Genomic DNA, 62,761 nt, shown 5'->3' with positions numbered 1-62,761 from the left:
TAAAGAGTGTAATTTCCCTTCTGGTTTCTTTCATGACCCCCCAAATTATACATACGAGTTTTTATTTGTAGTCTTAATCTCCGGGTAGAAAAATTTTTAAAGCTTAGCTCTTGTTTCTGTGAAGCTGCATTGTGTTCAACGAAGGGACCACAGGTCGTGTGTATCTGCGTTTCTCTGTCAGTGTGTCCATGCACACACACCGTGAACAGACGGTAGACATTTGCCTTTGCAGTTTCTTAACATTTTCCTTATGGTCAACAGATGGTCAGTTTTCATGGCTATTCCATGTATGCTAGAATATAAATCACGTATTTGAACAATCCAAAATCTCCAAAGTAAAGTCAAGCTTTTTTATGGTTTTATTTGTTCATTTTTGGCTTCTTGACCTGCTGCTTTAAATTAGAACAAAGAAGCTCTCTTTTCCAAAGACCCCTCAGGCGATGGCCTGGTGGCTGCAGAATGAATGAGCCAGAGGCCCCGCCTTGTCCCCCTGCTCCAAGCTACCCCAGAAGTGGCTCAAAGCCAGCACAGAGGACACTGGTGTCAGCTCACCGTCTCCTGCGGGGGCATTTCTCCCGGTGGTGGGCCTTCCCTGCGTAAGTTCTGCTGCCCAGGCCCATGAGCCTGTCCCCCTGCCCACCAAGTCCAGTTCCACGTTGCCTGGTACCAGTGGACAAGGGTTAGAACCACACACCCCATGACGCCTGGACACGGGTCCCAGGTGAAAACCATGACCTTCTCCCTGCCGCCTGCCTGCCCCCAGCTCCCAGAATAGCCTGTGGCCAGGACTGGCCTGTGGTCAACAGCCCCAGAAGCCTCCCTGCTGGGTCCTGGATGAGTAATCCTTAGGAAAACATCAAGGGACTGAGACATGTCGGTGCCAGGACCTTGTGGGTGGGTCCCTCTGGGCCTCCCTCCTGGGCCCTTCTGGAATGTTCTCCAGCCATTTGGGCAGGAAAACCAGTCATCCTCCGCTGCTGAGCCTGCAGCCTCCAGGACAGTCTTTCCCCAGCAGCTCTGCTTTGTCACCTGTTACACCAACCCCAAAGTGTCCTTGTGGTGGGGGTCCCACATCACAGATGACCACTGTTCTGGTTCCCCCGTCCCTCACTCCACAGCCAGCACTGTGTATCTCCTACACTGGCACTCTTCCCTGGCCTCACCTCTGCTCTCCTAAAGGGGCCCTGTATTCAGGGCATCTCCTCGGCCAGCCCAGCTGGGGGCTTCGCACACCCAGGGGAGGTTCAGGGTGGGAGGCTCGCCTCCTTTGTGCTTTAACCAAGACCAAGGAGTGACTGGCAGACTTCTGGGTTATCCTAAGCACTTTAGAGCAAGCGGCATCTCCCCGTGCTGCCTGTCTCCAGGGACCAGCCACAAAGAACCTGAAGGCCTTACATCTACATCCAGGCCCCAGGCTGCTTGCCCCCGCCCCTGGAAAACCCCTCCCTCCACAGTCCTCTGGGACACCATCCCCCTCCCTAGCAGATTGCCTCAGATGGCACCCTGGGGACCACACTCCCGCTGGGGCGTCATCAGAGAACCCAGGGGCCCTGAGCACCTGCTCTGCTCCAGGGCAGAGCTGTGAGCAAGGCATGTTGGGAGGCTCCTACATAGTGAGGCCCATGCATTTTAGGGGAGACCAGCCATAGACAAGAACAGATGTTACTTTCAGGTAGTGGTGGATGTTGCTAGGAAAACAGAGTAGTGGGTCATTGAAACCATCTGGTCAGCAAGACAATGCCTCTTCAAGGTGATAGTTAAGGTGAACCAAGAACTAGGCAAGGGAGCCATCCAGTGGTGAACAGAAGTCCAACTAACACCTCAGCTCTCTTAAGAATCCATGGGGGGGGTGGTTGGGCATGAGACCCCGGGAGGCCCCCTACATGCTGTCCATGATTCATGGGGTCAGGCCTCCCCACGGCCACCCTGAGGCCACGTCCAGGGGAGGGCTGAGGGGGCCAGAGGCTGCAGAACCCCAAGGCCAAGGACACACTGTGGGGCTCATGGCTCTGCTCTCCCAGTGTAAGGGGGAGGGGCTCTTTCACCAACCTCCGTCTCATCTTGGACATCACCTCCTTGGCCTGTCCAGGTAACCTTGCCCAAACTTACCTCTTCCGCACACAAATGGTGCAGTGTGGGAGGGAGGAGGAGCTCTTGCCAGGTCAGATCCGCCTTCCCTTCCGGCCCCCTCCCACCTCCAGCTCTACCTTCAGCTCCGGATGGGGCCCAGTGACCTTTCCACTTCATTCGAATGGCTTCAGAGATCTTCACTGCGCTGGCCAGCTGGGCTGGGACACCTCTCCATCACCAGCATCTGGTGGGTGCCTACTGCATGCAGGGTAGGGACGGGGCCAGACACGGAGGGTCCATGAGTCCCAGGGGAGAAGCACCCTGAATGCAGGTAAGAGGAAACTGGCGTCCAGAGAGGGCAGCACAGCAAGTGGACAGGAAAGAGGGGCTCACTCCCATGCTTCCCCCCGCAACTCAGTCCTGCCAGAGAGGCTGAACATTGGCCGGGCCTCCAGGGCATGGGGCAGACAGATAGCCTGTTTGCTGGGCCGTGGATCTGTTTGGACTGCCTTTGCTGGCCAGGGTCACCTACCCTCCTCACCAGAACTTTAGACTGACATTCACATTAATATTCTCTACTGGGGGCTGGGGGCCCAGAAGAGGCCACGTAGAAGTGCCACGCCCCTAGGCCTGGGTGGCTGATTTTGGCACCTAGCCAAGCAAATGAGACACACACACACACACACACACACACACACACAGAGGCCAGTGAGGTGCGGCCTCCGCAAACACCAGGTACCTCTCCGTGCCAAGCGAATCCTAGCGCGGGGGCGCCAGCGCCACCAGAGTCAAGGCGCAGGCGTGTCCCCTTGGTGGGGTGGGGCCCCAGCCTGGAGCAGGAGCCGATCGGCATCCCCTCCGGATTTGCTGTTTGGGCGAAATACCGAGTTCCTCTCGTCTCTCCGGCGGCGCTGTGGCGGCCGGTCGTCCCCTCCTCCCCTACGCCCGGTGCGGGGCGCGCAGGGGGCCTCCCGGGGTGGGGGGCACAAGGTCGCCTCCTGGCAGGGAGCTCATCCGGCAGCGCAGACGCTCAGCTGCTCCGGGGAGGGACTTGGCCTGGGCTCCGGCCCTCGGCTCATCTGGGGAGGAGCCCGGAGGCTGCAGCTGGCGGCGGCCGGCCCCAGGCGGGCGGAGGTCCCGCGCCCCGGGGCCTGGCCGGAGAGGCCCCCTCGACAGCGTCCGCGCGCGCTCCCCGTCCTGCGGGAGCCGGCTCGCCGCACCCGAGCCCTCCGGCCTTTGTCTCTTGGGTCTCTCCGTCTTCTCTCGGCCACCAAGGGAAGAAGGCGCCCTCTCTTTAGCCGGCCGGGAGCTGCAGAGGCAACGCGGGGCGCGGCCGAGGGGAGGAGAAAGGAGAGCGAGCAGAGTCGGCTCAGGCCTGGCGGTGACTCGCGGCGCTGCGTCTCCGCCAATCTGCGGGCGCTGACGCGGGGGGCGGCTCCGCGGCTCTCGGATATCTGCTGGCCGGGGCGCGGGGCGCCGAGAGGCTCGGCCGCGCGGGCACTGCGCTCCGGGGACGGCAGCTGCACCTGCCCGGGGACCTCCCCGGCCGTTCCGAGCGCCCCCCAGACCCGTGCCTACCACCTCCTTGTCCCCGCGGCTCTGCGCCCTGCTCCCCCTCCAGGTCCCAGCCTCCGGACCGCTGCGTGAGAGAAACGAGCCTTGCCCGAAGGAGCCGCCCCTTCTCCGCCTGGCCGGCCCGGCGCTTGGCGTGGCCCACGGAGCCGCGGAGGGGACTGCACCGCGCCATCTCCACCGCCACCCACAGGCCGCCGCGCCCTGGCCTAGATGGGCCGCCGCGTCAGGCCCCAGCGCGCCGGATGAGCGCAGAGACCCCAAGCCGGCCGCTGAGTGCGCGGTGCCTCACCCGGCTGCGCACCCAGCTCCGTGGACCAGGGCCTCTGGGCCCGGCCGCTGAGGGCGCGGCCACTCCGAAGAGACGAGAGGGTACGGCCAGAGATGGCCGGGCGAGCGGACTCTTTGGCGGTGGGCGCCCTACACGTGGTGTGGGCGGGGGGACAACCCTGGAGCTGGTAGCTGTCCGACGCCAGATGGACCTTGACCTGTGCCTCGGCACTGCGTTCGTGCCAAGCCGAGGCTAGCTGGGGCACCGGTGGAGCGCTCTCTGGGAGGGCGCCCGGAGTCCCAGGCCGCGCTCTCCGGCGCGGCCATGAAGATGATCCTGGTGCGCAGGTTCCGCGTGCTCATCCTGATGGTGTTCCTGGTGGCCTGCGCGCTGCACATCGTGCTGGACTTGCTGCCCAAACTGGAGCGGCGCGCCGTGCGGCCCTCGGGGGAGCCCGGCTGCTCGTGCGCGCAACCCGCGGTCGAGGCGGCGGCGCCTGCCTGGGCCAAGGCGCGGGGCCGCCCGGGGGAGCCCCCTGCCGCCTCCTCCGCAGCCGGCGACGCGGGCTGGCCCAACAAACACACGCTGCGGATCCTGCAGGACTTCAGCTCCGACCCTTCCTCCAATCTCACATCCCACTCGCTGGAGAAACTGCCCGCGGCAGCCGAACCCGCCGAAAGCGCCTTGCAGGGGCAGAATTCCGGCGGTCCCCGGCCCCGCGATCCCGCGCACCGGCCGCTGCTCCGAGACCCCGGACTCCGTCGGTCGGCGCCGCCCCCTGGCCCCAGCGGGGACAGCTCTCTCCTGGCCCGGCTGTTTGAACACCCACTCTACCAGGTGCCGGTTCCACCGCTAACGGAGGACGACGTCCTCTTCAATGTGAACAGCGACATCAGGTTCAACCCCAAGGCTGCCGGGGAGAATCCTGACTGGTGAGTGAGGCGGAGGGCAGCTCAGGGTGGGTGCTGGCAGGCCCCACACCGTCAAGGAGCTGTTAATCTGTGCTCGCCTTCCCAGGAAATGGCCTTGCACATCCCAGGCCTCGTTTAAAGAGGCCCAGGGGCTCGGGAACCGGCAGGAACCCCCCTGGCAGAGTGCTCAACCCCCACCCCAGCACCCCTCTCCAGCAAGGGAGGTTTGTGGAGCAGGAGAGCATGCTGCCTCTTGCTCAGGGCAGTGCCTTTGTCTCCAGAACGACTGCCTCCTTGAGAAGGGCTGCTGGGTGGTTTGGGAGCTGCTCCCTGTGGAGTCCAGGGAGGGTCGGTGCTGACTCTGCGGGAGGGCAGGGTGGCCTGCGGGGTCCCTGCGGGGTCCTGGCTCCCGAAACTAAGTCAGGCAGTGCATGCACAAGCTGGCAAGGGAGTGAATGGGAGGGCCTGTCCCTAACCTTACACTGGGGAGCTGCTGGCGCCAAGCTTTCAGATGCTCGGGGACATTACTCTGGTGGACACGTCAGGAGAGTCTGCAGAAGCCTAATGAGTCTTGTAAGCTGGTGGCTGAGAACAAAATTAGCAGAGGGGCGTGCTGGCCCCAGTGAGGCATAACAAAAGGGTTCTCCCAACCGGGGTGCCCAAAGCAGCTGCCCTTGGAACCCTGCCAGCTGTGTTGGGTGACATCTTCATAAAAGGGGAGAAGCATCCTCAGGAGCATCTCTTTAAACTGTCCTGGCTTAAACCCTTCCCCCTCGCCCTCCTCAGCCACACAGACCAGCATGAGCCCATGCTGCAGCCCGGAGTGAAATATTAACTAGCAGCAAGGCCAGAACAAATACCTGCTGCAGGTAGATATCACCCCTGCCATGCAGGGGGAAGGCCGTCGCATAAAAATCCTTTCTACCCTGAAATTTGACCAGGCCCAGGCTTTTCCATCTAAATACACCAAAGTGTTTGGTGGCCTCTGAGCTTTGTGTGCTGGCCAGGTTCAAGGAAATGCTCAGAAACTTGAGAATCAGAGCAGTGGCCCAGGCTCAGGGCTCCTCACAGGAGAGACAGAGCCCAGGACTGGGGGTCCAGGATGTGGCCCCTGTGGGAGAGGACTTGGGGCCAGAAGGATCTCGTCTGCAGGTGGGTTGGAGCTAAGACAAGTTCCACTTTCTGTTTGGCTCAGCAGCAAATAGGCTTTGTCTTCCCCCAGAGGGGCCCGTTGCCTCCAGAGATGTCAGGGCCATGTGGGCGGCAGGTCCTGACTTCGGGTCTCAGCTGGAGCGAGTGCCTACCTCTTTCCTCGCTCCCCACCCAAGACTGCTCTCGTTAAAATCAAATTTAGCTTCTTGCATCATTTCTCCCTTTGGTTGTTGGAAGCAAAACAGAGCGCCCGGGGAAGGTTTCTGACAGGCGGGGTGTGTCTCCGGCGTGCACACGGTTCGTGGTCAAAGATGGCTCGCTCATCTGTCCCCAGGAAGAGCTGACAGCCTCTCAGACCCCAAGCTGACATCACACTTGTTGGGCTGTTTCGTGACCCCAGGGCAGACGTGGTAGGGCCTGGCACGGACGCTCTGGGCTCGGTCTTGATTTTAGTTATAGCTGTCTGGACGTCTCCTGACGGTAAGTGAGAATTACAGTTTAGATATGTTATTAGTTAGTAGAACAACAGCTGCAGAAAAAGTAGGGACGTTCGCAAGGTCCTGTTTGGGCAGAGGCATCTGTGAACACATCAACGTTTGTCTGGATCCACAGTTAGAACCTTGGCTTTGGAACGACTCCATTCTTTCCCCGCTGATTCTGGGTCCTCTGCATGTCCTGTAGGCCACGTGAAGGCACTGAAAATGAAGACTTCTTGCCCACGGGGGAGGCGGCTGTGGACTCCTACCCCAACTGGCTCAAGTTCCACATCGGCATTAACCGGTATGAACTCTACTCCAGGCATAACCCAGCCATCGAAGCCCTCCTGCGCGACCTCGGTGCTCAGAAGATAACCAGTGTGGGTAGGTGCCCTCCCCGAGCTTCCCGAGGGCGTCAGGGTGCTGGGGGCTGGCTGTCCTTTGCAGGGCAGCTGGGGAGCCATTGCACCTTGATGGAACGTTATCTCTGGAGTGACCAAAACGGGCAGTCTTCTAGAGGGACACGCCTGCAGGGCCTCGAAGGGAGGGGAGGGACACCCTCGATGCTGTCCGTGTGGTCCAGGGGCTACCGCTGCCCTCGCTAGGCCAGTGAGGGAGGGACAGATGCCGCACAGCCCTTCCTGCTACGTTCTGCTTATCCACCCGAGGAGAGGCACTTTCCGGAGGACAGGTCTCCCTGCTCCAGGGGTGAAAAGGGGGCTTGTGTCCCTGGAGGCCGGGGCCACTCCCTCAGCACAGCAGGGAGACAGGGCAGAGCTCCACCAGCCGCTCCTTCAACTTCCTGAGCACTGGCAGGGATCAGGGCTCAGCTCTGTCTCAGGCAGAGGCCTGTTCGCTTAGTAATTCAGAGGCCACATTGCTGAGCACTTTGAGATCTGCTGAACTGGACAGAAAAAAGGCATCCAATTACTGATTTCAGGGAAATGTGTCCCCAGTGGTTTCAGAGCGTGGAGGTTCGGTGCCATTGTTCCTGGGCCTGTAGGCGATTGCCTGTGAAGGTCCGCATTAGTCACCGGTGGCTTGAGGAGGCAGTGAGGGACGGGCTGTGGAAAGAACAGTCCTGGGGGCTTTGCAGGGAGCTGGCCTAGGGACACACAGCCAGGAGTGGGGTGGACGGAGGCCAGCCGGGGTAACGTGAGGGTAGATCCTGTCCCCTCCCAATGTGTAGAGCGGGCAGTCAGACTCCATCTCCTTGGTATTCCTCTAAACAACACTGATGCCGCACGGGTCCCCGTGTCCTGGGGCTTCATCCACTCGCTGAGACAGGGGAGTGCAGCTGGCAAGTGGGTTTTCCAGACGTCTCTCAGCACTATTTTTGGCTATTTCTGCCCAGTACTGAGCTGTCTCTGGGGCACCTGCCTGGCTATGTGGCTTCTGTCTAGCGCGTGATCGCCCCCCTTCGTGAAGGGGAGTGCGCAGGAATAAGCCGGGGTATCCTTTCTTAGCTGATGCACAGGAGGGGTCTGAGCATCTCCCCAGAGCCCAGGCATCTCCGGCCCTCCCCGTGTGAAGACCAGACTCCCTCCGGCCCTCCCCGCAGACGCCACAGCCTTCTGGGGGTGCTGGGAAGCAGTCTGTGTGCACGACAGAGATTGTCCCATGGACAGGCACAGCCGGGGTGCCCCCCTTCACTCCTGAGAGTAGACAGGGCCATTAGAGAAGTATCCAGGGACTTGACCGACTCGTTCACCCGTTCAGCAGCTTTCCTCGGACACCCCTGGCCTTGGAGACCCCTTTCTGGGTGGTGGGTACGAGCATGAATGAGCCTCAGTAAGACGTCTCTTCTGACCTGAGAGGCCCGGGCAGGGGGACAGGAAACAGAGACGCGGTAAGGAAGACTAAATGCCTTGAACACGATTCACATGGCTCTGGGAGAGGTATGGAGCCCCTTGTCTAAGAAAAGACGTCTGACCGGGGCTTAAACAAAGTGTAGGCGTTAGTCATGCAAGGCAGCAGGGCGGGGCTGGGCTTTCTGGGAAAACAAGAGCAATGTTTGAAACTTTAGAAATGGTTTTCAGGGAAGTACAATGTTACAAGATCCCGCTCCACAGCTGTCCATGGCTCCCCTCTCTGCCTCGGTTTCCCTATCTGTCAAGTGGGCTTGTGGCTGCTCGGGTACCTTGCATTTGTTCTGATAAGACGGTGCCCGTGACCAAGCTTATAAGTAGTAACTAGATCTTTGCACCCTGTGCATGCCGGGTCCCCACTCAAGGGCAGGGTCTGGGGTGGACATGGGGCTGCGGGGATTCCCAAACGTGGCCAAGTTCACCGTAGCGCTCAGGGAACAAACAACCTGCAGCTGTTTGGAAGGTGAAAACAGAGCCCAAAGAGCATCCCTGCCAGTAGGTGTCGGTGTGCGGGGAGGGTGGAGGGTTTCGGGGGCAGGCCAGGGCCTCCTTGACCGCAGCAGCCTGTGCGGACGAGCCTGTGGAGGCCTTTACCCCGCTCTCCCTGCTGTTTTGGTGAGCTCCCCAATGAGTTTGCGCTTGTGAAAAGGCCTGGTCCACAGGGAGCAGCAGGGGAGGGGCCAGCCCTGGGCTGGGCTGCGGGCATCTCTTCGCGATGCACGCTTTCCAGGCTGTGTCTGCCTCCGCGTCCAGTCGGATGTTTGACCCAAGCCCCTGCTGGAGACAGCAGCCCCTAGTGGGCCCTTGGCTTAGCAGAGCTGGCCGGGCCAGTTTGGAAAGGGAGGCCCTGCTCCCAGCTCAGGTCTCTGTCCCCTTACCGTCTACCTTCAGTGGTCCCTAGGAGGGGCGAGCCCAGAAACACCGTTGGGACCAGGAACGGCGCCTGCAAGTTTTCCAGAGCTTCCTGCTGGAAGAGTCCCGCTCACTCTCCCCATTCAGAGCCACTGGATCCGCGTGGCGAAGCCCGTGTGGCCTCCGGTACAGCAGCCGCTGCGGGCAGGTTTATTTATAGCCGGGCTCCTGGCTGCTCTGTAATGGCCGTTCACTGCCTTTAAACAGGCTCGGGACGTTATCTACCTCTGTTCAGCCTGAGATCAGGCACGCGGCGCCTTCGGCTCCGGCCGGGCATCATTAAGTAGCTCTCGTGCACAATTACGGGTGCAAAGGATAAATGACACAATTAACTGCTTTGTAGCAGGGATTGCTGGAAAGGGAAAAGAAGTCACACCGACTCGGAGAGGACTCAGACGGCCTCTGGCTGAGAGATGCCACCGCTGTTCCCCCCGGGTTGGGACACAGCTGTGGCAGGGCCTGAACAAAGGAGCTGTGGTCCCCAGGACCCGAGTCCTGGGCGCTCACCCATCTAGCTAGCGTCCAGGACTGACGGTCACGAGCTCCTGGGGACAGCGACTGCGGCTGGGGCAGCCCAGGGCGGGCAGCTGCCTGAGGGCCTGGGTGCTGCCCTAACTGGTTAGAGGCCGGCTCCTCAGGAGGGCAGTTCCAGCCCCAGAGAGCTCACAGTCCCCCTCCCACCCTGGGTGGTGGCAGTGGGTCCCAGTCTCCAGGTCCTGGCTCTCCCGCATGGAGGGGCGGGGGCGACAACTGAAAATGCTCAGTTTGCCGGAGGCACTAGGTCCTCTGGGAGGAAGGACACAGACCACCCCAGACCAACGGGAGGGAAGACTGCAGGCAAGGCAGGCGGAAGGTGACAAATAGCTGGGCGCCTCCTCAGTTTTCCCTGCAACCGTCTAGTCCAAGATCAAGAACAAAAGCCCAGTCAAGGGCCCTGGGCACCTGCTTTCTCCATCTCCAGCAGACAACAGCTGGGCTCTGCTGGGTGTGTTCCCATGGTGTTCCTTCTAGCTCCAGGGAGGGTGCCGGATGCCTGCTGGGGCAGTGCCCTCTTTCCTCCCTTAAGTCAGTTTAATTATCATGATAAAAGTGAGCGGCCACACAGCAGTCTTGAGAGGGGCGGGAGGGGGGGCAGTGCAGTTACTGCTCCAGCATCCTGGGCGTGCATGCGAGGGACTGACGTCTGGTGGAGGCCTGACAAGGTCTCACAGCAGGCCGAGCAGGAGGACCCCAGCCCTCAGAGTCTCCTCCAGTCCCTGGCTCGTAGCAACCCCCTCAAGGCCAGCCCCGGGGTGTCTCCCAATGATGGACAGATAGACACACACTGTGCTGCTCTCTGAGGGCCCATGTCTCTCAAGGCCCAGGGGCAGGAGAAGGGGCTCTGCATGGTACCCAGGGCTCTAGAACACTGTGATCGGGGGGAGGCGTCTGGGGTGGGCAAGGAAGACCACGGCTGACCTAAGGGCTCCTGGCATCACATCCCCCAGATCTGAGCCATCCTGGGCCTTGAGACAAGGCAGGGCTGGGAAAAAATTCAGACCACTTGCCTGGCCATGATCCCTGAGGACAGGCATGGCTCACACTTCTCAGAGGAGGTGACAGAAGCCCCCACGGGTGGCCTGGCAGTGCCTTACACGTGGGCGTGTTTGCGTGGGCCACCAGTCTCTTAAGCAGATTTCTTTCCTTTAAAAGAGGTGGCTCACCAAAACATGGGTTGGGGGTTCCTGTTAGAAATGGGGAGCCTGGCGATGCTGATCCTGGCTTCCACGGGAAACCAGTTGCTGAGTGATTCAAGTGACTTGTCCCTTCCAGCACCGAGGTGTGCAACGCGGGATGAACTAAGGACAGAGCCCAGCGTCCCGTGTCTCCCAGCGCTCACGCCTCCTTGGTGTGGTGCCATCAAGTTCCCCAGCTGGGATGGCACCCCTTTTCCTTTTGGGTCTGTCTCTCTTCTCCTGGGGCTGCTCTTGGTGCTTGGTTTACACGACCCTTCCTAGGAGGACCCTAAGAAATGCAGTTCCCATTCTGGGTCTTCTGAGGGGAGCTGTGTTCTGGGGAAAGACAGCAAACTCTCCGGTGTCCAGATGTCTTAGTGCTCATGGCATACAAATATGCAAACATTAGCATATTAGTTCTGTTAGTATGTGTGAGCGTGTATAACTACTGGTGCATGTCATTAATGATCGGTAGTCCGTGCTAATTGATACCATATATGAACGCGTAGCTGGCAGATATGGCTCTGGAGGGACAGCAGGAAAGACAGAGCCGACATCCGTGGTCTGGATGGTGGGATGTGCCTGCAGGAGGCAAGCAGGGGAGGGGAGAGCATATATGACAGGTGCCCTCCATGGGGCTTGAGGGAACCAGACCCCCAGTTAGGTGCCCCTCGTGGGTGCTGGTGATTTGAGGACAGTGAGGCCCAGATTTGGGTGGGGCCGTGGAGATGGAGAAAAGTTGGCTGATGGGGCTTGTTTGGGGTGAGTGTCTTCTGGGGACGTGGCCACTGGAGGCCTTAGCGCGTCCACGAGCCCACAGTGGGCTCACTGCTCAGTCAGGTGCCCCCCAGGGCAGAGGTTAGCCATGTTTCAACAGGCCTCTGTCCCCTGAGAAACATGGAGACCCAACCAGGTTAGGGAACATCCACCAGCTCTCACACGGGACCCCTGCTGCACACCTGGCTTCTCCCAGAAGTTGGCCTCCGCTTCCACGGCCTCTCTCCGACACGGGTGCAGGCCAGATTTCTCAAGTCTGACTTCAGGAAGAAACCCCAAACTCACACCCTCCTTCTCAAGGGCTGGTTAGGGTCCAGGCTCTGCCACCGGGGCCCTTGGCCCTGACCCTCTCCCCAGGCCCATTGGTGACAGCAGAGCCAGGACATTCACCCCAAGCACAGACCTGTGGGGGCATCTGCCTCCAACCCATCCCAGAGGAACACTTGGCCTTTGCCATGACTGCTGGCCATTTGCATGTGGGCTTTGCCCGTACCTGATTTCCAGATGTCTCCAAGTTGTCAACCCCAGCGTAGCAGAGTGAATAGTGGCCCCGAGTGGGAAGGCACATGTCCCCAGGCAAGAGAAAGGTGGTGTCCAGGGCCACTAGCAAAAGCCTGGCCTTTGCAGATGCTAAGGCCCATTAATTTCTAGTTACTTGCTTGGTCTGTGGAGAGGAACTGGTAATGCAGCAGAAAACACAGGTCAGCAGGGCACTCAGATCTGCTTCCAGAACAAGAATGACTCAACCGACCAGATTTGCATAATAATTTATTATTCAAGAAAACCAGGATTGCAGGCCCTGGAGAGAGCTGATGTGCTGTCCCCGACAGCACATGTGTGACCCCAGTTATTACATGGAAATGGGGACATCGAATGGGGCTTAATCAGGCCACTAATTTTCTTAATGATCACTTCTGTTTTCATCTTATTAAAAAACGTAATAAATGTTCATTGTTGAAATTTAGAAAGCACAGATAAGGGAAAAAAGGAAATTAGAACCCTCTGTGGTTCTGCCCGTGGGGGGTGAGCACTGGGCTGGGGCTGGGGCTTCTTAATTGGGCATCCAGATTTTCTCACGTGCTTGCATACACACCTTCCAGAAAAGGCAGCTCACACAGCACACACGCTTCCTAAGCTGCTCTGCTTAATGATAAGATAAGGAGCAGTTTGCCACATCGTTCGAGAGTCTCTGGTACCGTTATGAGGACTACGTAGCATTCCCTCCATGGGATTCCCCGTGCATTGTACTTCTCCGTGGGATCCCCCCCTCCCAAGGGCTGCGCCTTTTTACCTTATTTCCAGTGTTCTGGAACAAAGTGGAATTTTTCAGGGGTTGGGGGTTGTTTTCTGAGGCTGCAAGAGCCTCCCACAGACCCAAGTCACATACTGGTCTAGGGCACCGGTGCCCTCAGCTCCACCTGCTGGACCCCGAGACCAGGGCGCGTCCAAGGCAGCCAGGCTCTCCCGGCCACAGACGTTGCAGAGGAAGGAATGAGCAAGTGGCTGGGTTGGGAGCCCAGGAGTGGGGCTGGGCCTTGGCCCTCCCAGAGGCCACGAGAGCCACCCAAGATGCTCAGGGAGCTCAGGACGCCTGGTCCTCCTTTGCAGTCCCGTGACAGTCTTGAACAGGCCATGGGCCCCGCCCCATGCCCCATTCTAGATGCTTCACGAGCATTACCCGCTTGCTGGTGGTAGCAGTCCGCTCGAGGCAAATGTGATGGTCCCCCTACCCCAACTCCGCTTGGTCTAGCTGCGTATGGTCGACCTGTAGAACTGACAGATTAAGTCATGCATTATCCTTACGTGTCTTGACATTCACCACGGCGCCATGAAGGGGGCCAAGCAGGCACCGAGCAGGCACCCACCCCCATGTGGCTCCCGCAGCATGGCGCCCCTCATTCATCGCTACTCACCTGGCCTCAATCTTCACTTCCATGCACGTTCCTCCCCATCCGTCACTGCTCTGGCTGGAGTCCACCTAGGTTCCTCTCTTCCCTCCACACCCCACACCTACCCCCACATGGTTCCTTGGACCCCCTGGTATTTCTTTAGTTTTTCCATTTCCCCCATCTCTGCCATCCAAGCCACCGGTGTCCACTCTGGCTGCCTTAGCCTCCTTCCCCCGGCTTCCACCTTCCATCCTCGCAGCCAGCCCCCTCTGTGGTGGGGGACGGCATGGGCCTGGTTCCTGGCCGTTCTGCTGCCCAGCGCCGACCACTCCCTCCCTGTGGAAAGGACCCACTTCCTTCCTACCCACTGGGCTGGGTGGACCTCAGGACCTTCCTTCAGGCTGTGAATGTGCCTGGCTCCCTCCTTCTTCAAATCCTGTGTGTTCGGGCCAGTCTCTGTCCTCGCTGAGAGCGGCGTAAGTGTCACCTCCCCAGAGAGGCCTTTCCGAGGGCCCCTCAAGCCTGCTGCCCTCTTGCACAGAAGCCTGAGGTCATCTCCATGTTTACACTTTACAGTCTGTCCTGCCACACGGGCGCAGACTCTGGTGGGGATACCTTGCCTGTCCCTTGTTCCTCTGGCAACAGTGGCACAGCTGGTGCCTGGCATGGAGGCAACAGGCCGTGTGGCCCATTTCCCATGGTCTGGAGCCCTCACCATGTGGAGGTGCGGCAGGCGAGCCAGCTCGGCTCCTGAGGGGGCCACAGTCCAGGCCCAACCTCTCACCCCACGGTTCATGGAAACCCTTGAGTGTGCTCCTTCCTTCAGCTCCATCAGCATAAAGGAGAGCCACATTCTGGGGGGAAGAGCAGACATTTTCAGGAATTCTTTAGCCTCTGAGCTGGCGTGGCAGGTGAGAAGCCACCATGATGCTTTTGGAGTCCTCCATCCCCCATAGCATCCATGTGGAGCCCCCTGTGATGAGTGGGGCCTTCGGTCTCCTCAGACTAACCCCACTCAGGCTTCCTGTAGAACCCCAGAAACTCAGACTGGGCAAGCAGTGGTGTGGGGTGGGGCAGGTGGGTGAGTAGGTCATGCAGGTGTCTGGGCAGGGGAGGTGTTGCCGGTGGGTGCATGTACGTGGCCAGCCTTCCCAGAAGCTGCCCTCTGGCCGTGGCTCAGACCATCTGAGAGATTCTGCCCCAGCATCTGATGTCAGGTGGGAGTGTGTATCCGCATTATTGCAGGAAACCCCAAACTTTCCAGGCAGTATGGGGGCCCTCAGCCACACCCAGAGGTCCAGGTGGGGCTGTGGGACCAGGGTGGGAGCTGGTCTCACTTGCCCACAGAGGGGGGAGTCTGCACGCAGCAAGTGACCCCGTGTCTCTTTCCCTCTCCCTTGTAGCCATGAAGTCGGGGGGCATGCAGCTCAAACTCATCATGACATTCCAGAATTATGGGCAGGCGCTGTTCAAACCCATGAAGTAAGTGCTGGGGACCAGTTGGGACGGGGGTGCCTGGTGCCGAGACGGGTCTGTGCTGGAGGGAGCAGCACCAGGTTTCTGGCGGAAAATGCAGCGTTTCCTCCCAGAGGTGTTGTGGGCTGAACTGTGGGGGACTGCTCTGGGCTTTCTCCCCATCGAGGCAAGTGAGCAACCTAGGGGTCTGGCCCCCCAGCCCCTCCTCTCCCTGGTGTCCCCAGTCCTCCCTCTCCCAGCCCTCATCAGATCATTCCTACCCCGGTGAGCTTTAGTGTTGTAAACAAGGAACCGAAATACAGACACCAAAGAATGCTCCTAAAGAAGGTGACTTTGGCCTCTCCTGCATGGCTCAGGGATCAGGCGACTTTTTCTATAAAAGGCCCGCCAATAGGTATTTTAAGTCTTGTAGGCCATATGGTCTGTGTCTCAGCTCCTTGGGTCTGCTCTCCGAGCCCAGAAGCAGCCAAACAATGGCTGTCAGTAAAGCTTTATTTATAAAACTCGCAGGAGCTGGATTGACCACCACCCCCCCACCGACTGTAGTTTCCTGTTGCATAAAGTAGAGACCATGCTACCAAAATAATTAAGGCCTTCAGTGGCACATGAAAATCTGTTCCTGGTGGAGGAGTATTTGAAAGCCAGGCTACCTCAAGAAAATTCACGAGGAACATCCATGTTCTTCTTCTTCCTTTTTTTTTTTTTTTAAAGATTTTATTTATTTATTTGACAGAGAGGTTACAAGTAGAGAGAGAGAGAGAGAGAGAAACAGGCTCCCTACTGAGCAGAGAGCTTGATGTGGGGCTCGATCCCAGGACCCTGAGATGATGACCTGAGCCGAAGGCAGAGGCTTAACCCACTGAGCCACCCAGGCACCCAGCATCCACGTTCTTGATGACCATCCTGATGATGCCAGGGCTCGGGTATCCCATTGGGGCCCAGGTTGCTCCACCATCTCCTGGGAGGGCCAACAAAGCCATTTGTGTGCTGGCTAGAGGGAGTTCATTGCATTTAAAGTGTGGGTTGCACCCTCAAGTGCCCACAAGGACCATGCAAGTTGTGTGAGCCTGCTGGCAGGGGGGAGGGGGCCGGCAATCTGCCAGGCACGGACTCCACCGGAAGGGGCAGCTGCCTGTGTTCACCAGATCTTGACCATCTGTCCTAATATGCAATTTTCAGGATAAGCTCTCTTTTCATAATAATGGCTCTCTTTTTCTGCTTAACTTTCAAATTTCAAAAATGGTGGTAACTAATTGAGAAGCATCCCAAATGCCTTGGAGGCCACACAGAATACAACTGCTAGTTGGTAACTTGTGACCGAAGGTATGATCTTGGGTCCAGGGTGTTTCTGGGACTCTTGCTCCCTTTCCTTGGGACCGACGTCCTGTCAGGGTCTTCCCTGAGGGTCCTGTCTGGGATTGGGGCTGCCTGGAGTCTGGAGCAGGTGGGGTGAGAACATCATTCACACAGGCGAAAGGAAGGACAGCAGGACAGGTTGGAAGCCCAGGACTGTGGGAATCTGAGGCAGATGCTCGACGCCAGGATGTGGTGAAGCCATCCCTGCTACTATCAGGGGTCCATGAGCACAGGCACCTCCTTCCCCTTGTCCATGCAGAAAGGGAGGTTCCCATCTCCTCCAGGAGAATTAGTAGAGATAAAGGAGCTGCGATGGGCTTGGCGGTCGCAGGAAGACGGCTGGATGCAGGAGTGTGGTCAACCAGCTCTCCTCAGGAGAGATGATTGGGGCGGGTCCACACAACTGGAGGGTATGCAACCTAGGGCTGGGTGTGGGTTCCTCGTGGAATATTCTGGAAGGAAACAAGGCCTGGGACGGGCATGGGCTCTTCGTAGAACTTTCCAGCTGCCTTGGGCTTCTTCGTGGTTTTGGCTCCACTGTTGAGGGGAGACCGTTGGGAGGCTGCAGCCTCTCACAGGGAGGCTGAGGCAGGAGGGCTGCTTCCGGGTTGCTCGATGCTCACATCCCCCCCGTGGGATGACCTGTGTGGGCTACCATTACCAGCAGTACTGGTAATGCTGCCAAGAGAGCAGCAGGGGCAGTGTTCACGGGCCGCGGCAGCAGTTTCCAACAGGCCCCGCAGAGGCCGGTGCACCCCGTGTCTTCATGACTGGCCTTGGTTCTTGTTGTAAGCGTCACAACCTCCAGATTCTTGTGGAACAGGTGTGCTTTCCAGGGCTGAGGGCATGTGAGTGTGTTACACAGCGTCTCCCAGCCCCATGACGACTCTACCAGGGCCTCCCCACTCTTCTAGGCCTTTCTGTGGCCCTCACTCTCAAAGTTTCTCTGGTGTGCATATGCCACGGGTGTGGTGAGCACTGATGGGGGGAGTGGCCATGCCCCCTTTGCTGCCACAGAGCCCCACAGAGGCTGCTGCAGCTCCAGCAACATGGGTCAGATCCAGAGAGTCTGGGTGGATGAACGTATGCCAGAGGATCTGAATACGATGAGCGTGTTTTACTAAAGAGACAGACCCCCCCACACCCACACGGGGCCAGAATTAGCAGGAAATACTCAGTGGGCCTCATGGCTGAAAGGTCATGCTAAAGTAGCTGCCAGGGACAGGCCTCTCTCTCTCCCCTTCTAGAACATCTGCCAGCCGAAAACCTGATATTAAACAGCTTAATATATCTCCTTGATGGCAAGGTGGTTGTTTTCTGCTATGTGAGTGATGGGAAAATTACCCAGGATGGAAAGGCTAATTTTTGCTTCTGTGCCTTCATTTGGTGAGTCAGGGATCTGCTGTGTTCAGGAGGAAAAGGGAAAGCGTTCACCTTGTCTGGTGCTTTGCCTCCCCGAGGTTATCCCTGGAAATGGGAACCGGGGCCCCTAGGATATCGGACCCTGGTCCCAGGAACCTGGGTTAGCCTGAATGTAGCCTTGTGTGTCCTTGTAAGAGGGGAGCAGGGATTTGTCCCAACACCCGCAGCTGGCCAGCTCCTGCCTCAGCCTGTGAGTGGGGCCAAGTCTGTCCTTTAGAGTAGATAGTCAATGGTCAGAGCATTCCAGGGATAACAGTTACATGCAAAGGGCCTGGGGCACCAAAACAGGCTCCCTCAAGTTCTGCCGACTCTCATCACAATGGACAGATGGTAGAAGTGGGACTTGGGTGGCAGCAGGTTAGGGGGGAAATCGTGATCCTAGGTGCGTTGGGGCGCCGTGGGGTGCCCTCAGGGCGAGCAGGAGTGACGTGAACCACGTTGTTCCTGGTGATCAGGGAGGAGACACTGGTGGGTTGTGCTTGTGGACATGCCCTGGATGGGATCCCCTTAGGCAGGAGGTCCAGGGGGTTGGGGATCACCCAAGCAGCCACACTAGGTCCTCATCTGGGGAGGGTGTTGGTGGGGAGCCCTGGTGAGCAGGGGGCCCGGCACAAGGGAGCCGTGGCTGCCTGCTGTGTGTGCCAGCATGGACACACGTGTTGCCCGCTGAGGGTGCTTGCCCGGACACCTGCAGATGGGCTTCCTGGGAGCTCCTTCCGGGCGTTCCCTTCTCTCTGCTTCTGTCCTGCAGGGTTTGACGGGCAGTGCTGTTCCCTGATACACACAAAGTTTAGGTGTGGCCCTCCTCTGTCTGGGCCTCAGTTTCCCATCTGCAGGGAACTCAGGGGGCCCCTAGCTCTGCCTAAGATGCCCGAAACAGCTGTGTGACAGCTGTCTGTGCCCCGAGCAGTCCCCCAGGGGCCCCTTCCCCAGAGTCCGACCTGGCAGTTGGCTGTCGCTTCTGTTCTGGCTCTGGTTTGCCTGGTCTCAGTCCCCGTGCTTGCCGTGTGGCACCCACTGACTGGGCCAGCGTTCAGCACCCTCCCACCCCTCCCAGGACTGCACGCCTCCTTCCCTCTCCGTCAGCCCAGAGGTGTGGTAGTGGCAGCGGCAGCAGCAAGGGGGAAGGACCATGGGTCCTTGCTGCTCCCCGAGGAATCTCCCCTGAGCCGCCTCCCCTGCCACGCTGCTCCAAGGGGGCTGGGGGCGCACCTGCTTCCGGCCAGCCTGGAGAGGGCATGCAGGGCTTGCCGACCCCTCTCCACCAGCTGTTCTCAGGCATCAGTGGAGAGAATGGGGCCCAGCCCACACTCCACGCAGCCTCCCACATCAGAGCCTTTCTGGGGCGCCATGGGGCTGATTCAGGCCCGTGGACCCGAGTGCACAGCCTGAACCAGGCCTCCCGCTTGCAGGCTGAGACCTCTCTGACTGACTGCGATCTGGGGGGGGGGGACGGGGACACTTCGCAGGCTGTCATGAAGGTGGAGGGAGTGACTCCGCACACACAGCTTAGATCATAGTAGGAGCTGGATACGGTTGGCTTTGCCTCCCCCGCAGGCTTCGGTAAAAAGCTGCCAATTTCCTCTATTTTTAACCAAGCCCAAGCTTTCTGTTTTCCCACAACTTAAAGAACACTGAGATGTTAATAGTGACGGGGGAACTGGGCGGGGGTGGGGAGCCTGCTTGTAAAGGAGGAAGGGAGGGGTTCTGCTGTGTTGAGGACGAACTTGAGCGTGGAAGTCACAGCTGTTGGGAGCCAGGACCTTTCTGGGGCCCGGGGGACTGTTCCTGCAGCCAGACCTCCAAGCCTGCACACAGCCTCCCCAAGTCCCCAAGAAGCTGGGCACCTGACTGGCTCCGAGTCCCTGGGCCCGTCCCAGTACCCAGAGCTGGAGCCGTGTCTGACCTTGGGAGGGGGAATCCCTTAAGAAAGAACCCAGCACTGGCCATTTCTACCTGTGTGATTCTGCACCTGCCTTTTCCCCTTGGCTGACCTCAGACTTCCTTGTCATTAAAATGGGGACAGGGATGGGAGCCTGGGGTGGGGGTGCTACTTACTAGATTCCACCTCTCTTTGGCTTCTGGGAAAAGAGAGGCACCTTCTCCCCAAATGTTCTGCGTCAGTTCCTCAAAGTCTCAGAAATATCGCGGGGATGGCATGACCAAATCTGAGGAAACGGACCGGATTTCATAACTGTTCCAAGATTGCTAAATCCCATGTCCTTCCTGCTGCTTCAGGGCTGCCAGCGGCTCCGTATCAGTTCCCTGTGCTTCTGTGGCAGGTTACTGCAAATGCAGGGGTGTGAAGCCACCTGAACCGTCCTCCCGCAGGCTCGGAGGTCAGAAATCTCAACGGGATCTGCCAGCTGTGTTCCTTCTGGAGGCTCCGGGAGATCATGTGTTTCATTGCAAAGGAAGGCCTTAGGCAGCCTCTTGAAGCTGGAGGAGGGGAGGAAACAGCGTGTCTCCCAGAGCCTCTCTTCGAAGCCACCGCTGTGGCCTCTTCAGCCATGAGACCTCCCTCTGCTTCCTTCTTATAAGAACCCTCCAGATGACATTACCCACCCTCCACCCCAGACAGTACAGGATCGTCTCCCCATCTCTAGATCCCAGACATAATTCCATCTGCAAAATTCCTTCTGCCCTTTAAGGAAATTCAGACCAGAGATTTCCTGGGAGAGTCCAACATAGCAGTCATTCTCACTTAAGTATAAAAATGCATGATCAGCTTTATGGTGCTTCCTTTCCAGCAAAGGGACGGAGTTTGGGTGTGGTCAGCTCTGGAGACGGGAAGAGAAGGAATGTGGAAGTCTGGGAGGCCCCCAAAACTGGCCCTGAGCAGCTCCTTGACAGGTTTAGCAGGCCTGGAATAGGATGCTCTGAGTACCCCTGGGGGCTGCCTCCACTGCCTGCTTTCTCGTGGCCTGTGCGACCCAGTACGCTTGTCTGCCTGGGTGGAGGTGTGAGGTTTTAGGAACTTCCTAGAGAGCAGGACTGAGACCTTCCCGGGATCCAGGCCTCCGGAATTCACCAGGCTCTGCCCGTCTTTCCACCCTGACCCTCCATCACTGCTGCCAAGGCTTTTCCCTGAAACCGTGCGCTTGGCTGTGGTTTGTGCCTGATTCCTTAGCCGCTGTTTTCCGAAGAAAGTGAGTGTACACTTTTCCATTTCCCCGCTGTTTAGGCCTGCCCAGGGCTGGGGCGGTGCGGGGGTGGGGGGCTCACTCTGACCTCAGCAGCTGTCGGGGTGGTGGGTGGCTCCCAGGTTCTGACTGCTCCGTGTATGGGGGCAGTGACCCCCAGGAGGGTGACCACACGGGGAGGCTTCTCCTGCCCCTGGGCCCGTTGGAGAGGCCGCCGCCCGCCCCCCAGCCCTCTCAGTCCGCAGGAAAGGACGGCAACTTGCTGGCTCTGTGCTCCCAGGTACCCAGTGTTCTAGGAAACGCTCGTCCTCAGCCCGGTCTCCCCACCCCTCGCCAGGGCAGGCACATGCTCTGGGTGCCTAGCCAACCCCGGGGTGTCTGATAGCATCTTCTTTCCACATTTCCATGCCCCACACTCCAGGAAGAAGCCCGGTGCCCCAGGCAGGCCACGCCCTTCATCTGCCCTGCACCGAGTCTGGCTTCCTCCATGACACCTGGAGGAAGGAGAGGCTGCCCGGTAACTGGGTTCAGCTGAGTGCAGTCTCCCGCCCGTGCAGCGTGCTCAGTACTTTTCCAAAGGGTTTTCCCTAAAAGGCCAGTCGGCCGCAGCCCCTTCAGCTCTCCAGCACCGCCCGGGATGTGGCAGGAAGCGGGCGGACCTCGCCACCGAGGGCACCATGTCCCATCTCCTCCTGGTCCCCACTCCACACAGATGCCCCCATGCTGTCCCCTGCTCCGTGGCCCGGGCCAGAGAAGAGTCCCCGTGCCCCCTGCCCCATGCCCCCAGCTCTCAGATCCCCCAAGTTCTCCTCTCTGGCTGGTCGGGGCTCCCTGCAGGAGTCCTGCTGATGGCCCATGTCTCGGCACCCGAACATGCAGGTGGCAACCAGCTGGGTGGATCCTGTGCGCCTCCTTCTGTCGCCGGGGGTGCAGAGCTGGCAGATTTCCACTCCCCTTGTTGATCTGGGCATGGACACTCAGCAGGAAGACCAGCAGGGAGCCAGCCTCGTCCTCCCTGAGCACCCCACCTGCCCGTCCTGGGCCTCTTCTGGCCATTGTTCCTACTTCAAGCTCCCCCGTGTGTGGGAGTCCTGACCACTCTGAGGACAGGAGCGGGGTCCGCTGGCCACGCCCAGAGCACAGAACCCCCTCCCAGGCTGGGGAAGCTGAGGGTGGGGGCTGAGCACAGTCCCTCAGCACCCCCGGTGGCCTTGGGGAGCCGGGTCTGCATGGGGCTGACCTAGCCCTTTGCTCCGGCCCACAGGCACCGTGTTTGCAACAAGCAAGCGGGAGGCCCACACTGGAGCCCACCCTCCCCTTCAGGTGTCTCCTGAGTTCCCTGCTCCATCCTTACCAGCACTGATTAAGCGGGGCCCCTGCCCAAGTTGCTCACAGCCTGAAGGAGCCTTAAAGCCACTCACAGGCGTGTCACACATCTGGAGACGCGCCCAAAGAACACAGAGGCCCCGGGAGCACCTCGGAGCCTCTAGGAGGGGAGATGAGCCCTGAGCGCACAGACAAAGAGCACTTCATCTCCACTTCTCCACCCTTCCGGGTCGTTCTGGGGAGGGGCATTGGGAAGCTAAGACGGCCAAGCCGAGGCCTGTGTGGCCTCGGGGCAGAAGACAGAGCTGCTCCTGGTGTGAACAGCTGGAACGCAGAGGTCGAGGTCGCTGGAAAGCCCTGAGGTGGGAGATGTGAGGACACCAGAAACTGTTCTGGAACCTGGTCACAGAGCCTCTGGGCTTGGCTCTTCCCGGAGTGGCAGGGCCCAGAGCCACCTGCTTTCCAGGTGTGTGACCTGATCGGAGTGGGGGGCTGGCGTGAGGGAAAAGGAAGCAAAAGCCAGAGTTGGCAAATAGAAGTGCTTCCTCTTTAGCCTCACAGCTAACGCCACTGCACGTGGTGCTGGTGGTGGTGATGAAGGTAGAAACTGAAGACGTGCGGGTGGGAGAGCTCGGGGCCGCAGACCGATTTGTGTCCATTCCCTGTTCTTCCTCTACCTGTTCCTTTGTTTATCGTCCGCCTGTTCTGAAGCAGGCACGCGGCTCAGCCCTCCTGCCCCAGGCCCTGCAGACCGTAATCTAAGGTAGCAGTGCCCTGTTCTTCCGCAGAAGGCCCCAGCCGGGGAAGCCTTGCCGGGCTGCCCGGGAAAGCCCGTGGGGCTGAGGCCGATCTTGGGGAGCATGGGGGAAGCAAGCCCAGGCGCAGAGCCCCGCACAGGCAAAGGTGCAGAGATGGAGAAGTCCTGAGTGCTGGGTCTGGGAGAGGTTTGTTGATGCTGGAGGCGGCAGGGGTGAGGAGAGAGGAGGGCAGAGCCGAGGAGGGGGCCAGGAGGTGTCTGGTGGCAATAGTCGGCGTAGGGAGTAGGCACCAAGGAGATGGGGAGATGAGACGTGTGTTGGGGTGAGCCTGGCCAGCACCCTGGGGCTGCCTGCTTCCCCCACCCCCGCCCCCTTGGGGCTGCTTCCTCTGCTTCCCTCCTGCACGGGCCCTTGGCAGGCTGATCTGGCTAGGAGGCCGTGGGACTGAGCATTCAGGAGCCGAGGTCCGGCCACGGAGTGTGCAGTGGGGCTGCCCCCAAAGGCCTGCCTGCCTCTAGGCCAGGAGAGGGGCAGGGGGCGGGGGGATGGACCAGTCCCGTTCCTCCAGCTTGAGCCTGGAGTCTCTTCCCCCACAAGGAAATGAAAAGATTGCTTCCCGCCCCCAGAGGCTTCTTCATGGGAGGCTGGCTGTGCCAGAGAAAAGGCAGTGGACAGGGTCCTAGTTCTCTCTGAGACCCTTCTGACAGCCTGCGCCGGTGAGGGGGCCCACACGTGTGTGTGCACGTGTGTGCACATGTGCACATTGGTCTGCAGCAGGCCCCACCCACAGTGACCCTCAGCGTCATCACTAAGCCCGCTGCTCCCTGGGTCTCAGTGGCCCACATACGAGGACAAGGCTTTGGGGCCCCTACCGGTGTGTGCCCGACTGGGCCTGAGGACCCTAGTTACTAGTGTGTGTGTCCCCACGCTGACGGCTGGCAGTGGACCTCTGCCTACAGAGCCCCAAGAAGCAGCTGTTCCCACTCCCCCATTCGGGTATTGAGCTGGGCCTGGGGACACGCCTCTTCTGTGGGGCAGCTGGGGGAGAGGGGATGTGGATGCGCGGTGCCCTGTGGGGCCACACAGGCACAGGTAGGGAGAGGCCTCTGAAAGGACAGAACTATTCCAGAGGGCCTTCCTGGAGGCGGTGGCCACAGGTGGCCTTCTGACTGAGAAGGTGGAGGGAGGGATGTCCAACCTGCAGAGCAGGCAGAGCCACATCAGGCCAGGGACCCCCGGGGTCAAGTGCATGCGCATGGCCCTGGAGAGGTGAAGCAGAGAGACAGGCCAGCAGAGAAGGATCTGGGCCCAGTGTCCTACTCAGGTGATGACAGACACACACAGAGGGACAGAGGCACTAGAGAGGCCTCATCCACTCGAGCTGCCTGCCCGGGACAGCAGCCAGAGCCAGGCTGGCCTCTTTGTGTTCAGTCAGAACGGAGCACACACTCGGGCACCTTTCGAGTCCCTTGTGGCCACATGTGGACTGGTGAGATGGAGAACATGCCCATCCCCACGGAACGTGCTTGGACAGTGCTGGGCAGGGGCCAGGGACAGAGGCCGCATCAAGAAGCAGGCTCAGCCCCGCAGGACAGTACCCGCAAGGTGGGGAGGTCCACGAGGATCGCTGAGCCCACAAGGTGGGGAGGTCTGTGCTGCCCAGCAAGGCCAGCCGCAGGGCCTGAGTGGGCATCATTCAAGTCCCCATCTTGCGGGCTGCATCCCATGTGAGGCCCTTGGCCCTTGGTTGTCCCCATCCTGTGTTTGCAGAGCAGGGAGGATCCCTGGCATTTGGTAAATCCTTACCAGCTCGAGGCTGAGCTGTATCCATGGCCCAGCCTAGAAAGTGCCTCCTGTGGACACTGCCCCCACAAGTGCAGGCGGGGGCACAGAACACACCTGGATTTTGTGCCAGGAGCGTGTTTGCCCTGACACGATTTTGCACATCCCCGGATTGCTGAGGTCCAGCACTTGTTGTCATCATGGGTCCTTGCTGCTCGGGTGTCTGCTAAGTACCTGTGTTTACAGAATGATAGTCCCCCTTCCAGAGAGCCCTGTCCGGTGGCCAGGGCAGAGGGCTATGTGTTAATCCTGGGGGAGGGGCTGTCTGCAGCTCACTGTGGGGCACAGATGTCAGACTCAAGGGGGTCCTAGAGTTCATTTGTCTCCTGAGGGGGAGACCTGGAGGCAGGGAGGTCGTGGGTCGTGCCAGGGCTGCACACAGAGCCAGCCTGAGGAGACTCGGCTGTGCTCACCGCCCCCCACCCGCAACGTGCTACAGAGTCGTGGGGCAGCGGCTGGGACCAGGCTCTGGGTTTGTGGTGGGCCATCGCGGACTGGAGCACAGCGTTGCTCTAGACAGAGCCTTCCTGTCTGCTTGCCAGTCCAGGAGGGTCCAGGATGAGCCTGGACATCTTTGCTGTGGCATCAGGAAAAGTAGTATGAAAGCGATTGCCTTTGAGCAGGAGCCGGAAATGGGGCCAACCAGCAGTTCTCGAAAGTTCAGTGTGATAATGTGGTTCGAAGAAAATGGGTTACTGTAGTCAGTATATAGCTGCAGGCCTTGTCAAGGTCTTTACAGTGCTACTGGGCACTGTTGAGGCCCCAGAAGGTGCTCCAGTATGCATGTTACCCAAACTCCAACCTCTCTGAGGACTCCTTTTGTGCTACAAGTCCCTGGGCAGGTGAGACACACAGTTGGGAATGCTGACTTATCCACTGGGAGACACGAGGGAAAGATGGTTCCAGGAAGGTAGAACAGTCGAGCAAAGGCAGTGGGTGTGGGAGAGCAGGAGACAGCAGGTGGTGCTCCCTCAAGCTCAGGGAAAGGGGAAGGGGCAGGGGCAGAGGGAGCTGACTGCAGTCCTAACCAGCCAGGGCCCTGATGGAACTTTGGAAAATGGATCACCTCCTGTAGGGCTCAGAAGTGGCCCCAAGAGAGCCTCCCTCGCACCCTCGCAGGGGGGGCTGTCTGGGCAGGTGGACTGCTGGATGGCTGAGAGTGGGCTGAGGGAGCCTCTGTGCAGCCTGAACCTGGCCCCCAGCTCACGCCCCAGGAAAGTCCCCTCATTCTGTGTGAGGTGGTTCCTGGCTGCCCCAGCTCCCTGGGTTCGGGAGCCAGGGGCTGCCTTCAGCCTCTGCCTTCCTGGAGAGCCTGCATCTGGCTGGCGGTGGAGACCTGGTGGGTGGGGGGCTGCACAGTGTTCAGTAGCCTGCTCCTTCCTAAGGGAAAGCCTGGCCGGAAGAGTTGGCCCATCCCCATCCCGGGGTCCAGATACTTCCTCGCTGGCTGATTTCAAGCTGGTGTGGGGGACACGCATCCCCTCCCTCTATGCTGTTGGCACCTGCAGAGGCGACAGGTGTCAGCGGCCCCAAGAGCACTCAGTAGGGTGTCGTAAACACAATCTGTGTGTTTATACAGATTGGTCTTCAAGGATGACTTGGATAGCGGGCTCACAGCACTCTTGGAAGCATGACAGCCTGTTTTCGCTGGCGGCACAAGCCACCAGAACCTGCCTGCTGGAGGGTTTTGACAGTGATCAACCTTTTGTTTCGTCCGGTTTTCTCTAGGCAAACGAGGGAGCAGGAGACGCCCCCTGACTTCTTTTATTTCTCGGACTATGAGAGGCACAACGCGGAGATCGCTGCCTTCCACCTGGACAGGTGAGTCCTCCCGCCTGCGTCCTGGGTCTGAGCACCGTACGTGGGGGGGGGGGTCCCCCCAACACCCGGCCGGGAGGGTCCTGTCATTACCCCGTTGTGCAGAGTAGAAACTGAGGCAGGCCGTGCTGGTAACCATTGCCCTGTAGCGCAGAGGCGGGTCTGTCCTGTGATGGCCTAACCCAGAGAGTCATGCTTGTACCCCACACCAGGGACAGTGCCAGGCGGGAGAGGACCCAGAGCAGCCAGTGACCTGGGCGGGCATGGCCCACCAGGGAGGGGGGGAGGAGTACGAGTGCTGGGTGTTTTAAGGCAGGGTGTTTCAGGATGTCAGCCCTGGGGCCATGTGAGACCGAGGGACACGAGTCTAGCACCCGCATCCCCCACCCCCCATCACCCGTCTCCTAGAATAGCCCTACCAAGCCACATGTGAATGCCCTTTCGGGGTCCACACCGCCTCTCACTGCTGGGGAGCTGGGCAGGGGGTGGTGGTTGGCCGTGTCGTGAGCCTCTCAGCAGCCCCCCTGCCTGCCCAGAGCTGTGCACCCTCCAGGGGCAGTCATGGGCCTGGCTCCAGGGTCAGTTCCTGGAGTCCAGGGGATGAGGGACCCCACCTTGGAACGCAGAGAAAGGGGTTTTCATTCCTCACCAGCCCAGAGCTGGCCGGGGCATGGAGGTGAGACCCTCTCCCCGTCCCTTTCCTGCCAGGATCCTGGACTTCCGCCGGGTCCCGCCCGTGGCCGGCAGGATGGTCAACATGACGAAGGAGATCCGGGATGTGACGAGGGACAAGAAGCTGTGGAGGACCTTCTTCATCTCCCCAGGTAAGCTGCCCCTCGCCAGGCTTCCCACACACGTCACCACGAGCCTGCTTCCCTTTCCAAGATGGAGGAGAGAAACTGGGAAGAACTCTTGTGTGACCAAGCCCTCATCCTGACCCTGAGCGTGGTGCATCCCCTGGGGGCTGGGCCACGCCACAGGACCCCAGGCTGCGTCGCCACTCCATGTCAGCCATTTCTGCAGGTTCTAGTGCACGCTTTCTGGGGATGTTGCTCAGTGTTCAGAAGTTAAGATAAAACATGACCATGTCCCCACACTCACCCCCGGGTTACCTGTCACCAGCGTCCTTCCACATGAGACGGCTGCTCTCCAGCTCTGTCTTGGACTAGTTCAGAGGCTTACTGAGGGACTGGTGTAGGGCCGGCAGAAAGGGCCAGCCTGTAGCTGCCAAGAGCACGTCGTGCCTGTGGCCACTCGGGCTGGAGAGCATCCCTGTAGCCAGAAACGAGCCCATTCCGTGTGGGTCGCCCCCATACCCCGCGGATGGGGCCTGCCCGGAGGTCCCACACACAGGGCGCCCTGGGCACTGTGTCATCCCATGGCGGGCAGGCTCTGGGCCGTGCTACCACAGCAAAGGGACATACGCATTAGTGAGCGCCAGCTGCATACCAGGCTCTACCACGTACCTGCTAGAGGGTTCCCCATTCGATTCCTAGGCAGGAGTGCGGGGGCACACTGTCTCCTCATCCCCCCTTGTGCGTGATTCTGTGGAGGCATGGCTGACACGCCGTCACTAGTAGCCAAGGGCAGAGTTCTGTGAATTTCCATGAGCAGAGAAGCCCCGGTCCCGTCCTGCCCCATCTCTCCAACGATGCGGTCTGTTTCCGGTTTCTGAGAGCTACTGAGCCTTTCCTACCATTGTGCACAAGTGGGGGTGGCACACGGGTGTAACTTTGTCTCCCGGTGCTCAACGGCACCATGTCAAGAGTCCCCCGGGTCGTTGCTTGGTGTCCCGCGTGCTCGTCGGAGCCCTGTTGTTGTGTATGGACGCACCGCGATGGCTTATCCCGTCGTCTGCTGATGGGCCCTGGATACACGGGACTCAGTGACTTGCCCAAATGAAGGGGAGGAGCTGGAGTCTGAGTATCAAGCAAGACAGACAAACCAAGAAACTTCTCTATCTTGCTTTCTTGGTGCAGAGGGAGCTCCCTTCGGGCACCTGCCTCTGGGTCCAGAGGTGCTCGCCCGGGCGCGTGGCCGCCTCGCTGGGGGCTCGCAGGGAAGGGGCTGTGCACCTGGCAGCGTCCAGAACCCCACGACTGATGTCCCACAGGGGTGGCTGAAGGCTCGTGGATTCCTTCTTAGACACAAACCACGGAGCTGGTTCTCAGTCTGAGCGGGTGACGGCACGGGCCTGTCCCACTCCGGCGGTGTGCCGTTCCGTGTGCTGCAGCTGTCATGTTCCAGGTGCCACATGACTATCGCAGGGATGTGTGGTTTTCTTTAAAGCAGCAGAGTGGCAGGAGCGAGCTTTGACCTCGTTCTAGAAAACAAAGTCTGTTCAGACTCACTGGTAGCCTTGGTGCTTTGCCTGCCCTTCTAGAACCCTCCATTGCCACACTGCTCACAGAGCTTTGCTCGAGAACCAGGTGCATGTTGGAGACATTAATCGGCGGCAGACATCCCCTCCACCTCCAGGGGCCTGAGTGGTTCTGTCTGGGGTCAGTCAGGAAAGGGAAACGTGCCAGCAGCTGACAGGGGAGCTTGGCGCTGACTGGGAGCTAGATGGGCGCGTGCGAGGTAGAGATGGCTTGACCCTCAGGCCTCACGGGTGGAGGGTTCTGGTGCAGAGTCACCTGATTGCTGGGTCCTTGGCCCGTCTTCCCCTGAGGTCTCAGGTGTTGGAGGAGCTGGCCTTGGGGTGTGGGGAAGGCAGATTTTCCCAGCCAACCACCTCGATTATCGTCACTGAGATGAAAAAGGGCTCACATTCCTTCCTCCTGCTCGCCCGCTTCTGCCCAAGTGCAGGGCTGAGCCAATGACCGCCCCCCTGCACCAGCCTCTGACTCGCTTGCTAGACTGGTGTCGACCCAGTCACCATATTCAGCATTCAACCCACGAGCATGTGCTGCTGGGGCCCTCGGTCAGGTGGGGACACTGAGGCACGAGGAGGGGAAGTCCCATACCAAGGTCATACCCCTGGGAAGCTCTTGGGGCCCTGCCCTGGCCGTTCCTTTAAAATCTTTTTTTTGTTTGTTTTTAAGATTTTCTTTATTTGACAGACAGAGATCACAAGTAGGCAGAGAGACAGGCAGAGAGGGAGAGGGAAGCAGGCTCCCCGCCGAGCAGAGAGCCTGACGCGGGGCTCCATTCCAGGACCCTGGGATCATGACCTGAGCCAAAGGCAGAGGCTTTAACCCACTGAGCCACCCAGGTGCCCCCTGGCCATTCCTTTAGAACAAGGCTTGGCTCTCTGGTGAGGACGCTATGCCCTCACAAAGCGCCTTTCTGTCCGAGCATTAACCTGTCTCACAGCAGCTTCTGCCCTTAGATGGCAGAGCCCAGGGCTCCAGCCCAGGGGATCAGATAAAGGTTACCCTCCTGAACAAGGAGCCGCCGCCTGGCCTGAGGCATATGGTGCATCAGTGGGACGTGGACGAACGTGTTGACACAGGCGAGCTCATAGACGGGTCCGTCCCACATTGTCCTGCTGCACTGGTTCTGGGATCACGAGGTCCCAGGGAGGCAGAGAGGCCGTTGATGCAGGCAGGGGCTCACTGTGCGCAGGCAGCACCGTGGGAGCCCCTGAGCTGCCTTCCCGTGTCCCCCAGTTGGCTGCTCACCAGCCACAGAGACCCTGCGTGGTCCAGAAAGGAGACCCCTTGTCTGGGAAGCTGGCCGTTTGCACCGCTGGGAAGGGGCCTGAGCGTGGTGGCCGCCATTCTGACCACCGTGTCCCTACACACTTCAGGCTCTTGAGAGCTCCCCCACCCACTGCAATCACAGAGTCACTGACCATGAGGACGTGAACCTCACCACTGTGTGCACACAAGTGCCATAGCGTCCTGGACCAGTACGGGACACCTGGCCAGGCGTCTGGCAACAAATCAGCAAACTAGGCAGCGGGAGATGCACGCTAACCCTAAATGACCCATGTTCCCTGTGATCTGAGTCCCGTACCGTAATGTTCACCCTCTTTTTGCGGCAACTAAACGACCAAGGCATTTTATTCTTGATTTTTAAGTAACGTGTCCATACCGCGTGGTTAAATGGAGTAACATTTGTTCTGCTTTATTTATTTTTTTAGAAGATTTTTATTTATTTATTTTACAGGCAGAGATTACAAGTAGGCAGAGAGGCAGGCGGAAAGAGAGGGAGGAGGCAGGCTCCCCGCTGAGCAGAGGGCCCGATGCGGGGCTCCATCCCAGGACCCTGAAATCATGACCTGAGCCAAAGGCAGAGGCTTTAACCCACTGAGCCACCCAGGCGCCCCTCTGCTTTATTTTTTTTTATGAAGTTCATCATTTTGGAGGGTGCAGTTCTGCAGCTTCTAGTGCATTCGCGACGTGCCACGTCAGCACCTGTTCCAGAACGTTCTGTTCACCCCTGTTTGCCATCACCCCCCTGGGCCCCCCACCCCTGAACCCCCAGGGTTTCTGTGTGCCGTTGCCTATCTGGACGTTTCACACACACAATGCGACAGTGTGTGGCGTCTGTCACCGAGTGTCACATTCACATGGATTGTCCCCGGTGGAGGCTTCCTCCTGGGTAAACAGTGTACCCTGTTCTATGGAGGGACAGCCCCGGGGGGACAGCGGGGGGCCCCGCAGCTCTGTTCCCACGGGCCCTTGGTGCCGGGTGCTGCATGCACGCATGCTCGCTTCCCTCGAGGGTAGCATTGCTCTGTCATGGGTCCTTCCACACTAGCTTTCAGACAGGCCACCAGCCTGGCTTCCACAGCAGCCACACCGTGTCCAGCCCAGTGGTACTGAAGCAGCTCCCGTGTCCCCATGCCCTCAGCAATACCCTTTAGTGTCTGTTCTCCCGACTGAAACTGGCTGGGGGTGTAGGAAATGGGGTCTCACCGTGGTCCCCGCGGCACTCCCCTAATGACCAAGGTGGGGTCATGTCCGTGTTGGCTGTTTCTGTAGTTTCTTTAGGGGAAAATCTGCAGAACTCCTTGGCCCATTTACGAGTGGGTCTATTTATCTTAGTGGGTCGTAGGAGTTCTTCATGTGGGCTGCGTGCTAGACCCTTGTCAGAGCTGAGACTGGCAAGCGTTCTCTCCCGCCAAGAGCGTTATACTTTTTTCATGGGGAGAATGCCTCTTTTAAGCCACTGAGCATGGACTCTAGAATTTCGGTAGGTGTCAGTCTGAGATCCTAGTGCCAGCTCCCCCAGTTGTGTGGCCTTGGGCAGGTCAGCGCCCCTCTGTGGGCCTTAGCGTTCGTACCACAGGCAGCACTGATTTGTGAGATCCAGTGGGAGAAAGTCAGGGAGCCTGGCTGGTCAGGTGGACAGTGTGGACTGGGCCTGGCCCATTGGGTGGATGGTGTGGACAGGGGCTTATCGGACAGACAGTGCAGACAGGGGCCCAGCCCATTGGGTGGACAGTGTGGACAGGGGCCCGTCAGACAGATGACGTGGTCGGGGCCTGGCCTATCAGATGGATGGTGTGGACAAGGGCCCATCAGGTAGATCGTGTGAATGGAGGCCCAGCCCTTTGGATGGATGGTGTAGACAGGAGCTCACCCCATTAGGCAGATGGTGTGGATGGGGGCCCAGGCCATTGGGCAGACGGTGTGGATGAGGGTCCAACTCAGCGTGGATGGTGTGGATAGAGGCCCGTGGACAGACAGTGTAGACCGGGAACCATCAGATGGACGGTGTGGATGGGGGCCCATTGCACAGATGGTGTGAATGGGGGCCTGTGGGGCAAACGCTGTGGATGGGGGCCCAGCCTGTCCAGGCAGACAGTGGACAGGCCCAGTCTGTCAGGCAGACAGTGTGGACGGGGGCCCGTGGGACCGATGGTGTTGAGGGGGGTCTAGCCCGGATGGGTGGTGTGGAGGGAGGCCTGTGGGGCAGATGGTTGAATGTGGCCCATGGGACAGACGGTGTGGACTGTGGGACAGACGGTATGGAGGGAGGAGGTCTAGCCTAGGATGGATAGTATGGATGGGATGGGAGTTCGGCCCCGAATGGACTGTGTAGACAGGGGCCTGTGGACAAATGGTATGGAGGGGGACCATGGGACGGACAGTGTGGACAGGTGTATGGCCCAGGATGGATGGTGCGGACGGGGACCTATAGGACCAACGGTGTGGACAGGGGCCCAGCCCAGGATGGATGGGGGGGCCCGTGGGACGGATGGTGTGGACATGGCCCGTAGGATGGACAGTGTGGACGGGGGCCTGTGGGACCGATGCCTGTGGGACAGATGGTGTGGACGGGGGCCCATGGGACAGATGGCATGAATGTGGCCAGTGGGGCAAACAGGGGCCTATGGGACAGATGGTGTGGATGGCGGTCTAGCCCAGGATGGACGGTGTAGATGGGGACCTCTGGGACAGACAGCGTGGACTGGGGCCCAGCCTGTCAGATGGATGGTGTGGATGGGGACCCATTGGGCAGACGGTGTAGACAGGGGCCTGGCCTGTTGGACGGATACTGTGGATGGGGGCCCGTGGGGCAGATGATGTAGACAGGGGGTTGTAGGACAGACAGCGTAGACGTGCCTCATGGGACAGACTGTAGACAGGGCTGGCAATAGGGCATTGCCCCCCTCACCTGTGTGCCTGTGTGTCCCCAGCCAACAACATCTGCTTCTACGGGGAGTGCTCCTACTACTGCTCCACAGAACACGCCCTGTGCGGGAAGCCGGACCAGATTGAGGGCTCACTGGCGGCCTTCCTGCCTGACCTGTCCCTGGCCAAGAGGAAGATGTGGCGGAACCCCTGGAGGCAATCGTACCACAAGCGGAAGAAAGCAGAGTGAGTGTCAGGCAGGCCCTGCCATGCGGGGCCGCATCCTTCTGCTGGCATCGCGGGGGTCTCAGAGGCTTCTGCCCACTGTGCTCAGACGGGCCTCGGGCCTGCTACCAGCCTCGGGCTGGAGGGAGTATCAGGAAAGGGGGGCACACGCAACTCTGCCTGCCCCCAGTGGGCAACACCGCCCCTCATGCATAGAAGGCAGGAAGGGCGGCCTCATTCTGGGAACCAGACGCATCCCCCACGTGGTGCCGCCGGCCCAGTGCAGGCTGGAAACACAGCCTCTCAGGACTGGAACTCTGCATTCGCTCCGTGCCTTTCTTGTCCCTGAAGACATGGCTGTGAAGGGGTCTCTGGGGTGCGGTGTCCAGGTCCTAACCCTCCAGAACCCTGGCATCTGGAGCGAACAGCAGCCTCCAGACATGGCTTGATCACCTCCCAACCCCCTGCTCCTGTTAATGCAGCCTCAGCTGGCAGCTCTGCTCTGTGGTGATCTTAATGCAGCCTCAGCTGGCAGCTCTGCTCATGTTAATGCAGCCTCTGATGGCAGCTCTGCAGAGCTGCCAGCAGAGGCTGCATTAACAGGAGCAGGGGGTTGGGAGGTGATCACCTCTCTCCACCCCAAGTCCTCACTGCAATAATCCCGCTGTGCTGAGCTGGTCTGGGCCTCCCTCTCCACCCAGAGGAGGAAACTGACCTTCTCACATGGGCTCCCCCACAGGTGGGAAGTGGACCCCGACTACTGTGAGGAGGTGAAGCAGACGCCCCTCTATGACAGCAGCCACCGTGTTCTGGACATCATGGACATGACCATTTTTGACTTCCTCATGGGTAAGTCAGCAGCCCGGGCTTCCACCAGGAGCGCCCACCCTGTGTGTGACCCAGCAGGGGTCAAGCTCCTGCTTTGCTCTGTCCCTTGGGCTCTAGGCTCAGAGGTAGAGAGTCGGCTCCTGAGTTTTCAGCTTGCTTCTCTCCACAGGAAACATGGACCGCCATCACTATGAGACTTTTGAGAAGTTTGGGAACGAGACGTTTATTATCCATTTGGACAATGAAGAGGGTGAGCCGCGTTCTTACTCCTCCAGACCCAGGAGGACCAGGCTCTGAGTGGGGGATGGTGGCCGTCCCCCACAGATGCTGTGTGTGTGATGCAGGGTGCTGGCCCTGGGTCTCCAGCTCCTGACGGCAGGAAGCATTGGTAGTGTTACTCCTCCTGGTCCTCAGGGTCACCCCTGTGTGCTGAGTCCTGCGATGTTCTCATGTTGCCCAGGAGAAACTGAGGCCCAGAGAGGCTGCTTGCCCAGAAAGGCCGTGAGGAGCACTTTGCCCATCACATAGTCACATGGGATTGGCTAACTGGGACATGTGGCCCTCCCTACCCCACAAAGAGGGCCTGTGGCCACTGCATGCTGGGCCCTGGGCTGTCCTGGGCCACCGAGGAGAGCCGTCTGCTGGGTGGATGTGGGTACAGGGACCTGCCTTTCCCAAATGATTACTAGTGCTGGTGCTAGGACAAGTTGGCACCTGGCACCTGGAGTTGGGTGTGGGGGCTGCGGACACCCAACTGCCAAGGACAGTACCATGGCCAGACTCTGGGGGCACCTTCTCTGCTTAGCCTGTCTCAGACCCCAGTACAGCAGCCAGAACACTAGGGTACTTTCAGGGACATGCCTCATCCCAGGGCCTGTGTCTGGTGCTGGGCACAGCAAAGACAAGACCACAGAGCCCAGGTGCTAGGGACACAGTGCCGGAGTGCTGGTGACAGCCGGGGGTGCTGGGGATCTAGTGTTGGTGTGCTAGGGAGAGCCAGCCGGAGTGCTGGAGACACTCAGCCGGGGATGCTGGGGCACAGTGCCGGGGTGATGGGGATAGTCAGCCAGGGGTACTGGGAACTCAGTGCTGGGATGCTGGGGACATTCAGCCAGGGGTACTGGGGCACAGTTCTGGGGTGCTGGGGACACTCAGCTGGGGATGCTGGAACACAGTGCTGGGGTGATGAGGAGAGTCAGCCAGGGGCACTGTGGACATGGTGCTGGGATGTTGGGGACACTAAGCCAGAGGTTCTTGGGACAATCAGCCAGAGGTGTTGGGGATACAGTGCTGGGGTGCTAGGGACACTCAGCCAGGGATCCTGGGGCACAGTGCCGGGGTGATGGGCACAGTCAACCAGGGGTACTGGGGACACAGTGCTAGGGACAGTCAGTTGTGGGAGCTGGGAACACATTGCTGGTGATAGCTGGAGGTGCTGGGGACAGTCAGCAGGGGGCACTAGGGATATAGTTCTTGGGTACTAGGGACACTCAGTAGGGGTGCTAGGGGCAGTCATCCAGGGGTGCTGGGGCCACTCAGCCAGGGGTCTGGGGACAGTCAATCCAAAGTGCTGGGGCACAGTGCCAGGGGCACTGGGGACACAGTGCTGGGGACACTCCACTGGGCATACTGGGGGCACTCACCCAGGGGTGCTGGGGACAGTCAGCTATGGGAGCTGGGAACACCGTACTGGTGCCAGTCAGCCAGGGGCTGCTGGGGCACAGTGCCAGGTGGACACTCAGCCGGTGGTGCTGGGGACAGTGTTGGGTTGTTGGGGACACTCAGCCAGGTGTGCTAGGGAGAATCAGTTGGGGGTGCTAGGGACACAGTGCCAGGATGCTGGGGCAAGTGCCAGAAGTACTGGGGATAGTCAGCCGGGGACCCTAGGACACAGTGCTGGGTGCTGAGGTCAGCCAGTGGCACTGGGGACACAGTGCTGGGATTCTGGGGACTCAGCTGGGGTGCTAGAGACACAGGGCTGGGTGCTGGGGACAGACAGCCAGGGGCACTGAGGACATATTGCTAGGGTGCTGGGGACACTCAGCCAGGGGTGCTGGAGAGACTGTGTCAGGGTGATGGGGACAGTCATCTGTGGGATCTGGGAACACAGTGCTGGGGACACTCAGCCAGACGTGCTGGGTTACAGTGCCAGGGTGCTGGGGCACAGTGCCGGTTGTACTGGGGATACTCAGCTGGGGGTGCTGGGCATAGTATTGGGGGTGTTGGGACACTTAGCCACAGTGCTGGCTAAGTTCCTGCGAGGAGCACTCAGCCAGGTGCTAGGTTATAGTGCCAGGTTATAGTTGGGGTCACTCAGCTGGGGGCACTAGGGACACAGTGCTGGGTGTGTTGGGACCCTAACCCAGGGGTGCTCGGCACAGTCAGGTGTCCTAGGGACACCCATCTGGGGTGCTGGGGTCATAGTGCTAGGGACACTCCACTGGGGGGTGTGGGGACACTCAGCTGGGGTGCTAGGTTACAGTGCCGGGGGTGCTGGGACACTTAGTCCCACACCGGGGACACAATGCTGTGATGTTGGGGACACTCAGCCGGGGGTGTTGGTGACAGCTGGCTGTGCTGGGGACACAGTGCTGGGGTGCTAGGGACAGTGAGCTGAGGGTGATGGGCACAAGGCTGGGTGCTGGGGACACTCAGCCAGGGGATATGGGGCACAATGCCAGGATGGTGGGGGAAAAGTGCCAGCATGCTGGGGACACTCAGGAATGCTGGGGCACAGTGCTGAGGTGCTGGAGTCAGCCAGGGGTGCTGGGGACACAGTGCTAGGGACACTCCACAAGGGAGCGCGTGGGACAATCAGCCATGGGCATTGGGGACGCAACGCCAGGGTGCTGGGGAGTCAGCTGGGGGTGTGGGGGACACTCAGCCGGGAAAGCTGGGGCACGGTGCCAGGGCTGCTGGGGAGAGTCAGCTGTGGGCGCTGGGAACACAGTGCTGGTGACGGTCAGCTGAGGGCACTGGGGACCTAGTACTTGGTACTGGGGACAGTCAGCTGGAGGCACTGGCGTCAAAGTGCTGGTGGGCTGGGAACAGTCAGCCCAGGATGCTGGGCATATAGTTCTGGGGTACTGGGGACACTCAGCCAGGGGTGCTAGGAACAGTCAGTTGTGGGTACTGGGGCCATCAGCCAGGGGCACTGAGGACACGGTGCTGGGGTGATACAGGCAGTCAGCCAGGGGTGCAGGGGACACAGGACACAGTGCTAGGGTGGTGGAGATAGCCGGGGCGCTGGGGATACAGTGCTGGGATCCTGGGAATACTCAGCTGGGGGCGCTGGGGAGTCAGCCAGGGGTGCTGGGGATCTAGTGCTGGGTTCTGGGGACAGTCAGCTGGGGACACTGGGGTCAAAGTGCTGGGGACAGTCAGCCAAGGGTGCTGGGCATATAGTTCTGGGGTACTGGGGACACTTAGCCGGGGTGCTAGAGACAGTCAGCTGGGGGTGCTGGGGCCACTCAGCCTGGGGCACTGGGGACAGTCGGGCAGGGGCACTGAGGACACGTGCTGGGGTGATGCAGTCAGTTGTGGGTGAGGACACTCAGCTGTGGGTGCTGGGGTCATGGGCGGGGTGGTAGAGACAGCTGGGGGTGCTGGGGATGCAGTGCTGGGATCCTGGGGACACTCAGCCAGGGTCACTGGGGAAAGTCAGCCAGGGAAGCTGGGGATACTCAGCCAGGGATAGTAGGGACAGTCAGCCAGGGGTGCGGGACACAGTGCCGGAGTGGTGGAGACAGTCGGGGGCACTGGGGAGAGTCAGCCAGAGGTGCTGGGGTCGGCCAGCTGGGGGCGCTGGGGACACAGTGCTGGGATGTTGGGGGCACTAGGCCGGGGGTGCTGGGGACACTCAGCCGGGGGTGCTAGGGACACAGTGCTGGGGATACTCCGCCGGATGGTGATGGGGCACTCAGCCAGGAGTGCTGGGGCACAGTGTCGGGAGTGCTGGGGCACAGTGTCGGGGGTGCTGGGGCACAGTGCCAGGGGTACTGGGACACTAAGTTGGGGTGCTGGGGTATACAGTGCAGGGGGTGTTTGAGACAGCTGTGGGAGCTGGGAACACAGTGCTGGTGACAGCCAACGGGTGCTGGGGACACTCAGCCAGGGGTGCTAGTTACAGTGCCGGGGTGGGGGACAGGCAACCGAGGGTGCTGGGACACTCAGCCAGGGTGATGGGGAAAGTCAGCTGGGGGTGCTAGGGACACAGTGCTGGGGTGCTGGTGATAGGCAAGGGTGTTGGGGACACTCAGCAGGGATGCTAGGGATAGTCAGCAGGGGGTGCTGGTGATAGGCAACTGTGATGGGGACACTCAGCCGATGTTGCTGGGGACACAGTGCTGGGGTGGTGCAGACAGCCAGAGGCGCTGGGGACACAGTGCTGGGTACACTCAACTGAGAGCACTGGGGACACTCACCCAGTGTGCTGGGACACTCACCTGGGGGTGCTAGGGACACAGTGCTGAGGACAGTCCACTGGGGGTGCTGGGGACACTCAGCCAGTGGGCTGGGGCACAGTCCTGGGTAATGGGGACAGTTAGCTGGGGCGTTGTGGACACAAAGCCAGGACTTGGGGGACAGCAGTGTCTTGGGGACACACTGCCCCATCTCCATGGCTGTGGCTCTCCAGTAGGGCACACAGGGCGCTGCCCACTGCAGGGCTGGGGTCCCCCATGGAGTGCCCTGTTGCAGGCTCTGTACACAGGTGTCCTGTGTGTCGTGTCCCCAACAATTCTGTGCTTCCTCGGCAGGTTTGGGAAGTATTCCCATGATGAGCTGTCCATTCTGGTGCCTTTACAGCAGTGCTGCAGGTATGGCGCCCCACTCTGCGTCCCCCCGCCCCCTGGGGAGCCCTCAGTCCAGCCACAGATTGGGCAGAGGCCCCCAGCCTCACTCCCACAGCCTGGCAGCATGCAGCCCAGCACCCGGAGCCCGAGTTGTGGCATCCCCAGCCCCTCCCGGCGCATGTCTCAGGCCAGCCGTGATGGCCCCCATCACAGATGAAGACACTAGGGCTCAGACTGGCGTCCTGCCCCCCCAGCACTCTGTGCCCCTCGCTGCCACCCTCTTTGGGGCTCCCCCCTCATACCTCTTCCTTTACGGGTGGGGAACCAAGCCATGGGGCAGAACCAGGAGCTCCCTGCCCGGGGAAGGTGTGTGGGGCTGAGCTGGGCTCAGTCTCCTGGATGCATGGGCCATCCTCCCCGCCCTGCGTCTGCCTGGAGTGTCGGGTCCCTGTGGGCACTGCCAGGCCTCCCGTGGCCACCTGCTCTGCCAGGCAGGACCCTTACTGCAGCGCCTCCGGGAGGCAGGGACCCGCCTGGGACTGCCCCTGGCTTGGTGCCGGTGTCCCCTCTGCCCAGGCCCCAGAGGCTGGGGCCTGACCTGTCTCTCCCCGGCAGGGTCCGGAAGTCCACCTACCTTCGGCTGCAGCTCCTGGCCAAGGAGGAGTACCGGCTGAGCCTGCTGATGGCAGAGTCCCTGCGCAAGGACCGCGTGGCCCCCGTCCTGTACCGGCCGCACCTGGAGGCGCTGGACCGGCAGCTGCGCATCGTGCTGCGGGCCTTTGGGGACTGCGTGGAGAAGGACGGGCCACACAGCGTGTTGGAAGACGACCTGGATGCCGAGCACAGAGTGCCCCCCGGCAGGTAGTGACCGAGAGCCGCCGGCCTGCCGTGGAGGAGGGACACATGTGCCCACGCTGTGATTCAGAGACTGCGGGAACAGATGGACCGCTCCGTGGGTCAGGGACATGGGCCAGTCCCAGAGGGCAGCATCACATCTACACAGCCCAGGTGTGCCCACTGGAGCCAGGAGAAGTCCGGCCCTGTAGGCCGCAGGGCCTGAATCTTGCTGGGAGGCCTGCCTGGGGGCTCCCCGAGATTGTTGCCTGCAGGGGCTCAGTGTGGGCACGGGGCACCGCGACAGGCCAGCCCCAGGGGTTCCAAGGGGAGGACACTGATGAGCACTGACATAAACCCCAGAGAGTCCCAGGGAGCAGAGAGTCCTGGGTATCAGAGCCCTGGCCACCTCCAGGGCTCCCAGCCCCTCTGGTGCCCCAGGACCACTGGTTTCTGTGCACCTGGCTCCACGCAAAGTTGCCACCACAAATTATTCCTGGTCTCTAAGGCAAAACAGCAAGGTTCATCTTTTTTTCCTCATTTCACAGGTGGGGACATGGAGGCTCAGGGAGGGGCTGACATATAGCACAAAAGTCAGTTTAGGTTTCCAGAATGGCCAAGCCGTTGCCTGCCAGGCGGAGGGGGTATGGCCCACAGCAGAACCAGGCTACCAAGGAAGTAAATGGGGGGATGATAAAGTGAACCCCAAAGGCAGCCCCCATCAGTAACCCACCTGGCACTCACTTCCCACCCAGCACTCCCCTGGTAACACCACTGGCTCAGGCATCCCTGCCCTTTCCTGCCTGTGGCTGTACCTGCGTACCTATGGCCTCACCGCCCCCCCCAGCCTCCTGCTGGGCCCCTGTCCCTGCTGCACGGGGAACAGGTAAGTACCTGGAGGAGGACCTGACGAGGTCCCACGATCAGAAGCAGCCAGTTCTGCTGCCGGGAGAGCATACCCCCCAGCCTCCTCCCAGGCCGCCCCAAGAGAACAGAGGGACTCTGAAGCCAGGACTGCTGTCCTTACCCCCCAGGTCCCCGGTCCATGTGCCACGGGTTTTTTAAAGTTAAAAAAATTTCAACATAGCATATTTGTACTGCTACCTCTACAGAATACCGGTAGCTCACATATTCTGAGGCTGGATCACGTTTGAAGTCTTGCAATATATAAATCTTTTTTATGGGGTATAAACCCTCCACACAGCAGTCCAAAGAAAAGTGATTTCAAACAACCATTAGCTACTGATTCTTAAACACCAGAGAACAAACACAGGAAAGAAATTCAGCACTGAAATCTTCTACATCAAGCTGCAAAAAACAATCTCTAGAGGTGGATTTAAATTTTTAACCAAAAACCCTGGAACAATCTCTTCAATCAGAAAGGTATGGCACAGATGCAGCCATGCCTTCGAGATTGTAGGACACACACAAAGGCATACACTTTATTATTAATTTCAAGTTTACCAAGTCAGTTCAAATCACCAACCTAGGTTCTTAGCACCTTGACACCTTCAACTCCCATCTGATAGGATATCTGGTTAGTGGAAATCTTTTGGGAGCCCGATTTGTCTCTTAACTCCACATAGAGCATGCAAAGCTATCCCCTTTCCACCTGGTGACCTACTGATGGCACCCAGCAAGACTTCACATGCAATGGATGCTGCCAGAAAAAGAAAGGCAGAGAGTAAAGGTGGAGAAGCTTTCCTTCCCATTTCAAAGTAACAAGCAACAGTAAAGGAGCCATGTGAAAACTGTAACATCCTTACATTACCTGAAACTTATAAAAGAAAGAAAATCTGCTCCTTTTGCACCCTGAAATTACAGGTAACAAGACAAAGGACAGAAAACATAAGAAAAGTGTATAAAGGCACTAAATGAAAGGAACACCAACGTTCAAATTATAATTCTGGAAACAATGTCCAGAAGATTATACTTTCTTAACATTCTAACACAGTTAACAAACAGAAGAATTTCAAACAGCTAACAAACATACGAAAAGAAGTTTATACTTCTGGATAAGGAAAATGTACAGTAAAAGATTCGAACACCATTTACGACCCTCCCATTTTCCACTCTCTTTTCTAGACCTGAAACCTGATAACCCCAAACTGTTGGTATCCTACAAGAAAATTGGAACTCTGTTTATGCATGCTAGATCCAGTATCAACATGGTTATATGTCACACAAAGCTAAGTCAAACAACAAGAACAACAAAAACAAAAAACCCAAGGTGCAAAAAGATACGTAAAGTACACCATTTAGACAGATTTTCCAACTAGAAAAAAGGTTTATACAGATGATGAATTCATACAAATATGTACCAAAAAATACAGAAATATGCAAAGGAATGATATAGATCTCCTTCAGTAACGGTGGTTCGGAAAGGCACTGAGGGAGAAAAAGAAGACATGCTCACTGTTTCAATTCCTGCAAATTGTTCAGTGTTTGAATATTTTAATCAAAACTATCCAAATCAGGGACGCCTGGGTGGCTCAGTTGGTTAAGCAGCTGCCTTTGGCTCAGGTCATGATCCCAGTGTCCTGGGATCGAGTCCCACATCAGTCGCCTTGCTCGGTGGGGAGCGTGCTTCTCCCTCTGCCTCTGCTGCCACTCTGCCTGCCTGTGCTCGCTCTCTCTCTCTCTCTCTGGCAAATAAATAAATAAAATCTTAATTAAAAAAAACTATCCAAATCAAATTCACAAAAAGAGTTAACATTTCTTAAATTTAGGGAATGAGTATTACTTCCATCTTTTTCTATTAGTTTAAAAGATTGTCTTTCCAAAGGTTTCAAAAACGGAAAACTACATTAAGTCAAAGGAAAAAAGAAGATGCAAATTCTACCAAGAATCAAGAAAACGACATCATTACAAGTCTTATAGATATTAAAAGGACAATGGAAACTTACAATTTGTGTATGTGACAGCTTAGATGAGATGTCTCAAAGAATTTCTCCAATTATCAAAGGTTACATAAGAATAGGTGAAGTACAAGACCTATATATATTTAAAATAACTGATTTGTACTTAAAGACTTCAACAACTAAAACAACAAAACCAAAAGAATACCCCCACCAAGACAACTTCATTGGTGAATTTCCACCAAAAATTTAAGAAAGAATTCTTCACCAATTCTTCCTTCCAAAAAGAACACCCTTTTCAACTCAGTGTTATGAAGTCAGCATTATCAGAACACCAAAAATAAAGACAACACAAGAGAAGGATCCAGCTCTCTCAAGAATATGGAACCAAAACTCCTTAAGAAATTATAAAATTGAATCCAGCAATACATAAAAAGGGTAAAACGTAATAAAGTATTGAGTTTATACCAGGAGTGCAAAGTTCTTTCATACCTGAAACATGAAAATACTAAAATAAATACAATATTATTGACATATTACCAACAACTGGAAATAAAACATAAAGTACAACTTAATAGCATAAAAACACATTAACTATTCAGGGATAAATGTAAAAAGATATGTAGGAGGTCTGTACGCTACAATATACGAAACACTGATGAGAGAAATCAGAGACTTAACTGAGTAAGAGCTATACTATGCTTGTAGGTGAGAAAACTTACTAATGTTAAAATCAATTTTCCTCAAAATGACCTGATTCACAACACAGCAGTCGCTAGTTACATGGCTATTTATATTTGCACTTAATTAAAATCACATAAAATTTAGAATTCGTTTCCTCAATTTCACTAATCACTTTTCAAGTGCTCAAGTCACATGTTGTCCATCACTGCCATACTGGACAGTGTAGATGGGAAACATCCCCCTCATTACAAGAAGTTCTTATTGCTACTGGACAGTGCTAGCTACAGAGTCAATGCAATCCAGTCACAATCTCACCAAATTTCACAGAAATGAGGATGAAAAAAGAGGACCTCATAGACTCTAAATGAGTAAGAAAGTAATTTTTTAAAATTCTGAAAAAGTAGTACCCAGCTGAGGGACTGATGTTACTGGATTTCATGATTTATGATGACTACTAATAGTAATTAAAGATGGTGTGGTATTGGCAAAAACACAAAGTTCAGATACATATACACGCATACATAGGATCATTTGATTTTGAACAAAGATACCAATTTAACTCATTAGAGAAAAGAGAGTCTTCAATAACTGGTACAGAAAAAGGTGGGATGTCCATACATAAAAATTAAGAACCTCAATCCATATTCTTATCCATATATAAGAATGGATTAAATACCTAATTGTAAAACTAAAGTTATTATAAAACTTCTGAGAAAAAATAAAGGAAAATCTTTAGGACCATGTCTATGCAAAGATTCCTTGGATAAAACATAAAAAGCAGGGGCGCCTGGGTGGCTCAGTGGGCTAAAGCCTCTGCCCTCAGCTCAGGTTCTCATCCCAGGGTCCTGGGATGGAGCCCCACATTGGGCTCTCTGCTTAGCAGGGAGCCTGCTTCCCCACACCCCCCCTCTCTCTGCCTGCCTCCCAGCCTGCTTGTGATCCTTGTCAAATAAGCAAAATCCTCAAAAAAACAAAACATAAAAAGCATAACCTGCAAAAGAAAAAAATACATATATTGAGTTTCAAAAAATTAAAAATCTCCATTTTCTGAAAGAGGGCATTTCCCCAGGTTTGAGAAATAATTGACACATACCACTATAAAAGTTTAAGGTGAACAGCATGAAGATTTGATTTACATATGTCATAAAATGATTACCACAAGTTTGGAACAGCCATCATCTTCTCTAAATACAATAAAAAGGAAAAAAGTTCTCCTTGGGTAAGAACTCTCAGAATGTACTCCTTTAACAACTTTCCTATACATAATACAACAGACTCATGGTCATGATGCTGTACATTTCATCCTTAGTACTTATTTCTAACTTGGCATTTGTGCCTTTTGACCACCTTCCTCAAATTCCTTCTCCCACTGAAAGACACCACTAAGGAAATGAAAGCCAATGACTAGGAGAGAAAATATGCAAAATATGTATCTAAGAAACTGTTATTTGGAATATATGAAAACCTGTATGAAAGCTGAGTAATAAATGAAATGGGAAAAAAATATATCTGAAGGCATTTCCCCAGAGATAGATGGGTGACTTGCATAAAAACACATGAAAGGATGGGGTGCCTGGGTGGCTCAGTGCATTAAAGCCTCTGCCTTCGGCTCAGGTCATGATCCTAGGGTTCTGGGATTGAGCCCCACCTAGGGATCTCCAATCAGTGGGGAGACTGTTTCCCCCTCTCTGTCTCTGCCTGCATCTCTGGCTACTTGTGATCTCTGTTAAATAAATTAAATCTTAAAAAAAAACACGCATTAAAAGACACTTATCATTAGTCATTAAGGCAATGCAAATTAAGACTACAAAGATAGACCATTAAATCTATTATATTGGTATTACAAAAGGACAAAGAACCAGATATGTCAAATACTGAGGATGCACAAACAAATTCTACACTGTTGATGATGAAAAACAAAATGGTTCTCTTGGGGATGATGCAAATATTATTACTGCTTTTAATTACAGGGTTAATAAGTTCATGAACATTCACACACCTGTACACCAAGAAGGATTAGTCTGACTATTCTGTATATGTACATCTAACCTTTAAAAAAACATCCTTTTCTTAAGTATTTTCTTTAAAATATTTTAACATTTCAGTTTTCCAAACTCCATTCAAACTTCTCTAACAAATACTCTCATCATGTACTTCTAAATGTACTTCTGAAAGCCTCATATAACCATACTGATCAAACTTCAACTCCAAGACAACCAGATGTTCCATATAACGAGACAATCCAGTATTTCTAATGCATGTTTTGTAGAGCTAATCTCATAAACTTCAAAAAGGATAAAAGCATGTAAAGCATTCTGCCTCTGCCAAAGTACTACAGGACCTCCACAATCATCTATGAAGAAAATCATCCAAGAAGAATCATCAAAGGAAAGGAGTCAAATCAAGAGAAAGCTAATTCACACCCTGAATCCCCTTGTATCAAATTTCCCAGTTGTGCAAACCAAATCACAGGGCTTCCTATGACAACACCCAAGTATTAGAAGTCTAAGATAGTTCAGACTGTAACGGGGAGTATTTCACGTAAGTGCTTTCTACAGAAAAAATGAGAGCTGGAATTGAGAAGAAAGTTCTTATTTCATTATGAAATACACACGTGTCTACCACAGTTCTGAATCTTCAATGTAAAGAAACCGTAAAATCTAAGGCACAATAGCACTCATACTGCAGAGTACAGAGGAATGCCTCTTATCATCTTCCTAATGCTTGGTCTGTCAGAAAGGTGATACAACTTCGCAGAAGAGGACAAAACTAGTCGAGAAGTCTAGTCCAGGTTCTATTACTACTAACCTGTTTCATGACTTGGGGCCAGTCACTTAAGCTCACTGGATTCCTGGATGTAATGACTGGATAAAATGATCTTTAAGGTCCATTCTAAAGCAATTTTTTTGGGGAGGAAAAACAGTACCCGGGGCAATTCAAAGAATTCTAGCTCTTCTGGGCCAGCTGCAACTATAGTCATTAGGAATGTAGATTGAACATTAGTTCATTTTATAAAAATGTTCCTTATTATTTCCCAACAGACTACAGGCTTTAAGTAGAAAGCACAGTGCTGCTCAACAAACCCTAAGCACAAGAAACATGTAGAAAACAACACCAAGGACCATCATAAACTGCTAAAAGCCAGGGATAAAGAGAAATCTTAGAAGCAACTAAGACACACCTTGTAGACAAGGAAAAAGGGGGGGTGGGAGATGGCAGCATATTACTCATCTGAAATAATGAAACCCAGAAAACAATGGAACACCACCTTTAAGGTACTGAAAGAAATAAACTGAACCCAGAATTCTATACCCACTGAAAACGTCTTTCAAAACAAGGACAGAAACTGGAAGCCTCATACACCGTTGGCAATATGAAATGGTGCAGCCACATTGGAAAACAGCCTAGACTTCAAAAGGCTAAAGAGTTACCATTTGTCCCAGGGATTCCGAGTCTAAGCCTAAATTCCAGAGAAATTAAAACATGGATCCATACAAAAACGTGTACACTAACGTTCATGGCAGCATTATTCATTCATAGCCAAAAGGTGGTTTACCTATACAACAGAATATCATCTGGCTATTAACAGGTGTAGGTACTGATACATGCTACAACATGCATGTTTCCAAGGTGAGCCTTAGAAACATGATGATAGTGAAAGGACCCAGTCACAAGAGACCACATGTCATCTGATTCCATTTATACAGAATACCCAGAACCCTGAATCTTTAGAGAGAGGGTTTATCAGGGGTTCCCTAGCACTGGGGATGGCTGTGTGCACTGGGACTGGGGGCACCCTGAACAGTGACAAGGAACAACCAGGGGATTCCTTTTGGGGGTGATGAAATGAGGCCACAGTTCATAATTCTGCCAATACACTCAACACCAATGAACCACACATTTTAACTAGATGAACCATACTATATATGCGTTATAGCTCAAAAAGCTGTTATCAGAAGAAAAGCAAAATAAAAACTGAGAAATAAACAGAAGAATGAATCACTGGCAGACGCAAACTATAAGAATGTTACAGGAAGGGGCACCTGGGTGGCTCAGAGTGTTAACCCCTGACTTCGGCTCAGGGCATGATCTCAGGGTCCTGGGATCGAGTCCTGCATCAGGCTCTCTGCTCAGAAGGGAGCCTGCCTCCCCCTCTCTCTCTGCCTGCCCCTCTGCCAACTTGTGATCTCTCTCTGTGTCAAGTAAATAAATAAAACCTTAAAAAAAAAAAGAATGTTAGAGGAGGTCCTTCAGGCAGAATGAAAACATTCCCCATGGAAATCTGGCTCTACACAAAGGAATGGAGAGCACCAGAACTGGTATGTATGTGGGAAAATAGGAACGATTTCTTCTTTTATATTTTGCAATCACTTTAAAAGATAATTGACTATATAAATTTTTTTTTTTTTACGGAGGATTACAACAGCACTATCGCAGAAAGGCTAGTTACAGGAAAGTGGCCACATACCTGTACTCTTCAACTACAGATGAACCTTGCACAACATGGTTTGAACTACGTGGGTTCAATTACAAGTGGATTTATTTTCAAAAAATACATGGTATGAAAAATACTGTATTTTTCATACAGTATTTCTCTTCCTTATGATTTTCTTCGTATTTTCTTTTCTTTAACTGAATTCACCACATTATACACTGTAAAATATAGACAGCATACATAATACGTTAACTGACTGCTTATGTTATTGGTAAGTGTTCCTGTAAACAGTAGGCTGGAAGTATGTAAGTTCTGGGGGACTCATAAGTTATATTGGGATTTCAACTCTATATGGGGCTGGCATCCCTAATCCCTAAGCTGGTCAGGAGTCACCTGGATAGGGAAAAAATCTGGAAGATAACCTTAGATACATACTAAAGAGTTATACTAAATGAACAACTAAAACCAGAGAGTTATAGCTAAGAAGAAATGATAAAAACTGGATTTAAAAACAAAAACAAAAACCAATTCAACTAAGCCAAAGACAGTAGAAGAAAAGGGGAAAGAGGATGGGTGGGAAAAACAGAGAACAAATAGCAAGACAGGTTTAAAACAAATCTTATCAATAATCATAAAAACCCAAAATGGTCTCTTTATAAAGGCAAAGACTACAATATTTACAAAAAAGAAACACAATCCTATCTGCATGTAAGAAATCCTTGTCAAATATCAAAAGCTTCTGCACAAGAAAGGAAACAGTCAACAAAACAAAGGCAACCCAGGGAATGGGAGAAGATATTTGCAAATGACTATACAGACAAAAGGCTGATATCCAGGATCTATAAAGAGCTTCTCAAACTCAATACACACAAATAATCATGTCAAAAAAATGGGCAGAACACATGAAAAGACACTTCTCCAATGAAGACATACAAAGGGCTATCAGACACATGAAAAAATGTTCATCATCAGGAGATTCCAATTAAAACCACACTGAGATACTACCTTACACCAGTTACAATGGCCAAAATTAGCAAGTCAGGAAACAACATGAGTTGGAGAGGATGTGGAGAAAGGGGAACCCTCTTACACTGTTGGACGGAATGCAAGTTGGTGCAACCAATTTGGAGAACAGTGTGGAGATTCCTCAAGAAATTAAAAATAGAGCTTCTCTGTGGCCCTGCAAATGCACTACTGGGTATTTACTTCAAAGACACAGATGTCGTGAAAAGAAGGGCCATCTCTACCCCAATGTTAATAGCAGCAATGGCCACGGTCGCCAAACTGTGGAAAGAACCAAGATGCCCTTCAACGAATGAATGGATAAGGAAGATGTGGTCCATACATACTACGGAGTATTATACCTCCATCAGAAAGGATGAATACCCAACTTTTGTATCAACATGAAAACGAAGAGATTATGCTGAGTGAAATAAGTCAAGCAGAGAGAGTCAATTATCATATGGATTCACTTATTTGTGGAGCATAACAAGTAACATAGAGGACATGGGGAGATGGAGAGGAGAAGGGAGTTGAGGGAAATTGGAGGGGGAGATGAACAATGAGAGACTATGGACTCTGAAAAACAATCTGAAGGTTTTGAAGGGGTGGGTCGGTGGGAGTTTGGGGGAGGCTGGTGGTGGGTATTATGGAGGGCAGGTATTGCATGGAGCACTGGGGTGGGGTGGTGGCAGGTTGGGGAAGGCTGGTGGTGGGTATTATGGAGGGCAGGTATTGCATGGAGCACTGGGTTTGGTGCATAAACAATGAAATCTGTTACACTGAAAAGAAATTAAATAAAAACAAAATTTTAAAGAGGGGCTATACAAAGAGTAAAATGAAAAACTAAAGAGAGGAAGTAAACAAATATTGGCAGTGTATCTAAGTCATTTGCCAAGTGCTTTTTTTAAAAAGATTTTATTTATTTATTTGATAGACAACAATCACAAGTAGGCAGAGAGGCAAAGAGAGAGGGCTGTGCATGGGGAAGCAGGCTCCCCACAGAGCAGGGGCCTGCTGTGGGGACTCGATCCCAGGAGCCTGAGATCATGACTTGAGCTGAAGGCAGAGGCTGAACCCACTGAGCCACCCACGTGCCCCACAAGTGCTTTTTTTTTAAGAATTTCTTTTTAAGATTTTATTCATTCATTTGACAGACAGAGTAGGCAGAGAGGCAGGCAGAGAGAGAGAGAAAAAGAGAGGGAAGCAGGCTTCCTGCTGAGCAGAGAGCCCGATGCAGAACTCGAGCCCAGGACCCGGTGATCATGACCTGAACTGAAGGCAGCAGTTCAACCCACTGAGCCAGCCAGGTGCCCCCCCCCCTCCGTGCCTTTAAAAATTTTTAATAGACATGCCCTATTTGCAGAAAAAACTGACCAATATAGGACATTATTTTTAAAAGGAAACATTTTAAAACTAGAGATTGGGAGAATGGATTACACTTTAAAACTAGAGATTGGGAGAATGGATTACACTTTAAAATTATACCTAAGAGCCAAAAGCTGTAGCACATTAGGACCTTGCCTCTGAAGATTTAACAGTTGTCAGAGGCACTATCCTTGGCCATGTGGGCTTCCAATTTAAATCTGGGGCAAAAATGTAAAAAGGAAATTCCACCATAAAATAAAATACACATACTTCTTCAATGACCACAGAAAAAAAGGAATCAAGAGGTTTCCCAAAAGAGTTTACATGAGATGGGTCTTACATCTAAAAGTGGCTTTTACCAGTAAAACTAAGAGGTGGAAAGTCTTCAGGAAACGCAGGGACATGAGAGAACATGCTGAGGAACACAAGTTTAACCCAAAGATGCATGGTAAGAAGTGGCAAAGATGAGCTGGTAGGTAGGACAGAGCCAGACCGTGACCAGGCCTCACAGGTTGTTCAAGGAAAAAAGGCAATACCTCCTCAGGCAATCAGGGAGCCATCAGGCAGCAACCAAGAATTCTAGGCAGACAAGCTACTTGAGCTCTATGTTTCCTAGAGAGATCACTGGACACATGGCTGAGCAAAGCTACTCCAAGAGTCCAGGTGTAGGTCTGTACTGTAGAGATTTGCAATTAATGAAGTTCACACTGAACTGAAAAATTAAAGAATGAGGACTTAAATTAAGGTGGTAGTGACCTTAGGAAGAATAAAACAACAGAATTTGGCATGTGACCGCTACAGTGGGTGTCTAATGATGCGTACAGACTGGTGGCTGTAGTGATGGCAATACCGTTTTCAGAAAAAAATTTATTAAAAACAATATGAACGTGAAGTAGCAAAAGATCTGAGTCAAGTGCAATAGTACAATATAAACCCAGCTGGAAATGTAAACTCTAAGGCTCATTTTGTTATCTGCAAAATGGAGCGAAGTATCATACCCTTAAAAGGATTAAATGAGACAATCCATGAAATAGGCTTAATATACTGCCCATTTATTAAATGCAGGTTAAGTGGTGGCCCTTATCAGCATTCGTATTAGGGTGAGTGTACGTTACAGATGAAGATTTGATAAGGTGTCCCACTCTTCTTCCTGTTACCCAGTGAAGCTCTGCCTCCGTCTGTTGTTCTGATTACTCCCTCAATAATGGCCATTCAAGGGGTGCCTGCGTGGCTCAGTGGGTTAAAGCCTCTGCCTTTGGCTCAGGTCGTGATCCCAGGGTCCTGGGATCGAGCCCCGCATGGAGCTCTCTGCTCTGCTGGGAGCCTGCTAACTCTTCTCTCTCTCTCTGCCTGCCTCTCTGCCTACTTGTAATCTCTGTCTGTCAAATAAATAAATAAAATAGTTTAAAAAAATAATGGCCATTCAATAAACACTAAGCATGAAAAAGTGCAAATGTTCACCTGTTTTAACAGAACCAAACGTTACCTTGGGGCATCACAAAGTATTAACTATTTCAGTAATACACTTTCCAAAAAAAAAATTAAAAAAAAAAAAGAACGAACCATAAAGAAAAAGCGAAGCCCTGAGTCTTTCTCTTAATTAAACAGCAAAGACCCCTCAGGCTGTAGTACAGGAAGTCTATAGGGAATACACCTTCCACACCAGGTGTTTTGACAGAAAACTCTTATCTTAAAGATCTGTAAATAGGAGGATTACTGCATCTAGTCATCTGGTCAGTCTGTGATGAGTTTAAGTTCTTAGACTGGGAAAGAGAAGGGCAAATATATTTAAGTCCATAAATGAAGGATTATTAGTGAAGGATTTCAAAATATAAAGCTTAATTATAACTCAAATAAGGAAATTTCCACTGTACATACTTTTTTAAAAAGATTTTATTTATTTGAGGGAGAGAGCACAAGCAGGCAGGGTGGCAGGCAAAGGGAGAGAGAGAAGAAGGCTCCCTGCCTAAAACACTAAACAATGAAACCTGTTACACTGAAAAGAAATTAAATAAAAACAAACAAAATTTTAAAGAGGGGCTATACAAAGAGTAAAATGAAAAACTAAAGAGAGGAAGTAAACGAATATTGGCAGTGTATCTAAGTCATTTGCCAAGTGCTTTTTTTTAAGCACTTGGCTTATATCGCCTAAAAATTAGCCCGATGAGGGAATTAATCCTAGCACCCTGGGATCATGACCTGAGCAATAGGGATCCACTTAACCAACTGACCCACCCGGCATCTCCAACTACACATACTCTTGCCAACAAGTTTTAACAGAGAAAACCTTCCTATTCAGAGATTTGGAAATGTATAAATAGCTACTGACATATCCTGGGGGTGGAGGAGTGAGACATTACCAATAAATTATTTTCAATAAACTTTAGACAATTAATTTGGCATCAAGATATTTCATTATTGCTTTAGAAACTGCCAAAACTGACATAAATCACAGCATAACTGGCGGAACCAAGAAATCATCCAGTTCCATGAATTTCAGTGAACTTCAATTAACTGCAACCCAGCGTTTAAAATCCCAACCTGCATATGTCTACACATACATAATATCCTTCAATGTGATATTTTTTAAGCTTTTATCCACAAAGTAATGGCAATAAACAGAAACTGTATACTGAAACTTTTATGACACCCTAAAGTACTGAGAAAAAAAACCAAAAAATCTATGAAACATCATTATACCGAATTTCACTTAGTCTTGACAGCCACATTCCACAATCCTCACAAATGTTCCATAAAGAAAAAAAAAAAACACTCTAATTGCAGAATTTCATGCTGCTAAGATTCACCAATATCAGAAATGAGTTCTTCATAAAGAATGCTGAGGCGTTCTTTGTACATTTACAGGATTGGTAGACAAGAAGAGAGGCCCTGGGGTTATCAGGAGTGGTCTATTATGTACTTATAAGATGGGTAGGGAATAAGTTAGGGATGGTGTCAGTCTCTAAGGAATTATGGAAGCAAATTCCTAGGACCTCGAGGGGCTAGCTATTGTTTTGGGGAAAAGGTTATTCATTACCAGTAATTAAACCTTTATGTGAGACCCTTTCGATGTCTACCAGTGGGCCATATGCTTGGGAATGTTTGTCAACACTATCTTGGAGGTTTAGATATAAAGTTTCCAAAGGAATTATTAAAGTAGATTTATAGTATCCTGGTTGGGGGTAGAGGTCAGGCAGGCTAGGATTGCCCTTTGCCCTTAGCAAAGCCTTAAGGTGGGGGTAGTTGAGTCCCTAGAGGAGGGTCACTCTGCCTGTTCTAAGGGCTTGTCAGTATGTAAGAAAATTTAATAATTTTTCTTCTGCCTCTGCTTCCCACATCATTCCCCCCTGAACTATGTTGACCCTTAAATCTTTATGGTAGTTGAAGATGGAAGGTCTCATCTTCTGTAACTTCTTCCTGCTGAATAGGGGTGTAGAGTTGTCCCTACCTACTCGGGTCAACATTGATCAGTTGAGGAATGTGTAAGGAAGTTACAAAAGAGGGAGGCAGCTGAATCCAGCGCTGACAGTGAGGAAGTGTCTCTGTGTGTGGTAAGTATCATCTGTCGTCATGAAGTCATTGCAGCAATGGAGCTCGGTACAAAGCAGAGAAACACTGAACAAGGCAACACATTAAGATTATCAAGGCCATAAGGATGAGAACGCCAAAAAGGAGATATTTAATTGTTGGCCACAGTCCTCCTTTAAACCAGGAATTTAACCAATCACTGACAGAGAGAGAGAGAGAAAGAGAGAGAGAGAGAGAAGGATACTGAAGAATCTCAATCTGGGTAATATTATCTTTTACTAGTCCTGTGAAATTTCTGATATTCTGGGATGTACACACAACATTCTGCTTTGATAATTGCACATGTGTCACCCTATGCTGCTGTCAGGACATCTAAGGCCATCTTATTTTGTAGGACTGCCTTGCGCATCTGTGAGACTTCAATATTAGGTAAGGGGATGCTATTTAGTGAATCACTGAGTGCCTTTGCAGTTTATTTATTAAGGGCTTCTACATGGCAAATGACATCCTCTAGTCCCACAGATGGAGCAAAAATGGATGTGAAGTGATCATAGCACTTAAAAACAGATCATGTCCATCTCTGCTTTAAACTGGGAGATTAGCTGGAGTAGTGATGATTTTAGTATCGCGCCCATGAATCCAGGCAAATCCTAAGGTGCAGCAACCTATCCACCCTGGAGGAAGCCAGGGCCACAGTTTAGTTCCACATATCCAGTGGGTTCCGTCTGGAGCTGTCCATCTAATGCCAGGACACCGTATTCAATCAGTAGCAAACCAGTCAGTAGCCTGGAGTACTATTATTTAAGAACATATTTCTAATGATAGCCGTCCTAGATGTCGTGTGCATTTTGCCCATGTATCATATGTATGATTTCTTTGTTCCTGACATAAAACTGCCTTTTGACTGAGCTGTCCAATGGTGGGTAGGACCCACAAATATGTATCCCAAATTTGATATATGCCATCCTTGATATAGCAATGAGGAGGGTTTTGTATCTTAGGCTTAGGCCCTAGTTGTTGGGTATTAATTTGTAGGCTTATAAGGTCAGGTAAGACATTCATAGCTTGATAGTATGAAAAAGTTTGGTCATGGAGTCCTGGTGAACTCTAGGTTTCAGGTTTCACCTGAGGATGGGCCAGGAAGAAACATCTGGATTAGTGATAGAGTTATCCTGGTACATAATGTCTCCATATATTACATTTGAAATATAATCCTGCAGAGAATGCCAATCAGTGCCCTGTAAAGGCAAAACACACCAGGGTAACCTGGATGTACTTGACATAGGCAAAATTCCACATATCCAACAAACTGATTATATAGTTCAGTATACTTCTCTGCCCACTGTAGAAAGGAACGGTCAGTTAAGATAGGTGAAAGGAAGATAAAGAGAATTACAACCTTCATTTTGGTTTGAAGAGAAGTTTGAGGTCTTCTATGGGCTCAGGGGAGTAAGAAGGCACATTCATTTGCTCACTCGGTTTCTGTGAAGGAGGTCAGGGTTTTACTCTAGATATACGCACACATGAAGAGTATCTTTCTAGCTTTCCTGCAGTGGGAGTACATAGTATGACCCGATATGGACCTTTCCAGTTTGGATGTAGGCTTTCTGTTGTATGTGTCTTCCAGTTTTTTTTTTTAAATAAACCATGTCTCTGAGATTTACATGGGGTGGGTTTTCAACTATAATTAAATCAGGTTTGGGGAGTACATGATTAGTATCTTATAAGTTAAACCAGCCTCTAGTGAGTATTTAATAAGGCATTATAATCTTCATCTAATAACAGATCTATGGAAAGAGATATTTTATATACATATATATATAATAACTCATTCCTATATCATAATTATAATAATTATCATATAATATTATTATGTAATAAGTCAAAAGGTCTGAGTCCTACAGGTTATTTTGGAGCAGTTCTCATCGTGAGAAGTCCTATTGGTAGGAGAGTAATTCAATTTTCCTGGGTTTATAGACTAAGATTAGTAATATGACATTGTAAAGTAGGATTAGTTTTTTCTACCTTTCCAGAAGATTTTGGATGCCAGGCTAAATGCAGGATATATTTAACTTTTTAAGGCTTTGGCAATTACAAAGTGCTAATGGGCACTATGGCACACCTAGATTTTCTTACTCTTTTCATGAAAACTAATGGCATCAGTAAACCAACTATCATTTGTATTTTAAACAGGGGCATCTTAAATCTGGCCAAATACAGTAAGCAAGATCAGTAACATCTGAACAGTTATGCTCTATAGAGAAGTACAATGGTCAAGGTGATAGTTAAGTTATACAATTGTTTGGGAATCAATTTTATTTTCCAGTGGTTTAACCAAGTGCCATGGGCTCTTGTTATTATCCCCACTGAATAAAAATGCAAGAAGATCCTCTGAATGAGCTATTGTGCAACTTTTCTGAAGTGCACCTCAAATTCTCTAGCTTAGGTAAACAAACATTTAAAGACAATTCAATCTAGAATGTAACCTTCATAAAGGTGTGTTATTAAAACGTAAATTTCTCTCTAAAATAACCCTCATTTCCAGAGATAGGCAAATCTGGACTAGTTTATTTGAAAAACAAGTCCAGTTTTAACAAATGTGGCCTAATTATTTACATAAGCTCAGCAAGAACAGTGAGCGATCATAGAGATCTTTTAGAATCTGCTTTCCTGGAACTTCTTGTAAGGAATTTCTAGGTTGAACTTTTTATAGCCTCTCCAGGCCAGAAACCTAGCCATGTACTTGCCATCAGACATGCCTGCAATACCTGTGGATTTGGGTGAATTCCTCTTCTTGAGGTCCCCCAGGGTATCCCAAGGTTCCAGCACCTGCCAGAAAGTGACATTCTTTACTCAACTGGTGAGGCTGCTGGGAACACTGTAAGCCAGGTATTGGGCCAACAGTTTCAAGGGGCTTTATGGCTCCAGGTTTCAAAAAGGCAACCTTAGTTCCTTAAAGCTGTCTGGTCATATCTGAGTTGTTCTTTTTGTCTTTCTCAAATAGGGCATTCCAGTCAAAGCCTTGGCAAAATATCCCATGTTTCCCATGGTGTTCTGTTACAAGGAGAACAGATTCTTATTGAACTTATTAAAACGACTGATTGCGATGGAGGAAAATACTTCCTGAGACCTTTTGAGTTGTAGAGGGTTCAGATAGAAAAGTTGAAGGCTTTATTTAAAAATAAATATTTTTACATAGCTCTAAATCACAGACCTCTTAAGAATAAAGTTTCCTTAGTCTGGAAGAGCAAACCTTAGAGAACCAGCAATGGTTAAAAGGACAGCTCGAACAGAGGAGCAAAAGCCATGTTTTCCCGCCAGGAAGGAGGGGTTAAACAGTCCATGTCAGGCCAAAGAAGAAAGGGAATTTCCCTGAAACAAAGGGAGTTTTGGCAGCTGCCTGGGAATATTCCTCAAAGTCTCCATCTCGAGTTAGACTAACCCCAGTTGCCTCCAGTTATAGCCATTAACACAGAAATGAGTAAAGGAGAAGCCCCCCCCCATCTATGAGGAGAAACAGAGAAAGGGAAAGTCAGAGTCCCCTTTCCTAGGGGTGGCCTAGCAACCTGGGTTTACTAGAAGGCTTATTGACGTAATTATCACCCAATATGTCAGGAGGGAGTTGACTAGCTCACTCGTTCAGGCTAACACATTCTGCAAAACGCCCTTAGGTCGGGGTCCTAGGGTAGAGCAATGATGGCCTAGGCATGAACAATGAAGGCACCCTAGGCTCATTCACCCCTTTTCCTGCACAGGAGATCTAACTGATAGATCCCACTGAGGCCATGCAGTGTTACAGGAGCTCAGTCCTCTCCTAAGTTTTGCAATCCAAATTATTTCCAGTGGGTTCAAAAGCATCCCATGGTAGAGTCCTTGGGACTGAAGAAGCCTACTAAGGCCATGCCCCCAGAGAAGGAACGAAGGTCCATTACCAAATCCCGCCTGATGCCTGGGTGGCGTCCCACACAGGATATGTCAGAGCTGCCCATATGTCAAAAGCCACCCTCAAGAAGGTGTCCCTCAAGACCTCGCTATTGATCACCATTCTACCTTCTCGGGAAGGCATTCCTGCCATAAAAGGCCCTGGAGGGGTGCCAGCATCCCTCTTATTCCCCATCGCATCGTAGGCTACAGATGGGTGCCCGGTGAATGGACTAGGATACTGCGCCATCCTATACACTAAAAGTTGTGTGGCTGCCCTGCAATTTTTAACCCATGGGAAATGTTTGGCAAGGGGAAATTACCCAATTTCATAGCTTTATGTCATTTGGAGAAGACACTGATGTGAAACAGTAAAGACTGAAACCCATCATGGTCTATGTGACATTCCAACACATGGGATCCTTACCGCCCACTTCCCTAGGAAACGATCCCTGGTTGCATTTTAATTCAATCGGGGGCTTCTTTTGGCCATCTCCCAGTGGCATTCCCATGGCAGGAAGTGGCGAGGCCAGGCATGTGGAGGAGATCACATTCGATCAATCAGGAAGAAAACTCAGATGGGAGTCTTAAGATTGGCAGCTGTCCTTCCTGGTGTCTGAGGTGACTTCCCCATGCCCAAGAAAGACAACTTTATGTAAGAACAGGAATAAAGAGAGGACATCAAGTTTCTGGGTCTTATTACCATTCCGGCCAGTGTACTAACTTCCAGCCAAAAAGCTGATGTTTTCTTCCCTGTGGAGTAGCCACGGGCTAGAGGATTAAAGCCTGAGCAACTGACATGCAAGTGTTCCAATAAGACCATACTCCTTGAAAAGCCCTGAAGTGAGAGTAAAGGAAGAAGCAAGAATGGACTCACCAACTTTGCACCAAAGCTCAGAGTCCAAATGTAAAGACTCACAGCCCCAGTTGGACGCCAAATGATGAAATTCTAGAACATAGGTGAGGTTTGGTGGGGTGAGGTCTGGAGCTCAGTACCAAGAAAGGATTCTTGAGGCCACTCTGGTGCAAAATGGTGATTTTATTAATGTATGGGGACAGGACCTGTGGGCAGGAAGAGATGCTGCCCTGGGGTTCTCAGGAGTGGTCTATTATATATTTGTAAGGTGGGGAATGGTTTAGGCATGGTGTCAGTCTCTAAGGAATTTTGGAAGCAAGGTTTATAGGACCTTCAGGGGCCAGCTATTTTGGGGGGTAAGGTTATTCACTACTAGTAGTAATACCTTTTTGTGAGACCCTTTACATGTCTATCAGTAGGCCATATGCTTGGGAATGATCATCAGACTATCTGGCTGGTTCAGAGATAAAGTTTCCAAAGGAATTGTTAAAGTGCTCACAGGGTCCTGGTGAGGGAGAGGGGGTCGGTCAGGCTAGGACTGCCCTTTGCCCTTAGAAAGCCCTTAAGGTGGGGTTAGTTGAGTCCCTAGAGGAGAGTCACTGCCTGTTTTAAGGGCTTGTCAGGAGGTAAGGAAATTTAATAATGTGTCTTCTGCCTCTGTTTCCCATATCAGTATGATTTTTATCACAGTATGATAAAAGGAATGTAAAATATCTCACTGTGATTTTATACTGATTACATATTGAACTGATAATATTCTGGATATAACTGATTAAACAAACTAAATTTCTTAAAAATGATTTCATCAAAGGACACCTGGGTGGCTCAGGTAATTAAGCTTGAGCTCAGGTCCTGATCTCAGAGTCCTGAGATCAAATTCCACATCCAGCTCTTTGCTTACCAGGGAGCCTGATTCTCATTTCTGCCTAGCCTGCCTCCGCTGCCTGCCCCTCCGCCTGGATTGTGCATGTGCCCACAGGGGCTCTCTGGCTTGAGAGCACATCTGCTCTAGCTCTTGCTCTCACTCTTGCTCTCTGACAAAAAATAAATAGAATCTTTAAAAATAATCATTTTGCCTGCTTTTTACTTTCTCACTGTGGTTAATGAAGCTTGAAATTTCATGTGGCCTGCAATGTATATACTTACATTGGAAAACACTGGGGAGTCAGAACTTCAAACAGGACATTTGTAATACCAAGAGCAAAAAAGAGCTTTACATTTGCATACACAACACATTTTAGAGGATAAATATACTCTCCAATCTCAGCTAAGAGCTATTTAAATGCTAACTTGTTGTAACCAATATAAACAAAATTTACAATCTCAATGTAAGTGTTATTTAAATTTCAACATTGCAGAATTAGATTTTTGGAACTTATTATGAAAACTGTTTTTCAAACGACAAAAGTGATACCAGCTCATCTAAACTATCCACATTATAGAAAAGCATACACACACTCACAAAAGAATCCAAAAGAATCCACCATGCTACTGCTCAGAATATTTTGATCACTCATTACTTCCAGGTAAATGTATTAAGTGATATGAAATATTAAAGTGGGATCATATGTTTTCTCACTTTGAAACTTGTTTTATTCTAATACTGTGAACACTTCCTTTTATTATATATTCTTTATAAAACTTCACATTTTAATTTGAAATAACTACAGAGCCACAGGGTGTTGCAAAAACAGTATGAAGTCCCATATAATTTGCACCCCATTTCCCAGATAGGGTAGCATCCTCTGGATTACAGTACATCAAAACCAGTAAACTGACATTGGAACACATGTGTACCATTTTAGGTCACCTTATCACAAGTGTAGATTTAGGTAACAACCACCACAATCAAGATCAGATTTCATCAACACAAAAACGTTCCCTCTTGGTAACCCTTTCCAGTCACAACCACCCACCCCACCCCCAACCTCACCAGCCCTAACCCTTTGGTGACTGCTAATCTAACTTTGTGATAACAAAAACGTGAATGGCTGCCTACAGTGTGTGACCTGTACAGACTGGCTTTTTTTCATTCAGCATCATGCCCTTGAAATCCACACTAGTTGTTGCATGCATCCAGAGTTTGTTCCTTCTTAATTGCTGAGAAGTATTCCATCTGGTATGGATGTGCCACTCCTCTACAGAAGGACATTTGGGTTATTTCCAGTTTTACCATACAAAAAGTAAAGCTGACATTTTTAAGACCTGCAAAATATTTGTAACTATTACACAGTTTTGTATCAATTCCCTGACCTCTATGTAGACTGTTTTGTTTGGTTGTTTTTAACTTGCAGCAAGAATTACTATCAAACTCTACTTTTTGGGCCACAGACCCTTGTGGTCTTAGCAAAAGACCTGCCCCTCATGAAGCAAACTACCAACATTTAATGAGTATATTGGCCAGGAAGCTATTTTTTGTTGTAACAACGATGTAACAAATAAATTTACACAGAAAATGTATATGCAGAGAACACTAATTCCTAGTGCAAATGCTGGGTCACAAGCTACAAATATTTTTAAAGGAATTGCTACCAATTGGCCTTCAGAAAATGTAAAGCAGCTTATCTTAGCCACCACAGCCATTACAATGTCCACTTCTTACTACTAGATGCACTAACAATTTTGTAGTCTTTAAAATTTGACTTCCCAAAAATATTGTTTTGTATTGAAGTAATAGAAGTTATATATTTCTCATGTTGCTGGACTTAATTTGTCATTCTTTAACTACCTATTCATATTCTTTGGCCAACATTCTATTGAAAGGTTAGTTTACTGACTATCAAACTTGGCTCAAACATATGTTAAAAAGAAACATCCTTTAAAACTACATGTATCTGAAATCCAACACATATTAATAGCCCAAGACAATATCTGTCTTTTCAATGTGGACGATAAAAATTTAGTGGATATGGTTCCCCAATTGATAAGTGCTCTTCTACTACACACAATGTCTTTATTAAGAAACCGCATCTAATTCCAGCTCTAAGTGAAAAAAAATGAATGCAACGAAGCCTTGGTGGCTCAGGCACTTAAGCAACTGACTTCAGCTCCCGTCATGATCCCAGGGTCCTGGGATATAGTCCCGCATGGAGCTTCCCGCTTAGCAGGGAGCCTGATTCTGCCTCTGCCTGCCTCTCTCCTTGCTTGTGCTTCCTCATTCTCCCCCACCTCCCCCGACAAATAAAATCATTTTAATTAATTAATTAATTAACTAAAACGGGAATGCATATCACTTCTCTTAAATTCCCTGTGAAATACCAAGATGTCAATTTTCTGTAACAATAAAACTATCTCCAGTTTCATTAAGAAACATTGCTGGCCTCTCTTTCGCATTTAAGGTCATCTAACCAATAGTTCCCAGTAGCGCTCTCTAGACCAACACTAGCAGCACTAACATCACCTGGTAACTTCTAAGAAATAAATGCAAATTCACAGGCCCTACCCCATACCTACTTCATAAAAAAACCCAGAAGGTGGTGGGTAGAGCCGGAAATCAAGCAATGTGTTTCAACAAGCATTACAGGGGATTCCGATACATAGGAACGTTGGAGCTCCACAATGTTAAACAAATTTAGTAGAAAAACATTAAATCTGGATTGTCTTCCATACTTTTTCTTTTCATGAAAGACTTCAGAAAAGTTAATCATGCCACAGATCCTGAGAATCCAGAGACATATTTTCATTCTCCCCCAAAGCAAAACAAAACAAAACAAAACAAAAATAAACTGGAAACTGGATGTTAGCTTTATTTCCTACAAAAAGGAATCCCTAAAACTATGAAGTGATCACAAAAAATTTTCCTTAGAGAAGAAAAACCCAAAATGAACCACAGAGAACCAACAGGTCAGAACTGATGTCTTTCAAACCAGAGACTCAATTAGTTTTGTATCATACACTGCCTGATACCCCCATTTCTACATGGAACTACAACCTATAGCACGTTCAAAATTCAATAAACTAGCATATTAAACAGCACCAGGAAAACTATAATTATGCAAATATTTGTGGTCCAGGGAATAAACAAATAAATTGGTCAAATAAAAGTAATTCTGCATGGACAGAATAAAAGTGACCTTTATGTTGTTTTGTCCCCTAATTCCATCCAAGCATGTATTACCACCTTCACAACCAAAAGAAAGGAGAATCAGGAA

General features: G+C 52.7%; 1 pseudogene across 1 annotated transcript; it reads left to right on the top strand.

Moving 5' to 3' along the window:
- Positions 1-3,925: 3,925 nt before the first annotated feature.
- LOC309854557 (extracellular serine/threonine protein kinase FAM20C-like) lies at positions 3,926-40,061 on the top strand (annotated as a pseudogene). Its single transcript, XR_014316614.1, has 10 exons — positions 3,926-4,845; positions 6,658-6,836; positions 15,017-15,095; positions 26,665-26,757; positions 27,463-27,578; positions 33,347-33,527; positions 34,246-34,355; positions 34,504-34,584; positions 39,092-39,151; positions 39,743-40,061. The product of XR_014316614.1 is annotated as an extracellular serine/threonine protein kinase FAM20C-like (transcript).
- The last annotated feature ends 22,700 nt before the right edge of the window (positions 40,062-62,761 follow it).

This window comes from Mustela nivalis (assembly GCF_964662115.1).
Source record: "Mustela nivalis genome assembly, chromosome: 19".
NCBI classification, from domain to species: Eukaryota; Metazoa; Chordata; class Mammalia; order Carnivora; family Mustelidae; genus Mustela; species Mustela nivalis.
The sequence above is the reverse complement of the archived record's forward strand: the minus strand, read 5'-3'. Positions and strand labels throughout refer to the sequence as shown.